Genomic DNA, 72,089 nt, shown 5'->3' with positions numbered 1-72,089 from the left:
CACTCAAGATTACGAGGTTTGGGCGCATCATTTCGAAGACTACGTCATTGGATCTGAAGATAATGGGTATCTGATATGGGAGGCCATTGTGTCTGGACCATTTGCTCATTCAGGAACATCCAAAATTATTAAAACTCAAAAGGAGTATAATTATTTGTTAAAAGATGTGAAAGATGTTGCTCATGACGAAAAGGAGAAGTTTCAGTGCAACATCAAAGCATTGAGACTGATTCGATTCTCTCTTCAATCTGACACATTTAGATTGGTAAGTTCCTGCAGTACTGCTAAAGAAATTTGGGATCGGCTGCGAGAGTTGTATTCTACAGATGAAGATCTGGAGCACTCAATTCAGACCTTGCTCCTGTCTGAATTTGGAGAGTTCAAGCAAAGCCCTGATGAATATGTTACATAGACGTTTGATCGCTTCAATCATCTTCTCAGCAAGATGATCAAACATGATATTGAAAGGAAGCTTATTGAACAGAAGGTCACTTTTCTGAATGGTCTAAGATCCGAATGGAGAGCTGTTGTGTCAACAGTCAAAGCACACGAACAGTTCAAATCTTACTCGCTGGCGAAACTGGTGGGAATTCTGAAATCCCAAGAAAAGACAGTGTTGCAAGAGAAGAGCGTGGTTTCTAGTCTGGGGTCTTTGGCGCTCTTATCCAAGGGTAAAAGTGTAGAAGAAGATGAAGAGGATCTTAATCTGGGAGATCACGATCTGACAGCCGAAGATTATGCTTTAATGGTGTCAAATCCCAGAAGGTTTATCAAGAAAAATTTTCCTTCCAACAAAAATCGTAATTGGAAAGGAAGCTATAGTTCCGAAAAAGTAAAAGATGAACCGAAAGTTGAGGAGTCGAAAAAGGAAGCTAAGGGTGAAGCTGACTCTGGTGTCAGTTGCTTCTACTGTGGGGGAAAGAATCACTACGCAAAGGATTGTGTGCTGAAGAAGATGGCTGAGAAAGATGAGGAGAAAGATGAAGAGGCAATTCTTATGAAAAAGCTGGAGGAGATTAAAAGGAAGAAAGCTGCTACTAATCCCTCTTTGAAGGCTCTTATTGTGCAGGGTTCGGCAGAGGATGACGAGTTCGGTGACGTACAGGTGTGGTCGACCGATTCAGAAGATGATGAGGTGAGAAAGCCTTCGCATGGAAAGGCTTATGTTGCAAAAGATGATGAAACCAGCGGAAGATGTCTGATGGTGACTGACGTATCTCAGATGAGGGGATATAATACTGATGGTGGAAATGACGAGGCCAAGGAGCGAGAGGACTTATGCTTCACCACAAAACCTCTCAGTGTGCAGATCAGTGAACTTGATGAACTGATCAAGAAGGTACAATCTGCTTTTATTACGTTTAAAATTCCACAAAAATCATATGAAATGGAATTAAATAACTTGAATTCAAGAATCTCAAATCTAGATAGTTGTTTAACTCAAACACGGGTCACAAATTCTAACCCGACTGACCAAATAAGCAGGGTGTCATCCAAGAGTGAGGAGCGAAGGATGTGGATTGAGCAGAAGGAGTCGGAGCTAATTAAGACTAGAGATGAAAACATTTATTTGCAAAGAGACAATTTGAAATTGTTAAAACAAAGGAATGTTTTTTGTTTAATCGCTAAAAGGCTTTATGCTAACATTACTCAACTGCATCTGAATTGTGAAATAGGGCAGAAGATACATCACATGATTCTACCCTTCCTTGAGTTTAAGGAGGATGAAATTGATGCTGAAGCATACAACTGTGAAAGTGTTGTATCTTCCGATGATGTGAATCCCACTTATATGTATGGTCTGGACAAAATAGAATCTTTTATAAAGTCCAAATATCATAAGGACATGCTTAAAACTCTTCTGGATGAAAATGATAAGCTGAAACTCAAAACCAAAACCATACAAAAATTCGACTCATTGAGTACCAATTTAAGTTCAGAAAACAAAATTGATGTTGAAAACGCATCTGAACTTGATGAGGACGCTGATATGAGTGAAATTTCTGTAGAGGTTGAAGTCGACTGTTCTGAGTTTGTCAAGAGTGAACCCGAAAACCACAAAAATCTAATTTCTGAAAATTCTGTGGAATTCACTCGTTTGTCCAAAACTAAGTCCCCAACCCTTAAAGAAAAAGCTGTTGTGTTTTAGAAGGTTAGAACTACTCCCAATCAGGTGTATAAGGTCACAGGAGTAACCGAACATCAAACAGCCGAACTCACTGCCATAGTGAACGAAGATAATACAGATGGCTGTGATGAGTTTTTCTGGTCAACACCCATAGACAATGCAGACGAAACGGTTGGTCTGTCGGAGCGAACATCCTGGAAGACCAAAGGAAAATATGTGCCAGAACCGCTGAATAAGCCTACCAACTTTGACTTACCTGGTACAAGTGGCACCAACGAAATTCCTGTAGAAGAAGTCACCTCCACAACTGAATCCTCATCTATGAAAAGTGAACCGACTGCCAAGAAGCTGAAACAAAAAGCCAATATCCACAGACAACCGAAACAGGTGAAAAATCAAAAGCAGCAGAGAAATCTTAGATACAAGAAAAATCTCTCAGAGAGAAAGCAGTTTTGGCGCTCTCAAAATCCTCACTACTCTTACCATGATAAATATTCTAAGTCAGAGAGAAAGACTTTCGGATCAAACGAAGAACAGAACCGAAAGGATAGGTTCGGTCCCGAAAGCAACAACAACCGAAGAGCTAATTTCGGTCCGCCAAGTAATAACAGGCAAACACCTGATTTCAGTCCATCAAGCTTTTATAATAAAAGACCAAGTTTCAGACCACCAATCAACAACAACCAAAAATCCAAGTTCGGCTCATCATCGAGCAGCTACCGAAGGTCCAATTTCAGTCCCTCTAATGACCATAAACGAAAGGGTCATTTCGAACCTCAAGTCAGGAAAAACTCTCATTCTAAATTCTCTTTCTCTAATTCTTCTTATTCTAAACCCAATTCAGTCTCTACACAAAATTCAAGATCATCAACGAACTTGAAAGGAAAAAACGAAGATTTCCTCAGTTAAGGAGGACCGAAAGCAGTCTAGTGCTCAAGCACCAAAATTTGAATCCAAAACACCTGTAGCTAATTCTAACAAAATCAAAGTGTTTACTATTAAAAGAAAAGATGAAACAACCTTAGTAAAACGCACATATATTGTTGATGTTTCTCTTACTATTCCTGTTCCTGTGAAAGGCTCACGTGAACCCAAGAAACTTTGGGTTCCTAAATCTGCTTAATTTTTGCAGGTTATTAGTGATGAGCAGTTTGACGAAGAATGGTACATTGACAGTGGCTGCTCACGTCACATGACAGGAAGGAAGGAAGAGTTAAGGGAGTTTCGATCACTTCAAAATGGTGGCAATGTCAAGTTTGGTAACAACTCCTATGGAACGATAAAGGGTTATGGGATGATAACCAGTGGAGACTTCACGATAAGAAAGGTGGCATACGTAGAAGGATTGCAGCATAATCTCATCAGTATATCTCAACTGGTGGGTGGTACTGGTCTCAAAGTATCATTCGACGACGAAGGTTCAGAGATTATAGAGAAGAAATCCAATAAGGTCATTCTTAAATCAGATCGAAAAGGAAAAATGTTTCCTCTGAATCTTAGACCGATCAAAGGAAATCCAGCCATATGTCTTTTGTCCAAAGCTCATTCTGACGAAAGCTGATTGTGGCACCGAAGGCTCTCTCATCTCAACTTCAAAGACATCAACAAGCTTGTCACTGGAGGTCATGTTCGGGGTCTTCCATTGCTCAAGTTTGATCGAGAACACTTATGTGCTGCATGCGAAATGGGGAAACAAAGTCGTCAAAGTCACCCATCAATTATAAACACAAAAGTTGTTGAACCACTTGAGTTGCTTCACATCGACTTGTGTGGTCCTTCATCAATCGAGAGCATTGGCGGTAGCAAGTACATTCTTGTTGTTGTTGATGATTTCTCACGTTTTACATGGGTATTCTTTCTGAAGCACAAATCTGAGGCCACTTCTAAGCTAAAGATGTTTATCAAGCAGGTTGAAGTGCAACTGAGAAAATTCGTTCGAAACATTAGGAGCGACAATGGACTGAAATTCAAGAACAAAGAATTCGAAAACTTTTTGGCAGAAAAAGGAACCAATCATAGCTTCTCATCCCTTACACGCCTCAACAGAATGGTATTGTCGAAAGGCGAAACCGATCCTTGTGTGAGGCGCCCGAACTATGCTAAGTTTTGCTTCTCTTCCCTTATATTTCTGGGCTGATGCTATTGCTGCATCATGTTTTACGCAGAATAGGTCTTATCTCAACAAGCGTTTCTCTCTCACTCCTTATGAGATCATCAATAACAGGAAGCCGAACGTAAAATTCTTCCATGTGTTCGGTTCACGGTGCTTCATCTTCAACTCCAAAGAACATCGTAACAAATTTGATGTTAAAGCTGATGAAGGAATTTTTCTGGGATATTCTCTTACTTCAAAAGCATACCGGGTTTTAAATAAGCATTCTAGAAAGATTGAAGAAACCTATTATGTGACTTTCGATGACAACTACGTCAAGAAGCTAAAGACTACTGAAGAAGCAATTGGAGAGATTTTCTCTCAAACAGTTCAAGTCACAGCCACGATTGCTAATTTATTTGATCATTTTGTAGACCTGTTCGATGAACCTGAGAAAGCCACTCTCTCAGAAGCCAAGGCGGCAGACAACAAAATCGATCATCTGAAGCAGATTGTCGAAGATGCAACCAAACAAATGGGAGAAGGAGAACAAGTTCGAAACGAACCTCCTCAGCACGACACTTCAGTTGAGGGGGAGAATCTATTTTCTTCAAATTAACCGAACTCACACTTTCAGGGGGAGAATTCCATTCCTGTAGCACCCGAAAGCCCAGCTACACCCGAAAGTCCTATAGCACCCGAAAGCCCTACTACACCCGAAAGTCCAGTAGCACCCAACAGTCCGGCTACACCTGAGAGTTCTGTTGCACCCGAAGGTCTGAACCAACCTGAAAATTCAAATGATTCATCATCAGTCAAGAGGGAGAATTCCGATATGTTCTATGATGACGATAGTCAATCTGAACTGGAAGAAATGGTCAACACCGTATTGGATCCATCCTATGATCCAAACTATCCTCCCCTCATTAAATGGACCAGAGATCATCTTGTATCTCAGATAGTGGGTAATGTATCTGAAAAGGTCCTGACCCGATCCCAAGTGAAGGCAAAGCAAACCTCCCTATTTTCCAAAGTAGAGTTTTGCATGTATAATTCCTTCGTATCCAAAGTTGAGCCGAAGACCGTCAATTCTGCTCTTGACCATTCTGATTGGGTTCAGGCTATGCAAGATGAACTCAATGAATTTGAAAGAAACAAGGTATGGCGCCTCATTCCAACACCTAAATATGCCTCAGTCGTTGGTCTCAAATGGGTATTCAGAAACAAAATGGACAAGGAGGGTAATGTGATTCGAAATAAAGCTCGTCTTGTGGTGAAAGGATATTGCCAGAAAGAAGGAATTGATTACAAAGAAACATTTGCTCCGGTAGCAAGGCTGGAATCTGTTTGAATATTTCTTGCCTACGCTGCACACAAGAACTTCGAGGTCTACCAAATGGATGTGAAATGAGCCTTTCTGAATGGAGAACTTGAAGAAACGGTTTACGTGGAGCAACCTCCAGGTTTTGTGAATGAAAAGCATCCAAATCACTGTTACATTCTAGACAAGGCAGTTTATGGTCTGAAACAAGCGCCTAGGGCATGGTATGAAACACTAACTAAGTTCTTAAAGATGTCTAAATTCAAACAAGGTTCGGTTGACCCAACCTTCTTTCGAAAGAAGGAAGGTAACCACCTTATGATAGTTCAAATCTATGTCGATGATATCATCTTTGGCTCAACGAATCCTAGCTTAACAGCTGAATTCAGAAAGCTGATGGAGACTAAATTTGAAATGAGCTCAATGGGTCCGATTAACTTTTTCCTTGGTTTAAACATTAGACAGGGACCCGAAGGCATCTTTATCAACCAGGAAGCATATACCAAAACTCTTCTTGCTAAATTTGGGATGATGGGAGATTCAAAGGTCAAAGTTCCAATGGCGTTCGGCACCAAACTCACACCATCCTTGGAAAAACCTGTAGTTGATATAACGCTATATCGACAAATGATTGGTTCCCTGATGTACCTCACAGCTAGCAGGCCCGATATAATGTTTTCTGTGTGTTATTTTACTAGGTTTGAGGTGAATCCTCGTGAACCACACATGCTAGCAGTGAAAAACATACTCCGATATCTGAAGCGAACCACCTCTCTCGGTCTCTGGTATCCATCAAACTCAGGTTTCTTTGTTCAAGCCTACTCCGATGCAGACCTTGGAGGATGTGGTTTAGACAGGAAAAGCACTACATGAGGATGTCAATTCCTCGACGGAAAATTGGTGAGCTGGCAATCTAAGAAACAAACATGTGTTTCACTATCTACAGCCGAAGCAGAATATATTGCAGCCGCTTCTTGCACATCTCAAGTCATTTGAATCCAAAGTCAACTCAGGGATTATGGACTCAACATGAAAAAGATCCCACTATATTGTGACTCAGAAAGTGAAATTAGGATCTGTCATAACCCAGTGCAACATTCCAAAACCAAACATATCGCATTGTGGTATCACTTCATTAAAGATCACATAGAAGACGGAAACGTAGAGATTCATTTTGTTCGAACTATTGATCAACTGGCTGACATCTTCACCAAAGCTCTTCTTGAAGCAAGTTTCAATAAAATTCTACAAGGGCTAGGTATGATGGAATCGGATTCAGTACCAAAAACTACTTCTCAAAACTAAAAGTTGGAAGCGAAATGAACCGAACATTCGGGTTCGGTTCCCATGAGTGCCGAAATGAACCGAGCGCTCGGGTTCGGTCCTATTCTCTTATCTTCGCTTCTCACTAAAAGGTAGTTTCTTTGGTGGTAAACTTTTGGTTGTAAACTTTTTGTACTCTTATTTCTCATTTCTTTCTTACTTTTTCAAAGTTTTTTTTAACCGAAATGAACCGAGCGTTCGGTCTATTTCGGGTTCGGTTCCAAAGTTTTTTTTATAATTTTTTTCTCTTTTCTTTCTTTAAATCAAAAACTCCAAAAATATTTTTGTTTGTTTTTCTCTTTAAATCAAAAACTCCAAAAACATTTTTTTTGTGTTCGTTATTTTTTTGTGGATAATTGTGGAGCAATTCTTGTTCTCACATTTTTAATAGTTAAGTGTCCCTAGAAGCATGATGTTGTATGTGTCCAAAGCCTCACCTGATTCTGAATAATAGCCTTATTGACTTGGTATATACAACCCTTGTCTTCCCAATTAGGCTTTTATATTTATTCTAATCATGAGCTACCTTACTCTCTTCTCACATGAGATAAGAGTTTTCTGCATGGTCCTTATTTTACAGTAGAGGTACTTTGGTTTCTTTACACCATCTCCAATACTTTTCTCCATCCTATTCGCCTCATACAAGTAACCCTTGAGACTCTCAGTAATTACCACTGAGGTTTATGGTTACACAATTTCTATGTTTATGATCTTAGCTTCGTACCACTACGTGCTAAGTGAAACCCACAATGCAATACCTACTATGCGTTGACGGTGAACAATAAAATTTGCTCTAGTTTTCACTAATGAATTAACGAAGTCACCCATGGGGCTGTACCTTGAAATCTCTAAATTTTCTTTTTGTGTGATTCTTACGAAATTGTTAAATCCCATAACATTTCTTCCCTTAGAATCCAATTTTTTTTTTTGATATTTCACCTAAAAGTATTTTACACATGCCACTTAAATTCTCTTCACACCTACTTGTTCAACAGACTACACTGGTCTCACAAGTACTTCAGTTGATTTCTGTCTTATTTCAAGATCAGGAATTCTGAACTGAAGCGAAAGCCACCCACATTAGCCTTATTAAAAGATGCCTTTCAATACTTCTTAATAAGTGTTTGATCGTAATTCAACGAGAAACCACACAAACACTTTAAGGTCTCTCTTGACTTTGAAGGAAGAGATTCGTGCCCGGGATCTATTGTTTCGTATCTTTATTGACATCACAATTTCCCACATATGTATTGCTTTATTTCTTTTCTTTTACACTCTATGCACGAAAATCTTTTTGATTTTCCATAATTCTGGTTTCATTACTTACAAGCAATTTTTGGCTATGGGATTTAACGTTATAAAAGAGATGTGGCTCACAATGTTACACGTGGTTATTTTGCTTTATGAAGACAGCTCACTCTAAAGGGATAAGTTGTTGACTCAGCCGAAAGTCCAATCAGTTTGATATTTCAAACGGCGCTTGATGGGAAGGCGTGTGAAGTGGAACCATTTTTGACATTTCAAACGGCGCCTGATGGGAAGGCGTGTGAAACGGGACAGTTTTTCTCTCTCTTGCGTAATCATCGGGGCTCTAAACTGTCACGCGTCAATCACCTAAGGAAACTTTTCGCATTTCCCTTGAAGATTTGGGAACAAATTTTTCTCTCTCTTCTCACCACGGTATAACAGGTAATTTCTACCATAATTTACCTCTTTACTGCACCAAACCTTCAGAGAGCAAGAAAAGCTTTGATTCTTCTACTGTTCATCATCCCTCCCAAATTATTCTCTTCAATGGCAGACTCATTATCAGTTCATGCTACTTCTCACATTCTGCCAATCCGTCCTCAACAAAGTTTGATTATCGACCTCACTCCTCAAGTTTACGATGTATTCATGTTTCCAATCATGGAATGTATCAAGTATTCGCCGCTGGTTCCAGCTCTCACCAAGGTCGAAATAGTTCCAATGGAGTGTCTCTCGCAAATATTCTCCACAACCCACTATGACAAGTCTGTCGATCGAATCTTCTTCGACATTCTTGGTCACAAGGCCTCCATCTCCAAGCAGCGATTCTGTTCGCTTTTAGGGTTTGCACCCGATGAATCTAGGGTTAACCCTGAATCCATCCCGGTGGGACAGTTGTTTTCCATGTTTTATAACATGGGATACACTGAAATTCTGACGACGGTGACCAAATTCAAGAAATCTTGCCTACCTCCTTAGTGGAACGGCTTCTTCACTGTCTTGTTCAAGGGGCTATCAGAACGAAGTGCAGGTTCAGACGGGGCGAGTCGTCTGTTTATGACCATTCTTTATGGCCTGTACCATGGCATCAACCTTGACTATGGGTCGGTTCTATGGCAACAGCTGATTCAGAGTCTAGCGTCTACCTCTCGCCATTCAGAGATCTCCTATGCCCGATTCTGGACACTGGTCGCAAAGTGGGTGATGGATAAGTATCACGTTCCAATTGTTGTTGATTCTCCACTTTCTTCGATAGGTACTTTCCACACTACGAAGATAATTGTCTCCGATTCCTCTAAGTTTCAGTTTATTGGCTCAATCCCTGAGTCAATGTATGGGGATGTTCCAAGCGACAGCCGGATCATCAGGACTTACAAGGAGTTTCGTCGCTCTGGTCCTAGAGAGCTCACTCCTGACATGATTCAATCAATTCATGATGCTGATCGACCTGCTCCCAGGGGAAAGAAGAATGACAAGGGAAAAGACAAGAAGGTTGTCAAAGGAGCAAAAGGTCCTTCTCCGAAGAAACGCAAACCCTCCAAAGTAGCTCAATCTCCTCCACCAAAGAAGAGGAAGACTCAACCTAGGCGAAAGATTATTCTTGCCTCCTCCTCCAGTGAATCCGAGGAAGAGGGTTCAGACTCCGAAGAGTCCCTACGTGGTAACACTCCTCCACGTTCGCCTACCCCTGAGGTACATGTTTCCACTAGACCTGTCTCTCCTCCCCCAATCTCCATCTCTATTTCCATTCCCCCATAACCTCCACTACTCAAATACCACCCACTTCTATCCCTGTACCACCTCCCATTTTTACTGAAGCTACTACAACAACCACCGCTGGAGTTAGAACCAACGTATCTGATACAGGGGCTCCTACTTCAGCACCCGAACCCACTCCCACTACCGAACATACATCCGTACCCGAACCTACTTCCACAACCGAGCCTCCACCATCACCCTCATCTCCTGCTCACTCAGCAGGTAATGAAGAACCTTTTCTTGGAGGAGAGGACATGACATTTGACTCGGTCTATTACAGTCCGTATCAAATGCAAAACGATGATGATGATGATGATGCTCCAGTCACCAAGAAGCATCTCAAGGAGCTTCATGAGAAAATCGATTCTCTCATTGCTTCCTCCTCTTCTTCCTCACACCCTACCATCTCAGAGGCTGCTATTCAGGGGATTGTTGATACGTTTACTAAGGCTCATGAAGCCTCTATCAACTCTACCACTGCTGCTATTGACGCCTCCACCAAGGCGTGTGCTGCTGCGATCGAAAAAGTCGAAAAACTATTTGATAACGCTACTTCTCTTTTACAGTCTTTACAGGGCACTGCAGACTCCAATGCAGAGAGGCTTGACTCTCTTGTCAACAAGCTGGCTACCTCAGTTGCCTCAGAACTGCAGTCATTTGCCAGTCTTCGTCAAACTCTCAGTGATGACAACACATCGTTTAAGGCGACTATTGAGGAGCGCCTGACTAAGCTGCATGAAGACCTAGCTGCCGAGAACTCAGTAATGGACGCTCTCGCTCGTAAGACCACTGCTCTCAAGGTCAAGAGTCTTCAGCTTTTCCATTCTCAAAAGGAAGTTAAATCTCTTCGATCTGAGCAAGAAGTTATTTCTTCGTGTGTTTCGGATGTCCACGCCGCCCTTTCCAGCATCATTGAAGCCCATGATCCGATTCTGAACTACTCGGTGAGGCGCACTCTTGCAGAAAAGCTTGCTCCTGCCCTTGCTCTCTTAAGCAAACTTGAAGGGCTCCTGGAGTTCATGTCCACTCCGAAACAAGGGGGAGAAGATGTGTCTCAGTCCCAACCACCTCCCACTTCTCCAGCAACTAAAGCAACCGAACCTCCTCCAGCAGGTCAAGCCTCAGGTTCGGGTGTCAAAGACAAAGGAAAGCAAATTGTTGAAGATAGTGATGATGATGATAAAGAGACGATTGCAGATCTCTTAAAGAAACAAGGTCGTGATAAAGATGCTGACATGAGTGCTCGTGTTGCCAGAGAGGCTGAGGCGACCGAAAGAAAAATGAAGGAGGCTCATGACCTTCTTGAGAGTAGGAAAACTCTTTTTCCTCCTTGGACTCTTGAGAAGATTTTGAAAGAGGCTATTGAAACTCCCAACATTCTGTGGCTCGAACCAGTGATTTCATTGGATCGTATCAACTCTGTCGATTCTCAGTTCGACATGCCACTGACCCGAAAAGCCTTCATCTTTCATGCCTTTGATAATGTTACTGATGTCCCCCATCCTCATCCAAAAGTTGATAGGGAACTCGTCGAGTTCTATCTGATGTCTGCTCAACCACAGTATCAAACTTGGAGCGGTCAGAAGATCGTCAACGTTCGGGTCCTCAAGCCGTTTCGTGAGGGGAACTTCACGAACGTTCGGTTCAAAGTGCTGAGAGGTTCTGCTAAAACCGAACACGCGATATCACTTGCTGATCTTCCTAACCTGAACCCACATGACTGGATTATTTTGCACAACATCCTCCTCACCAACGAAGCTGAGTATGGTCCAATTATTGATCACTTCAAAAGGATGCTCGTATGCTATATTATGGAGGTTCTCAAGATGGATTAGGAGATTGCTAGCATCTTCAGGAAAAAGCCTACTATTTCTCCTGTAGGCTCTGCCAGTGATTTGAACATGATGCAGATGGGAAGAATTGACCCGAAGCGAAATTTTGTCATGTTTACAAGGAACGAAGGCCAGAAATGCCTGTCCGCCTTGGCTGACAAACACCTTTACACCACTACATGCTTGGAACATGTTCTAGGTATCATTCATCGATGCAAGCAGAATTCAGCAGATGACAAGAAGTACTTCGATGACATGATTCAGTGGTACATTCGCTTCAGACAGACTTGCTCTCATCCCACGTCTGTTTGATACCACTAAGAAAGTTCCTGCAGCTGGACCCAGCAAGCCGAAGAGATAGTCTCGCTCCAATTGACGCAAATGAGGAGATTGTTAGGTCCAGAAGGTGTTGCGTCTTAGGCTTGCTATTTAGTCCATTTAGTCTCCGGTATGGGCCTATCCATCCGTGAGTTATTTTATAGGGTTTTGTATTTATAGGTGCTTGCATGCATCCTAGTACGTAAGATTTGGAAATTATTTTGTCAAGATTTTGATCTTTATCTTTTGTAACCCTAATATCCTCTACAACAGAAGTTCTTAATCGAGCTCTGCTGAGGATTGAATCAATTGAATCATTCGACATATTCAAATTCATTCCTGTGTTTTATATTGGTGTTTTTCGCTTTCGTGATTTACCTGTTATAAGATCTAAACGATCAAAGAGTTTCTTAAACTCATCAGTACCCATGGGCAGATTATGGTATTTCACTTAAAAACATATGCATATTGTGTTTAATAAGATTGAGGTCCATTTGAACCCAAATGCGCCAAGAATCGGCAGTAAACACACATATACTCTGCATTGATTTGTCTATGCATTTAAGGTATGTACACTATGTTTAATTAGAGTTTTTTAAACAATAAGTATTATAACTTTCTTAACTTGGTAAGTTTTTTTTCATATTAATTTTGTAGATTTGGATCTTGGAGACATTTCCCAATAGTAGTATTTGGTTCCCCTATACCGGATGTTGATCCTCAGGCAGTTGCATACCCTAGGATGAGGCATTTGCATGCGCCTAATTGTTAACGTATTGTCGATGTTACTAATGTATGTAGTTTACTCCATCTTATGATTTATAAGTTGATATGACATTAATAACTTACATTTGACCTTTATATATTATTTTTTTATGCAACGTCCAGTGTTGCTAGGTGATGGATTGAAAGTGTCCAGTGGATAAATGTTGCATATACGCTAATGTTTGAGTTATAGTTTTTTTTTTGTTAATGTTGTAAAACAATTTCCTTTCAAAGATATAGCAAAAACAAGTTTATCCTTCCAAGTAACATTTTGTAAAATATTATGATATCGTACAAACATCACTATGGGTTTTTTAAATCAACAATATCATATTGTTGGCTACCTTTTTGACTAGTATGTCTACTCTTAGGCTGAACATTACTTTTGCCACTTGACTTGGTCCTACTTAACGATTCACTTTTTGTTGACTCTGCGGGAAACGGAGCGTCACATGTAACACCCTTTTTCGAATCGTTTCCATATCCGGGGCCGTGACCGACAGATTAGTTATCATAAGGCCATGGGCCTTAGGGAAAGAGAGATTTATACCTCTTCGGGTGTGGTTAATATAGATTAGGTGACCAGAGAGTTTGGGCTGTGTTTTGGAGCCCAAGGGTATAATGGTAAAGTGATAGTTCCGGCCTTTTTCGAAGTTTGGATTTAATTTTGAAAAGTTTTAAGGCAAGAGTGAGTTGATAGAAGTGTAGAGCTTCTCATTACTTTTCTGGAGATATAAGGATCGTCGAAATCGGACTTAAAAAGAAGAAGTTATGGCCTACGGAAGTTTGGTGGTTTTAGGACTAAGCCTAGTACGTTGGGCATACTAGGCAGGAGGATCGCGGGTGCACTTTGGAGTATGTTGGACATACCAGGAGTACGTAGGGTGTATTCCAGTCAGGTGGACACCCTAATTTAAGGTCTTGGACCCTATTTAATGGCCTTAACTCAACTCCAAACCATCTTACATTCAGCCTCCATCCCATTCAATGCTAAATATGAAACCCTAGCCCTCACTAGAGTGATTATTGAATTCTTGGTGTGGTTACATGTGTTTTAGTGCTCATTGAAGAAGAAGAAGCTTCTTGAAGGAGACTTGGATTGCTTGGAGCTTTTAGATCTAGGCTTGGTTTTCCTTTCTACATCTTATAGAGGTATACAGTCTCAATCTTGATAGCTTCTTTTAATAGATCTAGTTTTAGGTGGTATTTTATTATGTTTTGTTCCTATGGTTGTGGTTATTGTGAGTAGAAGTTACTCCATAACCTTTGAGCCTCATACTTGGTCCTTGTTGAGGTTATTATGTTTATCATGTTTTCGTCCGACTTATCGTTTGTCCATAAATGGTGGCAAAACAACCATGACTTCATCCGGTTGTTCGTATTCAGCTAGAACTGGCACAGGAAACACAACCTCTAGATATGCTGATCGATATGATTTCATTCTAAAAGTACGATGACACACATGAACTGTAGTGTTGATATCTCAGTTCCTTGAATACTGCCATAGCATGAGTACAAGGTATACCCAACAATTGACATTTCCCACATATGTAGTAACGACTTTCCAAGTTTACTATATCATTTTTCATTTGGTCGGTCACCTTATATCTGCTTTGATCAATCTGGTATAGCCAAAAAGCAAAGGATTTGTTGATCCTCTTGTTGATGAACTTCTTAGCATACTCAGTAACATCATTCTTTCTTTCATCTATAACAAACATTTAAATATACATTGTCATGCACAGTAAATTACACTATAATTGTCATTGAACTATTACAATATATGCAAACACTTACATCCAACATTATGTCGTTGGCACCACCATTGTTGCATATCTTCTCGAAAGATATCAATCAACATTGTTATCGGTAGTTTTGTGCGTCTCTGGATAATGCATTGTACCGAACCATAGGGAAACACGAACTTGCCCATCTCTCGTTACTGATTCTATCTAGCCATGTTTAAGAATCATCGTCTAGTGCACGACGTAGCCTACTCAAGATTTTTTTAAAAACAGACTCTCGGTAAGCCTTTGCAACCTCCCAAAACAAAATCTATGTTTTCTCTTTCTTTCCGGTCTTTGCTCTCATATTCATCAACAAATGGCCACAGTAGAGTCCGTCATATGCATTCAGGAACATGGCTTGAATGGTCATTTCAATTGAATTGGTTCTATCTGATAAGATATCCAAAGATGGCATGTCCCCAATACATTCTTTGATTATTGATGAAAGCCAAATCCATGACTCTCCACTTTTAGTTTTCCCAAAATCAAATGCCATAGAGAGGATTTGGTTATTACCATCCATGCGTACTGCTAAGAACATGGTGCCCAAGTATTTCCCTTTAAGATGTGCATCATCAATGATAATAATAGGACGCAAACATCTTTGAAATGCTCGAACCTAAAAAGTGATTAATAATCTAATTAAAGTGAACACATGTGTATGCACATAAAATATAAAGAAGTAAGTGTATAAAATATATTACCGCACAACCGATAGCCATGAAAAGTATTCAAATTTGTTGTCATCACTCATCTTTATATGTATAACCGTCCCTGGATTCTACTTCTCCAAGTTGTAACAATATAAATGTAGTCTTTGAAAGCTTTCTTCAGGGGTCACTCTCAATAGATTTAGAGCATACATTTTAGCATTCCATGCTTGACAGTACAAAATATGTACATATTGATGGTCATTTAAAGTTCATTGTATCTCTTTCCCCTGCAACATATTACCAGTACTATAAGCTAATATTCCCTTCAAGAAGTGACTCAATACCTTTTTGTTAGCTTGTCGGTGATGGGGGCGTAGCTGTGTGTTTAAGCAAGAGTGTTTCTCCGATAGTTTAACTACTTGAAATGTATCATTAGTACTACATTTTGTTGCCCAAATCCGCCAGTCACAATTATCCATATAGCAAACAACTTCAAACCTACTTTTGTAGATTTTTTCACTTTATATTAGAAACCTTCACTAACACTTTTCATTCTAATTTAAGCTTAAGTGCTTCTTTGTTTTTGAAGAGTTGGAATAACTTTAGATAGGAATTATAGTTGTGCGTTGTGGCCCCTTTATGATTTTGTTGAGCTAATTCGGGCAGTGGTAAAGATTCAGGCATACCCCAATGGATGGGTTGTGTTTCTTAAGAACCGGAAAATAAAAAGGAAACTTTTCATGTTGTGATTTTTGGGGTTGTAAGGGATCGGTTTCCTCCTCTCCATCATCATGATCATCCCCATCAAATTCAGCGTAACTCTGAAAATGTTCAACTGGCTCTCCATAAGGAATTATATTCCCATCATCAACCAACATCATAGTTTAACCACATCATTCGTAGATTCATCAACATCAATATTAAGGTCAGAATGAACAATGGCCTTACCTTTAGACCTATAATCACCCCCATGTATAGGGCCATTGTAAGAAGGAACATGGTTGGTTGTCATATGTAATAAATTACAAATTTGGTTACTTCCAGCACCAAAAGAACCATTTACAGAACGATTTTCCCCAGGAAATCAATTAGTACCACTTTCTATAACATTATTAACAATAAACAATTGTATTGTGTTGGGAGGCATAATAGTAACAAAACTATGAAAATATCTAACATCACTATGTAAAATATGATATATAGTATCAATCAAAATCACATGAATTGGTGCTGAATCCCAATCTAATGATTAACCCAAAAAAACAGTTATTATGAATTAAACTCGATCTCAGCTCCTTAGAATTACCAACCTTTTCTTTTCAATCTTCTCTTTGTTCTTGACCTTCAGCTTTTATCTTTGATTTCTTCACAACTTCAAGAAGAACATATGAATTTTTGCATGACTGAATTCATCTTGAATAGTTGGACATCCTTTAAAAATTGACTTTGAACGCACATTAGGAATAGAGGCTTCTTGTATAGGTTCTTGTAAATCAGCATTTTCAGCTTTGAGAAACTTTAGAGATAACAATAGAGAGACCTATTCTTTTGGATCACTTTAGTAAGTTCATAGATAGCAACAAATTGATTAAGGAGGCTTCAATGCAATTCATCACATAACTTCAAAAACAGATTTACCTTGCTTATGGGGATGAAAGATTGTGTGTTGAAAAATAATATTCACTTCTTGTTCCTTCGAATGAATATTCTTCGTCGATCATAGATGCGTCTTAAAAGTAACCATGACTAAAAAGTCCCTATGGATCACAGAGTCATAAAAGACCCTTCTCACCACAGTTGTTCAAGGACCCAACCTTGGCTCAGATGGAGACTACTCGCAGTATCTGTGTAAACACGGAGGAACGCACTACGATTTGTTGAGTATCGGATAACTACCCATGGCTATTTTTGATGTTAGCCGCTTCATACCCTCAATCAAAGATCTCAATATAGTTTTTCAAGTTAACAAGTTAACTTGGCCCTTGGTGAGACGTTTAATGGTTTCTGAATCTCTATCGAGTGTACCATTCTAGTGCCAGCGAGAGTTAATTAGGAATAACTCACAAAACCATCTTGTGACAAAAATATATGAAGGCATATTTCCACAAGCATGATACAAGGTCAAGGCCCTTTGGTGGGACATCCAGCGATAATCGTGCCTTATGAGGTGCATCGCCCTAGTGTCAATAACCATTAATTCCTTACCTGCAGAGAACATATCCGAGAATACATTTGAGTCTCTACAGGTTTGCATGACACAAAGAATGTCAAGACCCTAGTCGGGATGTTCAGCGACGTCTATTTCCCGGTTGGGTGAATCGCCCTGGTGCCATGATAGTTCTTAGGTAAAGATAACCGACAAGACCAATTTTAATAATCTGTATAGTTTTAGAATTTTCAATTCCTTAAATACGACACTTCTTAGAAAGAATCTGTCTAACTAACAGTTTGTATAGTTTCATGCCTTGAATTCCGTGAACACGACGATTCTTAGAGAGAAACTGCCTAACTGACAATTTGTACTGTTTCATGCCTTCAATTCCTTGTGAAAGTATTGTGAAGTGTAATTCTGTCAATTCGTTTTAAGATCACATTTAGCACAGAAAATTCCGACAGTCTTCTTGAGTCTATTCTTCTTTTGAATTCGAATTTTAAGACAAATGAAATTTTTGAGATAAAAAAATAAAAATAATAAACTTAGCACACAATAAAAATAACTAAGAAATAAAATTAAATTAAAATACACTCAAAAGAAATAAAAATATTTTAGATTTTTGATTTTTATGAAAAAGAAATAAAAAAACAAAAATAAACATATTTTTGGATTTTTGAATTTTATGATTTTTTGTTTGGTTTTAATTCCCCCCCCCCCCCCCCTAAATTTGTGCATAGAGGAAAAAATATGAACAAATTTAACGAAAAAATAAAATAAAATACAAAATGTACAAAACAAAAAAAACTTTTAGTATTCAAAATGAAACATTTTAAGAAAACTCTCAAGTACATCAAAACGAGCTTTTCCAAAAGGTTTTGTAAACAAATCGGCCACATTATTATCAGTGTGGATTTGTTCCAAATGAATGAGTTTATGCTCAAAAAAGTCTCATATAAAATGAGTTTTAATATCTATGTGCTTGGTTTTAGAATGCCGAACTGGATGTTTAACAATTTGAATAGCAGCATCATTATCACAGATGATAGGAGTGTTGAGAAAATTCAAACCATAATCCTGCAGTTGATATTGCATCCAGATGACCATTTGTAACGGTCCCCATTTGAGTGATCTTTCCCTTCCTCCTATTCCCACAAAGGACACATGATCTCCATTAAAATTCTGAATGTCATGCAGATGAGAGATGTCTCCTATCATGTGCCTGGAACAACCACTATCAATATACCAAGGTCTGATGATATTCCTCCATAGCTATTCCGACACAGAGTGCGGGATTAGATGATTTTAGAAACCCAGTCCATTTTGAAACTAGGTTTACCATTACTATCTACACAAGATACTCTTTCCCATGACATATCATGTTTATCAGATAAGGAAGATAAAGAGGTTACAAGACTTTTGGAGAATTTTGAAATGTGACCTTTGGGAACCCATTAGTAATAGGTTTAAGCATTTTAATGTTTAACCTAATGGGTGCTTCAACACTTGATTTTGAAATGGAACAACCATTTTATTTAGACTTGAATTGCAAGTGTAAGCTGGAGGACAATCCTTGAGATGAATTCGACCTCACCGAATTCGGTCTACCGAATTAGGCTTCTTGTCCGACATACCCTTTTTGTCCTTGGGAGTATGATTCGTGGCCTTTTTAGCATTACAATCACCATTGCATGAACATGACCTCGAAGGATTTCTTTTGGAAGATCTCCCCTAGGCACGTTCTACTAACCTTGTTCATAGTAGGGAACATATGAACGATTTCTAGCAATGTGACCGAGAGTCCCACAGTTAAAACAAGTTTGTATTTTCAAATAAATAAGATTGTGACTTGGTCCTTGTTCAAATGAAGTTTGTTTCAAAGAACATCCACAAGCACAAGCACATTTATTAGACTGTTTAACAAATTTTTGTGGCTTGAATTTTGTAAATGTATGTTGTAAAAGTCGAATAGTGTGTATTGTAATGTTTCGCATTTATATGTTATTTTACTAAGTCAATTTTGTATGCGAAGTGTAGTATGCGAAGTGTAAATGTATAGACTTAGTATACTTTTTGTATGTTCCTTATAAATAGGGACTTAGGCTTGAAGTAGAGGGATGATAGCAAAACACGAAATCTCTCTTCAGCTTATTTTGTAATCAGTCTTAATGAAAATGAGATCTGATTAATATTTACTTCATGTGTTCATCATCTTTCATCATTCAAATCTATCATTTCTTTTCTTAATTCTCAATAACAATTCTCATCAATTGGTATCAGAGCAGGATTCAAACTGCTTAGTTCTGATTTTCTTATAAGAATCATTTGCTTTTTGAGTTGCAAAATTAACTCAAAATTTTCCGCGCATTTTTGGTTTTGAAAATCAATTTTGATCTTCAGATTTGAATCGATTCTGTATTTGAATTGTTAAGTCGACTAATCGATTAGTGTTTTTTTATCAATTCATTTGATCGAATTCTGAAATTCATCAAGTTTTCAAGTTTTCAGATATTTTCTGTGTTCATCAATGGCGAACTTCAACATGAATACAATGACTTCTTTCTCTCACTTGCTTGGTTCCTCAACCAAAATTCCGATGTTGATTCCAGAATACTATGATCAGTGGGCTGATAAAATGGAAGATTACTTAAATGGAATTGATGAAGAACTTTGGAATTGCATCGATGGAACAGTACAAGCTCCTGCTAATGTTCAACAAATTGGATCATCCACTGCATCTCCTGATGTTGAAGAACAACGAAAACGACTGAAGTATAATGAAAAGAGGTGCATGAGGGAACTAAGAGGTGCTCTACCTCCTGTGGTTTACAATTACATTCGTAGTTGTAAAACAGCAAAAGACATCTGGAATACTCTAAAAGAAAAGTATCAAGGTAGCGAAAAGACGAAGATCAATTCTGTGAAGCAGTGTCTGGTTGAACTGAAGGAATTCAGACAAAAGGATGCAGAAACTCTCAAAATTTACTATGATCGTCTGAATGAGCTTATGTTTCGCTGCAATAGGTATGGTATCACTAGATCTCTCATGGAATTCAATTTAACTTTCATTATGGGTCTTCGCAAGGAATGGCGAAGAGTGAGCATGATGATTAAGAATCAACAAAGTTTTGATACAACTACATTGAATGATCTCTACAATCAACTGAAAACACATGAATGTGAGGTCTTAGAAATGTATGAAGAATCAAAACTAGCGATTGGTGGTCCTTTGGCTCTTGTTTCAAAGGTATCAGAAACTGATGAAAAAGATGGTTCAGATGAAGAAGGATTTTTGATGAACTCTGATGATGAAGCTGTAGCATTCTATTCAAACAACAGAGTTAAAAAGTTTTTCAAAAAGCCTTTTAATCCAAAAGGAAATAATAGTGATGCGAAAAATGTTGTCACAAGAACTGGAGGGGAAGAGAGGAAGAAAATGGAGAAAATTGATGAAAAACAGAAAAATGCGAATGAAGAAAAAAAGTTGAAAGGTGATTCAGGAATTTATTGTCATTATTGCAATGGTGCGAATCATTTCGCAGCTGACTGCATGTTGCAAAAGAAAGAAGAGAAGAAAGAAAAAGTCAAAGATGAAGCATACTACTCCGAGAAGATTGAAGACTTACGTGCTAAGACCAAAGGAGTGTCATTAGTTGCTAAGGGAGAAGCTGCTGAAGAAGAAAGTGGAACTTATCAGATCTGGTCTTCAGGATCTGATGATGAGGAAATGAGGCATCCCACACATGGAGCAATCTTCGCAAGTTTTGAGGATTGCGAAGAGAACATTTCAGGGAGATGTTTTGTGTCTAAATCCACTGACAAGTCACCCATGACAACCAAGGTACGTGCAATTCTTGAATCTTTTAATATTCCTTTATCTGCTTATGATGCTGAAATTGTTTCATTTGATGATATTGTGGCTTATTTTGATTCTGTTATTGTGTCTGCTAGTAATGAAGCTAAGAAATTAAATGTGTAACTTAGTGAGACACGAAGAGATTTAGAAATAAAGAAGAGCAGAGTTGAAAAATTGGAAATGCAAGTCAAAAATATAGATTGTGATAGGAATAATCTTACTAACGATGTTAGGTTATTACTAGCACAAAGAAACATATATTGTAATTCTGCAAAACGACTGTATGCAAAATTAACAGCTTTACATCATTCTTCTGATATTAGCAAAGAAAAACATAGGAAACTTTTACCTTTTCTCAAGTATGAACGTGAAAAAAGATGATGTTGTTTCTTATGATTGCGAAAGCACAATTGCTCAATTTGACAAAATACCTGATGATAGATATACTTATGGTATTTTCAAAATTGATGAATTTCTGAATGCTGCTGAGTTGGTTAACATTGTCAATGAAAGTTTGACAAAGAGTGAACAAGTGAAAATCATTAAGAAAACTGAAAATTCAACTCTTGCCTCACAATTCAATTATGCTGATATTGATGAAAATTCTGATAATGTGAGTGAAATCAGTGAGATAGAAGAGGAAGAAGAGGTTGATTGTTCTCAATTGTTAATCATTAATATCACATCTAAGATCAAAGGTAAAGAAATAATAGTTGATTCAATAGTAGAGGATAAAATTAATAAACCTTCAACTTCGCAACATTGTAAATTTGATAATGTGGAAGTTGAAAGCTGGAAATCTGATGACACAGATGTAAATAAAGAAGAAAAGAAAGTTTCAACAGAAACACCTCAAAGGGTTGTGGTTGATCAAGTGTTTGAAGATACAAAAGAATTTGACAAAATTTTAAATGATAAAGGCGCACATTATTTGGAAACTAACACTGTGGTATTTCCAAATTTTGTATGTGCTGATAAAACCATTTTTCCAAATCAAGTTTTTGTCACTACTGGAAATGCTGAGAAAGTTCATCCTGAGTTTAATAAAATGATTGAAAAAGATAATCAAAAGTCCACGATTGAAGGTTTTTTCGCAAATCAAAGCACAGAAGAAAGCAATTTAACCCAAAATCCTTATGTGTTTCAAAAACAAAAATCAGAACAAAAATGGGTGGTTAAAGGTGAAAAATCAAACAAAATTTTTGAAAAAGTTGAAAACCCAAAGGTTGAAGTGAAACTAAATTCTCATGAATTCAAATTGATGGTTGGAAACTATTCAACAGAAAATAATGTTTCAAAAAGAAAAGCAAGAAAAGCAATATTCTGGCAAGTTGTGTCTAATGAAAAATCAAGAGATGAAAAAGAACAAATTTCAAAAACATCATCAAGTTTTCATAAACAAATAAAATCTGTTGACAAGGTTCCATATATTCGCAAATATGACAACAATCGAAAATTTGAGAATTCAAAAAAATTTGCAAATAATCAAAAGTTTCAAAATGTTGGCAAATTCACGAATGCTTCATCAAGTTTGAAGAACTCAACTCAAGCCAAAATGAAATTTTCACCAAAACAACCAAATTTTCCAAATCCTTCAATATCAAAACCAACCAAAGTTTCATACACAAAAGGAAAATCTGATGTAAGTACGATCAATCATTGGTTTGAAGGAAAAGGAAAGAAATATCAAAGTGGGAAGTTTTCAGAAGAACAAATCAAAAATGCATTTGATAAGTTCACAAATAATTCTTCAATTGATAGTGCATCATCTCATAATTCGCAAGTTCCAGTTCAAAAATGGAAACCAGTTATCAAAAATGCGAATGTTGTGAAGGATAAGATTACAATTAATGGAAATCCAAAATTATTGAATGACTATATTTCAATATCTAGAACTGATGATGTTGATATAATGGATTCTGTTACAAACAAAGTGAAAACATGGTTTTTAAATTTCAAAAGTTTGTTTCATTCTACTAATGATGGACCCAAAAAGTCTTGGGTTCCTAAATTTTTCCAATAAATGCAGGTGATATGTGACGAGCAATATGATATGAAATGGTACATTGATAGTGGTTGCTCTCGTCATATGACTGGAAGAAAGGAAAATTTGCGAGATTACAAAAGCTTGGAAAATGCTGGAGTAGTCAAATTTGGAAATAATCACAAGTGCCAAGTGAAAGGATATGGGAAAGTCACAAATGGAAACTTCACAGTAAACAGAGTGGCCTATGTTGAAGGACTTCAACATAATTTGATAAGTGTGTCACAACTTGTTGTAGGTACTGGAAATCAAGTGGTATTTAATGAAGAAGGAAGTATCATTTCAAATGCAAAGACGAATGAAATACTCCTCAAATCCAAAAGATATGGTGATATGTTTACACTGGACATCAAACCGATTGTGGGAAAACCAGCTGTGTGTTTACTATCAAAAGCATCCAATGATCTTAGCTGGCTTTGGCATAGAAGATTGTCACATTTGAACTTTCGAAATCTAAATAAACTTGTAACTGATGATTTAGTTCGAGGGTTACCAGTACTAAAATTTGACAATGATTCTTTGTGTGCAGCTTGCGAACAAGGAAAACAACATCGAAAGGGTCATCCGATTGTGATAGATTCAAAAATAGTAGATGCATTGGAACTTCTTCACATTGATCTATGTGGACCATCAACTGTTGCAACAATAAACAAAAAACGGTATATTTTAGTTGTTGTAGATGATTTCTCTAGATTTACGTTGGTGTTTTTTCTCAGGTTGAAATCTGAAGTTGGTCAAACGATGATTGATTTTATCAAAAAGATTGAAATTAGTCTGAAGAAGAATGTACGAAAAATTAAAAGTGATAATGGTTCTGAGTTTAAAAATCAAACTCTTGACATTTTTCTTACAAGCAAAGGCATTTCACATAATTTTTCATCACCATATACGCCACAACAAAATGGAGTAGTTGAAAGAAGAAATCGATCTCTATGCGAAGCTGCCAGAACCATGTTAACATATGCGAATCTACCTCAATATCTTTGGGCAGAAGCTGTGTCCACAGCATGCTTTACTCAGAATCGATCATACATTCATCGAAGATTTAATGTTACTCCATATGAAATAATCAATAATCGGAAACCTAATGTAAAATTCTTTCATGTTTTTGGTTGCAGGTGCTTTATCATGAATCTCAAAGATAATTTGTCCAAGTTTCAAGCTAAAGCTGATGAAGGCATCTTCTTAGGATATTCACAGAATTCAGTTGCATACAGAGTGCTAAATAAACGAACAAGAAAAATTGAAGAAACATTCAATTTGACATTTGATGATTACTATCTTAAACAAATTGATAGTAAATTCGATAATAAACCAATACTTGTGGATTCAAATACTCAAATTGATAATTCTGAAATAAATGATTTTGATTATGACTTAATTTTTGGAATTTCTGACAGGGTAATTGATGCAGAAAATAATGCTCCTGATAATCAAACATCAGAATCCTCAAAACATACTGATGAATCAACGATAACTTGTGAAAGCACACCAGATGTTAGTAGGGAGGAAGAACATCAAGTTGAGGGGGAGCCTTCGCAAAATCAACAAGAACATCAAATTGAGGGGGAGCATTCGCAAAATCAACAAGAATATCATTTTGAGGGGGAGTATCAAGATACAGATCATGTTGAGGGGGAGCATGATGAAACAGAGACAATTAATCTTGATACAAATGAAGAATTTCATGAAGTTAATGATAACTTTTCTGTTGCAGGATCTGAAAATGAAGATATGTATGAAGATGCACCATTAGAATTTGATCCAAATTTTCCACCACTCGAGAAATGGACAAGAAATCATCCAAAAGAACAGGTAATTGGTAATCCACAAGAAGGTGTGTTGACTAGAGCTCAAATTCGTGCGAAAAATGAGGTATTGAATGAAAACCAAGAACTTTGTATGTTTAATGTTTGTATTTCAAAAATAGAGCCAAAAACTGTAAAGAATGCTATGGAACACTCAGATTGGGTTGTTGCTATGCAATCTGAATTGGCAGAATTTGAACGAAACAAGGTTTGGAGATTAGTTTCTAAACCCTCTGATGTTTCAATTGTTGGATTAAAATGGATTTTTAAAAACAAAACCGACAAAGATGGCAATATTATTCGAAATATAGCAAGACTAGTGGTTAAAGGTTATTCACAACAAGAAGGTATTGACTATGAAGAAACATTTGCACCTGTTGCAAGACTTGAAGCAGTTCGCATATTTTTAGCCTATGCAGCTCACAAAGACTTTGATGTTTATCAAATGGATGTTAAATGTGCATTCTTAAATGGAAAACTCGAAGAAACAGTGTATGTTGAACAACCACCAGGATTTGTAAACAATGAGCATCCTGATCATGTGTATGTCCTTGACAAAGCTGTATATGGGTTAAAACAAGCACCAAGGGCCTGGTATGCAACACTTACAAATTTCTTGAAACAATCTAAATTTAAACAAGGATCAGTTGACCCCACATTATTTCGCAACAAATTTGGGAGTCATCTAATGCTTGTTCAAATTTATGTTGATGATATTATCTTTGGTTCAACTGATCCAGCATTGTCAATTGAATTTGAAAATTTAATGAAAGGTCAGTTTGAAATGAGCATGATGGGAAAAATTAATAATTTTCTTGGTTTAAATATAAGACAGAACAGGGAAGGAATCTTAATTAATCAAGAAATATATACGAAGAACTTGCTTGAAAAGTTTGGAATGCTTAATAGCACAAAGCTCAGAGTACCTATGGCAGTAGGAACAAGACTAACTCCTTCGTTAGATGCTCCTGCTGTTGATCTGACACTGTATCGTAGCATGATAGGGTCTTTATTGTACTTAACTGCACGTAGACCTGATATTATGTTTTATATTTGTTGTTGTGCTAGATATCAAGCTAATCCAAGAGAACCTCATTTGACTGCAGTGAAAAATGTTTTTCGATATCTAAAGGGAACCGTTTATTTAGGACTTTGGTATCCTGCGAAAACAGGATTTTTCATTCAAGCTTTTTCAGATTCCGATCTAGGAGGATGTACTTTGGATAGAAAAAGTACGACTGGTGGATGTCAACTTTTGTATGGAAAGTTAGTGAGCTGGCAATCAAAGAAACAGACTTGTGTGGCTATATCAACTGCTGAGGCAGAATACATATCTGTGGCTGCTTGCACTTCCCAAATTATTTGGATTCAGAGTCAACTTCGTGATTATGCAATAAACATGAAAAAGATTCCTTTGTATTGTGATTCACAAAGTGCAATTCGCATTTGTCACAATCCAGTGCAACATTCAAAGACAAAACACATTGCTCTTCGATATCATTTTATTAAAGATCATGTGGAAGATGTGAATATTGAAATTCATTTTGTCAAAACAACTGAACAACTTGCTGATATTTTTACAAAACCTCTTGATGAAAAATCATTTGTTCGAATTTTAGCAGGTTTGGGGATGATTAATGCGAATTCAATTTCATCAACACAAGAGTAACAATTTTGATCAGCAGATAAGAGTCAACATCCTTCAGAGGTTACTGTTCATTCAGAGGCTTCGCATGGCTTCGCAACCACTTCTTTTCGCATTTGAGCTCATAATAACTACGGTAAGGTTTATGCATAATTTTTTTAATTTTGAAAAATCAAAAATCCAAAAAGATTTTATTTTGTTTGTTCTTTAATTTTGAAAAATCAAAAATACAAAAAGATTTTATTTTGTTTGTTCTTTAATTTTGAAAAAATCAAAAATACAAAAAGATTTTATTTTGTTTGTTCTTTAATTTTGAAAAATCAAAAATACAAAAAGATTTTATTTTGTTTGTTTTTTAATTTTGAAAAATTCAAAAATCACAAAAATATTTTTGTTTTCTTTGTTCTTTAAATTGTGTATGTTGAGAATTTAATACAGGGCTACAATGCGAAGAGGTCATACATTAGTGTTTCTGTGGGAAGGTTTTAAATTTCTTTTACAAAATAGTTAGGGTGTCCCTAGAAGCATGCTGCTGTATGTAGACCAAAAAGCCTCAATATGACTCTATGTGTGACAAGAAAGCCTTAATGAAATTCTCTCAAGAAAATTTCTTCCCAAAAAGGCTTATATTCGCATAAGTCAAAACGAGCTACCTTACTCTTCTCAAATGAGTTAAGAGTTTTCTGTTTTGTCCAAATATAACAGAGGTACACTTCGATTCTTAACCAATCTTTTTAAACCAAACAATTCTTACACTCCAAATTTTTTTTGAAAAGATTTGTCCTTGAGGTCTTTGATCAAACCAATTAAAACCTAGACAAATCACAACTCTGTGTTTAAGATCTAACATCATGAGTCCGTGATGAAAGTGAAACCCAAAAATCATACACCTTAAGGAATTGACGGGGAACTTTGTTCTAGAATTTTACGAAACCTTTGTTTCAGTATCAAAAATTTTGAAACTTCAAATCATATTCAATTCGTATGTGTGGTCTTGATCAAATATTTACAACCAAGAATATTTGTTACCCAACAAGATCCAAAACAAATTTTCTTTTGAATATGATTTCACTGTAAGTTTCATTCGCAAATTCTTGTCATGATAAATATTTTCACAAGCCAACTTGTCACTGACTACACTGGTCAAACAAGTAATTTCATTTACAATTTCTCACCTTATGTTAAGGCTGATATGTAATGAAATTTCAAACCAACTCAAAATGCCTTTTAAAAGAAGCCCTTTGATACTTATTTACAAGTATTCGATTGTAATTCACGGGAAACTACACAAGCAGTTGATTATTTCTCTTGATGATTAACGAAGCAACCTTTGCCTGGGGTTTTACTGCATTCATGTCAAATTAATTTTTTTTTTGACATCACAACATTCCAAATTTTCTTGATTCTTATCTTATTCCATTGGCACAATGCACACACGAAATCCTTGAGGTTTTGAGTAAAACCAACTCAGACTGATGATTTCGCAAGTTTGGCATATGACTTCACTTTAAATCCCAAAAGTGAAAGAGCCTTGCTTCCATGCAAAGGGTTTTATCGGTTCGGATTCTATAACGGATACTTGACAGGCTGTATACTCAAAATGGTTGGTATTCTATCCGGTTTTCGAGGAGATGTGACACTTACTTTTTGAAACATAGCCATCTTTTACAGTAATGATCCGAGTTTCAAGGTGCCACATCGGATAACATTAAATGTATCCCGCTTTAATTTCAAATCAATTTTGAGTAACCTATAAAAGGGGGATCAAGAACACTATGTAAGGTTACGCAAACAAGAACTCTCACAAAACTTCAAAGCTTACACCTTGATCCAAACTTCAACTTTCTTTCAAACCCTAACAATGGCAGCCACAAATTCCAACACTGATGAGGTTCTTTCTCAATCACTAATGAAGATTCAAAGCACCAACTACCAAGTTGATCCCACCGTTTCTGCGTATCCAGAAGACTTGAAGATGCTTATCGTGGCTTTGAAAAGATCACCGTTATCAACAGCAATGTTCAGGTCATTCCCCGTTCCAATGGTGTGGCTATCTCGTGCTGCTTCCACGACTTCATACAATCACACGGCGGATGTGATTACTTTCAATCTCATCAACAACAAAAGGGTTAAACTGTCAAAGAATTTGTTCGTGGAGTTCTTGCAGATTCCAAACAACCCTCCCTTTGTTAAACCTGTAAACTCCCAGATCATTCATATGTTTAATGAGATGGGACATCAACCGAAGTTGGAGAAGATCAGTGACTTCAGCAAGTCAGGATTGCCATGCATCTGGAATTTTCTTTTTGGCATTTTTCTACGGTGCCTTACCGGAAGATTAGTCGGCTTGGATAGAGGAAGAATCGAAGTTTATGCCATGGTAATGGGTATCTACTATGACATCAATGTCGATTACGCAACTCAGCTGTGGAAAGAATTTGTGAAAAGCCTGGAAAACACAAATTCGGAGAAAGGGATCTCTTGTGCCAGATACTGGAGTTTAATTTTGGAGAAAGTTTATGAGAAAGAAGCTATTCCAATAATGCAAGATGTCGAAGTTGCTGAATTTTCCTTCTACCAATTTCCCAAAGTGGTTGAAGATGATGAAGCCATTTTTACTCGTGTGGCTCGTATTCCGGATGCGATGCTTCGCAAAGTTTCTCCCACTCGCAAAGTGTTGGTGAGATATTTGCGAAACATTGATACAGCTGATCAGACAGGCGTATTCCCCGATGTTGCTACTCCATCGAAGAAGAAGAAGGTTAGCAAGAAAAGTGCGAAGGGTTCATCTTCACCAACTGTACAAGATGAAATTGTTCCAACTGAAGAAACCTTAGCCAAATCGAAGAAGGAACTTTTACCTTCCAAGTCTGGAGTTTTAAAACAAATTCGCAAAGCTGAAGTAAGTAGTAAAGGAGTTAATATTCGCAGTATTCCTGCACCAGTGTCTCCAGGAAAGAAACGCCAAAGGGCTGAAGATGTTGCGAAAAACATGCAACGCACGCTGGTTAAACGGAGAAAAATGGTGATTCGCAATGAATCATCAGATGAAGAAGTCGTTCCCGAAACTCCACCTGTCACAACTATGGTAAATGTCTCTTTACCAATACCTTCAACTTCACAAATTTCTACTAATATTTCACAAACCCAACCACTCGAAATAGTTCTTACCAAATCAGTTACTGAGGAGGTACCTATTTCGGATATGGTTGTCAACGTATCTGATACGGGGGAACCTATCCTGAGTGTTGCATCCACAATACAAACATCCTTACCTATTACCACTTTATCTACCACTTCATCCATCTTTGATCATGCTCTTCAAAATCCATTTACCACACTTTTTCCATCCCAATCACCTGAAAATCCTCCACCTTCGCAACAAATGTCTGATCCTGAAGTCAAAGGCGGTGCTTTTGGAGGAATTCTAGATGACATTCCTTTTGATTCAGACAAAGAAGACATTCCTGATCATATGCTGATGACAGGAAAGCAGTTTAAAATACTGAATCAAAAGTTAAAGGCTATTGTCCAATCGCAAGCCGATTCTGGGAGAATGTCTTCAATATCAGCAATGGAGGTTGATGTCATGATTAAAGGTGCTGAGAAAAGAATCATGGAGAAAGTAGATCCGTCCGATAAAAACAATGAGCTCAGAGTGAAAGCACAAGGGAACAATTTTACGTCTGCAGTTGAAGATCTTAAAGCTGCTACAAAAGAACGACACATTCTTTTTGTACAAGACGTCAAGAAAGTTCGTGAGGATGTCAACTTCAAAATTCAGGAATTGAAGTCTGAACTTGCGAAGGATCTTCAAGATGTGCATACGAGACAAGCAGATCTTCAAAAGCAAATTGTGGAAATTTCTTCTCAACTCCACAAACTCAATAATATAATCCTGTTGTTGAAGATCAGAAAGCTACCACAATGGAGAAGTTTGATCACTTGATCAAATTGGTCACTAAGCTTAAATCAGCCGTTTCGCATTCATCATCTTCGCAAATCATTACTCCTGAATTCTTGTCTCTAAAGATTAACACTTTAGAACAAGCTATTCAAAAGGCTCTTGCTCCGCTTACAAACTTCACTTCTTTACTTCCGAAGGGTGCTCCACCTGTTTTCACAGGGGTGCAAGGGGGAGATAAAAGTCAAAAGCAAAGAAGACGAGGCTAAAACAGTGGGAAAAGTGATTTCCACTCAACTGATTGCTACTCTTCCCATTCCTACAAAACCGATTTCTTCAACAACAATCACCACAAAAACAATTTCCAAGGGAATTGTTATTGGAGAAAACGAAGGAGGTTCAAGCTCAAAACCTTAGAAAGATGTATCAGGAAAAGGAAAAGGCATCTTGTATGAAAAGTCGAAGGAGGAGTTAAAAGTTGATGTTGAGGCTGAATTGGAGAGAATGAGACAAGTTCAGAGCATCATGAGACAAAGGGCAAGTGATCCTCCCTCCATGAACAAAGGAGATCCTACGAAACTTTACTCTTACGAAACAATAGAGTCAAAAGTTGTGGGTAGGGAGATGTATGAGTTCGAGAAAAAGCCTAAAAGAAGTTACGATATTGCGAACTCAGATCATTGTCAGCTGGACTTCCCAATTAACGAAATGTTGTTCATCACAGCTCAATACAAGATCAGTGAGAAATTCGATAATCCGGATGACTACACTCATATGAAAATCAGATTTCATGCTGTTCTTGGGAAGAATCCAGATGAAGTTTGGTCCCTGATGAAGATCAAGAAGGTGCTTACAATAAAGAAGGATGTTCTGTTTGAAGACATGCTTCAAAACTTTCGATATTTTGTCATCAGAGCTGACAACAATCAATATGACTTCACAGTTGCTGATTTTCCGTTGATGAACTGCAACGATCTTATTCAAGTAGCTCTGATACTGAAGCATATGGAAGAAAAAAAACTCAAAGGCTCTGAGACAGATGTGTTCAAAGTTGGATTCGCACACGTAAAGACATACATCGATAACTATTTCGATTGTCTTGCTCTTACTGATGATGAATTAGCGAATGTGCTAGGAAGAGAAGTTAAAGTTCCATGGGAAGATACTTTGACACAATCTGCTCTGTCGAAGTATGTTGTGGGTGAGATATGCCTGAAACCTTTTGGCATGGTGTTTTCGGGAAGAGACACTAAAGGAAAACCGAAGAAATTCCTATTCAAAGCTTCAGAGGTTGAAAGATACAATTCTTCGCAATATACGCACTTCATTGTACGTATGAACAATTGCAAGAAAAATAACGAAGGAGACAAGAAAGACTTGAAGAAGGTGATCTCCTGGTATGGAGAAGTGCGAAGAACAATTCACTCTGCAATTCAAAAGCTTTTGAGTTGAATTGCATCGACTGTTTACAAAGGGGGAGAATGTAAATGTATGTTGTAAAAGTCGAATAGTGTGTATTGTAATGTTTCGCATTTATATGTTATTTTACTAAGTCAATTTTGTATGCGAAGTGTAGTATGCGAAGTGTAAATGTATAGACTTAGTATACTTTTTGTATGTTCCCTATAAATAGGGACTTAGGCTTGAAGTAGAGGGATGATAGCAAAACACGAAATCTCTCTTCAGCTTATTTTGTAATTAGTCTTAATGAAAATGAGATCTGATTAATATTTACTTCATGTGTTCATCATCTTTCATCATTCAAATCTATCGTTTCTTTTCTTAATTCTCGATAACAATTCTCATCAAATTTTTCAACAATGGGATTATTATCATCACAAGTTTTTGAAGCATTTTTAGCAGAACTAGAATTATTTTTGTTCTACTCGAACCCATCGTGTACTGTTACTTTATCTGCACATGAAGTAGAAACATTAGTCTCATTCACATTAATACTCTCGTTTGGGCCGGATTGTGCAGTATTAACTGAAACAGTGATAGTAGGTTGATCATTTTCAACATATTTTTCTGTCTCTGTGGTTTCAGAAGCTGGAGTATAATTATCATTAAAGGGAGGGGGTACAATGTGATACCTTAGACCCTCACCATGTTTGTCTTTCCATTTTAATTGTTTTTCTATCATTGACTCAACAATCTCGCTTGACACATCAAATTTCTTAAAATTAAATTCATCATCCTTAAATTTAGCCTTTAATGCATCAAGTTCGGCAGTTAAGTTTGCAATTTTCTCTTTGGCATAACGATGCTGAACACATTTGGTGCTATATTCCTCCTTAATCATAATTAAATCTTTATTTTGAGTATCTAGTTTTTCTTTAAGAGGTTCGTTGACCTTTTTAATTTCAAAGATTTCATTTTTAAGGTCAAAAACTTCTCTAACTAATAACTCATTATGCTCACAGTATTTATTTATTTTACCTTCACAAGACTGAGAGCATGGGGTTTCACTTAGCTTCTTAGTATTGTTGTTGGAACTCATTATTTACCAACGAAAGGAATCTGATTGTGTAAATGGATTTTGACTGAAAACTAAGAAAATAAATGCCCTTTGATCGAAAACACCAATAATCAACACCTTGTTGACCGAGAACCTTGAAGGTCAAATTGCTTGACCGAAAAAGAATTGACCGAGAGCGAGGTTACTTGACCGAGAACCTTAGCCAAAATCTCACAACCGAAAAGCTGAATCGAGGATGCGAAGCTGAGAACATAGATTCACAGTCGAGAACTTCGAGGCTGAGACCGAGAGCTTCGAAGCCGAGATCGAGAACTACGAAGTTGAGTCCGAGGAGCTGCCCTAACCGAAATCTATTAGCTGACCGTCGATAACTTTCAAACCTAACCGAAAACTTGAGCTTGCCGCCGAGAACTCCTAGGTTTTGACCGAAGACGCCCCAAAATGCCAAAAACATGAAATTGGTAATTAATTAAGACCAATTTCGATCAAAATCTCTAATGTAGTGAAGAACACGAAGAACAGTGACAATAATTTCGTCAAAAAGAACTCAAAAAACACCAAGAAAAACTCCAAGAGACGGTTAATATTTGGTCAATTCGATTGATACCAATCCTTGCTCTAATACCAATTGTAAAACCCGATATATAGTATCAATCAAAATCACTAGAATTAGTGCAAAATCCCAATCTAATGATTAACCCAAAAAAACAATTATTATGAATTATGAACACAGTTATCAATCTTCAATCCACACTATATTGAAAATATTAAAGATTCTGAATTTGCTCTCGATTCTCTCTTTCTCTCTAAACTCGATCTCGACTCCTTAGAATTACCAACCTTTTTCATGGCTTAAATAATATATATATATATATATATATATATATATATATATATATATATATATATATATATATATATATATATATATATATATATATATACCTAGACCTAATTACAAACGCCCAACCCAAAACCTAGTTGAAATCCTCATTAAGCCCACTGAAATCACATGGTGATTTTGGTCCAAACACCACCGAGAACATGATGTTTTTGGTCCTAGACCGAAAACTCTAAAAGTCATCAAAAGTAAAGTATAAACCATAAATTATGTCCTAACACACTATCATCAAGAATCTCCATAACTATATTTTATCCAGGACATTAAAAAGATAGACGAATTTGATTAGTGTGTAACCTAGACATGGAAACAACCAATGTAACTAACCCAACAAAGTTGATATCATTGCTTATATCTACACCAAAACATGTGTATTCCGGAGCAAGATACTACATACATCCGTCGATACGCTGCCATTTCCCTCCGCTAGAAGCTAGAACTAGGAAAATACCTGTATACGTTTTCATTCCGAAACATAAATATATTAATTAAACAAATGTATTGCATGTTGGAAGAAAAACATAGAAAATCCTTAATTCTAGCTGTCTAGAACACCACTCTAGAATGTACGACCGTTCCGGACTTTAGTTTAGAATACATTTTTTCAGTTTGGAAGGTACGACGTCTCAGATTTCAGACCTCATCCCCACCAACCGACAGCCACTCCGTAAGAAGATCATAAATACTCCGAAATAACGTATTCCGGATCACATCTCCGGAACAAAACTTCGTGCTCCGGAATATGGTATTCCGGATTAAGTGATCATTTTTCCAAAAAACAAATTGTTGGTTATTTTTATTAAAATAGATGTTTATAAGGGTTAAATTACTCAATTTCCCTAAAATATCACAACATTTTTATATTAACTAAATATTAATTAACACCAGACTATTTTATATTAAATAAATATTAACCGACATCACATTTTCTCAATTTTTTATCTTTCTTTTTTTAACTTCTTATAATGACTATGCGTCCATACATATTCTAATAAAGATAATTGATATATTCATGAAAAATAAGTCATATCTATGTTATGCATGTTCTAATAAAAACATTTAAATGCTACCTACATTTTAAACTGACTCGTATTATATATATATATATATATATATATATATATATATATATATATATATATATATATATATATATATATATATATATATATATATATATATAAAAGTAGAGGTTCATTTGAGACCAACTATATTTTGTGAGACATATGGACCAAATCTTAGCCTTTGATCAAATTTGATCTTGTGGCTCATAAAAAAAAGGGATTAACGCTGATTAATCTAACTGATTAGTTAATTAGCGGTAGATTAGTCATTAGGTTAAATTTAAGATGATAAGATATCATGTTAGCATCATTTTCACGTCATCAAGAACTCATCTCCTCTGTTTCGGTTCTTCGACCAATTTATTCGATGGATCAACATTCCTTGTTCTTCAATTCACTTTGATCGATCTTTTATCTCCAATCTTATATCGTTTCAACCGATAATCGATTTGAGTTGGTCATTGATCGAACGATGCTAAATCATATCTTTTAAATTAGCTATTTTTGTGTTTTTTTAATTTATGTTATTCATTCTTCTACATCTGCAATTGATAATATGAGTGATTGATGTTTATGTTCATCTCTCGATATTAGCAATTTATTAGAAGATTGTGATCGATTTTAACTCTGTGATCATCGATTTCAGTAGAGGTTCAAGTGTTCAACGATTTCTACTGATCTTCATCTTCAACAATTGTTTACGATCTTTCAAGCTGTGACTTTTACTCAACATCATGAATTCATCAATTGATCAAGGTTTGAGTTTTCATCGCTTTCACTGTTACTTGCATATAACATATTCAATTTTTAACCTAGTTCATGAATTGAATCATCAAGCTATTATCGATTTCTCCAATTTATATATGTATGATTTATGATTTCAGCAATCAAACATCATCTGTTGTTGAATTTGTTTGACCTACAAAACAATTTATCCTATAATATGTTATTTGGCAACACATCATCTATTTCATTGTTTGATTTTTAACTTTCATTCAATCATTATGGTTTTCAGCAATATGTCATATGTTTGCTTTTCATTAACATCGTCTATTTGCTTTTCATTAACATCATCTTGGTGATAAGTTCATGTTACTGCATATTATTCTTATAGAGTATTGTACATACATTTATATATCAATAATGATTTCAGTTATGGATGATTTGGATATACATGACATTGAAAACAATCATCCCGATGAACAAAATCATCCGTTCGGTTCTAATGATTCAGAGATTGTTCATAACGAGGAAAATCAATCGGAAACCCAAGGTAATTTTGTTAAATTTTACTTTATATCATGATCTGATCAATTGATCAAGGTTTGAGTTATCATTACTTTCATTCTTAGTTGCATATAACATATTCAATTTCTAACCTAGTAACATTTATGGATGATTTATATATGAATGACATCAGAAATGATCATAGCTGTTGAGGTCGAAAGATGTTGTGAGGTGTCGAAGTTTGTCTAGGTCATTTTTAGTATCAAAGTATGTTTATATGTTTGTTTATTATAAGGGCATTTATTTTCGAAGCTTAAGTGTCTTAGTACCTTATATTTTTTGTACGCTTTTCTTATCCCTATATAAATGGGGTTTATACTAGAGTTAGTGAGTAGCTTTTGCATTCGACTTGTACTCTCTAATATTTCTCTATATTTTTTAGAAAGCATAATCGAGCCAACCAGATTATATTTAGATCTTTTATTCTTAATTCTTTCTTGACTCTGATCTCGTATTACATACTCGATTAAATCATAACTACATTTGGTATCAGAGCAGGATTCATTCAATTTTGATATGATTTTCTTAAGTTTTCAAAAGGTTTTGAGTCTCGTTCTAGATTCAAAATATTCCACTCTTTTGATTCTGAAAATCATCACAGATCATATGTTTTGATTCGATTCTGCTTACAGTTTGTTAGATCGAGCATTTTGTTTTAGTTTTCTGGAAAATTTGTCGATCAAATCTCAATTTCTGAAGCTTTTTGCAAATTTCGTCCGTACAACAATGGCGAACTTTAACATGAACACGATGACTTCATACTCTCATCTTCTTGGTTCATCCAATAAAATTCTTATGTTGATTCCGGAATATTATGATCAATGGTCTAATCGAATGGAGGACTATCTGAATGGAATAGACAAGGAACTCTGGAAATGTATCACTGAGGATGTTCATGCTCCTACTGCAATGCAAAATGTTGGAAGTCCTGCTAACAATCCAAATGTGTTGAACAAGTTGCGAAATTGCTGAAAAACGAGAAACGATGCTTGCGTGAATTACATGGTGCACTTCCACCTATTATGTACAACTATAACGACCCAATTTTCAAGTCCAAAAATTTCATTTTAATTAATTGACTCATAAAAACATTCATAAGAAAATACTGTGAAATCACATCATCTCATAAAACAATGTATCATGTCTGAAAACCAAAGTCATAAAATTAGTAACATGTCAGAGTACACTCCCAGAATATCCATAGTACGGAAAACAATGAGTGTGTGTATGATGTGCCGCTACCACACCGGCTCCTTCCCCTTTGCTGAAGAGCTACCTGAAACCAAATCTGTAAACTGTAAGCACGAAGCTTAGTGAGTTCCCCGATCGTACCACATACCATACAATCACATAGCATACATATTGTCGGACAATTTTGGGGTGCCCGACCTACCCGGTATGGCCATTCTGGGGTGCCGACCTACCCTTGTGGCCATTCTGGGGTGCCGTCCTACTCGTGTCAAACCATTCTGGGGTGCTGACGTACCCATGTCAAGCCATTCTGGGGTGCTGACCTACCCGTCGGTCCTAACAACCGACCCTCGGGGACTATTCCACCCCCTACTGCTACTATCATATATATCATAACATAAACATACTATCAGACATATCTGGGGTGTCCGAACTACCCTTCGGTCCTAACAAACGAACTTGGGGACTATTCCACTCCTACTACCACTATCACATATAGTGTATCATGCTAGCATATAAACATATCATCACATACTGTCAGACATATATGGGGTGTGTGACCCACCCTTCGGTCCTAACAACCGAACTCTACTACTATCACATATAACAACCGAACTTTACATGCATGCGTGGGACTTTTGAGCCTAAAAGGCTCTAAAATGGGTCTTATGTTGCATGGGACCTTCCTTGGGTGCAAAAGCAACCCAAATCTGCCTTGTTACTCCTTCCACGCCTTAAATCCGAAGTCTTGACCCACAACCATGTTTGCAATCATGGTTGGTTACCTCATATGGCTTAAAAAGCCCTAAATCTTCCCCAAAAAGGGATCTAACAAACAAGCAAGCAAGGTACATAATTTATACCTTTCAAATACTGTAAATGATGAACCAAACTCGAATCCTTCAGTCTCCTCTTGATCCTTCTATGGTCTTCCTTCTTCCTTAAGGTCAAAACCCACAAAAATCACGCAAAAGCCTTAGATCTTGCACCAAAACACTTAGGGTTTACTATGGAGGGTCTATGGGAGCATTAGGGACGAATGGTGGCTGAAAGAGATGATTAAATAGGGTGCAAACCCTCATATTAGGGTTTTGTCCAATCAGAGCCTACTCGTTGAGACCAGGACCCGACTCGACGAGTCCATTACTTAAATCCCACGTCCCATCCCACTTCTACTTCGCGAGTTGGTCCTTCAACTCACCGAGTCCCAGGCCAAAAATGCAAAACAATTAAATCAAAATACATACCAAGAACCAGGTGCTACAAATCTCCCTACTTATTTTAGACTTAGTCCTCGAAGTCTACTGCTTGTTCCTGGAACAGCTCTGGGTAATGCTCCATCATCTCATCCACCGCCTCCTAGGTCCATTCCGAGCCTTTCCGGTGCTTCCATTTCACCTTCACGAGCTCCACCCTCTTGTTCCTCAGATCCTTCGACTTCCGGTCGAGGATTGCCACAGGTCGCATGATATAATTCAGGCCGTCATCGACCTGAATATCCTCTAAGGGTACCACTTCTGAGTCGTCCACCATCCACTTCCGCAGCTGGGAAACGTGGAAAGTGTTGTGATTCTGGCTAAGTTCGGATGGCAGATCCAACCTATACGCCACCTTGTCCACCCGGGCTAAGACCCTGAACAATCCAATGTACCTGGGGCCCAACTTGCCCCGTTACCTGAATCGGATGACGCCCTTCCATGGAAACACCTTCAGAAGAACCATATCCCCAACCTGGAACTCCAGGTCTGATCGGCGCTTATCTGCATAACTTTTCCGCCAACTTTGATCAGTCTGAAGCCTGCTCCGGACTTGCTGAATCCTTTCTATCGTCTTGAGCACTACTTCGGTGGTCCCCATTAACCTCTGTCCAACCTCGCCCTAACATATCGGGGTCCTGCACCTCCTCCCATACAACATCTCGAAGGGAGGGCAGTCAATGCTTGCAAGATAACTATTGTTATAGGAGAACTCTGCCAATGGGAGGTAGGTATCCCAACTACCTCCGAAGTCTAACACGCATGCTCGCAGCATATCCTCTAGAGTCTAGATGGTCTGCTCACTCTGACCATCCGTTTGCGGGTGAAAGGCGGTGCTAAAATGCAGACGAGTACCCAGCTTGTCATGAAACTTCTTCCAAAACCTGGAAGTGAACCGCACATCCCTGTCTAAAATCATCGAAACTGGCACCCCGTGCCGCGCCACTACCTCCCTGATATATATATCGACCAACCTTTTGGCTGAAATACTTTCCTGAATCGGGATAAAATGGGCGCTCTTGGTCAATCGATCGACGATGACCCAAATCGAATCCACTCCCCGCATGGTCCTAGGAAGCTTTTTGATAATCCATCGTAATTTCTTCCCATTTCCATAACGGGATATCCAACGATTGCATCTTGACATGTGGCCTCTGGTGCTCGGCTTTGACCTTCCTGCAGGTCAAGCACCGCTCCACGTACCATGCTACATCCCGCTTCATGTAGGGCCACCAATAGTCCAAACGAAGATCCCTGTACATCTTCGTCGCTACGGGATGAATGGAGAATCGAGATTTGTGCGCCTCCTCCATAAGAACCTGGCGCACACCCCCGTGGTACGGCACCCACACCGTACGGTGTAGTGTCAACATCCCTCGACTATCGTAATCGAAGGAGGAAACCTACCCCAAAATCCGCTCGCTCTTCCGATGTTCCTCCTTCATGGCCTCTTGCTGGGCCTCCTGAATCTGCTCCAACAGCAGAGTCACCATTGTCACCCTCAGACAAATATCCCTGATCGGCGCTGCCTTGCGGTTAAGCGCGTCGGCGACCACATTGTCCTTCCCCGGGTGGTAAAGGATCTTGCAATCGTAATCCTTCACCACATCCAACCACCGACGCTGCCTCATGTTTAGATTCGACTGATCCATGAGGTACCTCAAACTCTTGTGGTCCATGTAGATGGTACAACGGACCCCATAGAGGTAATGACACCAAATCTTTGAGGGCGAACACAACAGCCCCTAGCTCCAAATCTTGCGTCGGGTAGTTCGCCTCGTGAGGCTTCAGCTGCCTCGAAGCGTAGGCGATGACATGCCCACTCTGCATCAGTATTGCACCCAAACCCGAGATGGACGCATCGCAGTACACAACAAAATCCTCCATGCCCTCTAGCAGGGATAAGATTGGCGCCTCACACAATCTCTGTCTTAGTGCCTCGAATGCGGCCTGCTGCTCAGGCCCCCAACGAAAAACCACGCCTTTGCTCGTTAGCTTGGTCAGGGGTACGACTATCTTGGAGAAATCCTGGATGAATCTCCGATAGTAGCCGGATAATCCTAGGAAACTCCGAATCTCAGATGGAGACCTCGGAACCTCCCATCTCATCACGACCTCTACTTTGGCTGGGTCCACCGATATCCCATTATGGTTGGCAAGATGCCCTAGAAACTGCACCTCGTGCAACCATAACTCACACTTGGAAAACTTAGCATACAAGTTCTCCCTTCTCAAAGTCTCCAGAACCTCTTGCAGATGCTCCTCGTGCTCCTCCTGCGTCTTGGAGTAAACCAAGATATCATCAATAAACACTATCACAGACTGGTCTAACATCAATCTACACACGCGGTTCATGAGGTCCATGAATGCGGCAGGAGCATTGGTGAGCCCGAAGGGTATCATCACGAACTCGTAGTAGCCATAGCGCGTCCGAAACGCAGTCTTCTACACATCCTCCTCTCTGACCCTCATCTGATGATATCCTGAACGCAGATCAATTTTGGAGAATCAAGATGCTCCCTGTAACTGGTCAAAGAGTTCGTCAATCCTTGGGAGTGGGTAACGGTTCTTCACCGTTACCTTGTTCAGCTCCCGATAATCTACACACATCCGATGTGACCCATCCTTTTTCTTTACAAACAGAATCGGGGCTCCCCAGGGAGAACTACTCGGTCTAATGAATCCCTTGTCTAATAGCTCCTGCAGCTGTGTAGACAACTCCTGCATCTTAGGAGGAGCCAACCAATACGGTGCCTTGGCTATCGGAGCCGCACCAGGGACTAGGTCGATCCTGAACTCCACTTGTCGCTCCGGAGGTATCCCAAGCAACTCCTCTGGGAACACATCTGCGTAGTCTTGCACCACCGAAACGTCGCTCACAGTCGCCTCACCCGCCTCCCAGGTATCCATGACATAAGCGACATATCGTGCGCAACCCTGCTGAAGGTAACGCCTCGCCCTCGCAGCCGAACATAAAGCTGGCCCCCGCTGTGGCCTCTCGCCCTAAATCACTAACTTTCCCACTCCTGGGGTCCTGACTCGGACCAACTGTTGTGCGCAATCTATCACTGCCCCACTGGGGCTCAACCAATCCATGCCTACAATCACCTTGTTCCCTCTCAAGGGAATAGGAACCAGGTCTACCAGGTAACGCTCCTCGAACAATCTCAAGACACAATCTCGGAAGACCTTATATGCTCGCACTGACCGGTCATCCGCAATCTCGACCTCTACAGGTCAATCCAACATGCCCAAAGACTCAGGAAACTTCTTTCTAAGCGCAAGAGAGACAAATGATCGAGTAGCACCCGAATCAAACAATACCTGAACTAGGATACCGTTCACATGGAACGATCCTAAATAGAGCACACACATAACATATCAAAATCGAGTAGCACCCGAATCAAACAATACCTGAACTGGGATACCGTTCACATGGAACGATCCTAAATAGAGCACATACATAACATATCAAAATCACAGCAGCATATCATAAAAGCATAAACAAGAAGTCATTCCCATCACCACATCGGGTGCAGCGTGTGCCTCCTCAGTGGTCAATTGGAAGACCCGACTCCTCACCACTGGAGCCTCAGCTTAGGCCTGTCGGCCATCAATAATCCCCAGGGTCGCTGGAGCTGGCGCCTTCACTGACGCTGCTGCTGCTGTCAACTGGGGGCAGTTGGACTTCTTGTAGCCCCTCTGGTTGCAGTGGAAACACAGCAATTCAGACTTCTGAATAACCGGTGCAGTGGCGGTACAATCCCTGATGAAATACCCCATCTTGCCACCCTTGTAGAAGCTCGACGATCCCAATCTACACGCCCTCTCATGTGGCCTGCAACATTTCCTGCAGCGGCCTGGTCCTGACTGGCCTTTCGGCTTACCATCTGATCCCTTGGGCTTCTTCCCCAAAGTCCCGGTCTTCTGCCCCTCCTCTACCTTCCTCTTCCGGACATTCTCCAGATCGATCTCCCTCTCCCTTGCCCTGGCAATCATGGAATCCAGGGTAGGGCAACCTGAAAAACTAACATGCTCCCGAATGTCGGCTCGCAGCATGTTATGGTAGCGGGTCCTCCTTATATCCTCATCTCCCACATACTTGGGCACCAACAATGCCCTCTCCTGGAATTTGGCGATGATCTCTGCCACAATTTCCATAGTCTGTCTCATGTCCAAAAACTCCCTGGCCAGCTACTGATGCTCTACAGTTGGCGTAAACTCCGCCCTGAATCTGGTCACAAAGTCTGACCAGGTCATAGCCTCAACAGTCGAGGCTCCCAATGAGTCACCAATAGACTCCCACCAATCTCTAGCTCTATCTCTCAAACACCCTGCTGCATATCTCACCTTCGACCCCTCCGAGCAGAAGCTAGTCAACTACGCTGACTCAATGTCCGCAATCCATCGTCTAGCAGCAATGGGGTCCTTTGCCCCATGGAAATCTGGCGCACCACTGCCCCTGAAGTCCGTAAAGGACAGTGTGTGGGATCCTAACTGGTTGGTCGCCATGTCACTCCTGAATGCCCTAAGGCGATCCTTCATCAGATCAACAATCCCTTCCTTGATCGACCCAAAGATGACTGGGGTCACATCAAGGATGCCTCTAGTGATCTCTGACGCGATGAACTCATGTAGCCTCTCATCCACTGGTTCGGAGCCTGAACCCGAACCCGATCCCTCTCCTAAGCTGCCAACTGCTGGTACATCTAGAGAGATCACACCTATCACAAGTTCCTTGGTCTTGTCTCAACCTTCCTTAATTCGAGTACGGATCCTCTGCTTTTAGTAGTACAGGCCCATACTACCTTCCACATCTATCCGTACTTTCCTCAAGTACTGCCTTGACTCCACCAAGTCCCTTTTACCACTGCTGATCTCTGCTACTCTCATCCTAGGCTTACCCTAGGGAACCTCTGACTCCACCCAAACCGGACCTCAGCTGCTAAAGGCTTCCTTGTGATGCCAATTAGCCACCACCTGAATACCATCACATGTGACGAGGCTCAGATAATCCTTCAAGTAAAGGACTCGTCCCTACAACGGTTAGACTCAAAGGAGAGCTGCACAATAGGGCCAAATCCAACACTCTGAGATTATTCAATCCTAATCACATGTGACGCGATGTACTCACCTAATAGCTAACTCCCATCATTCAGAGCCCTACAAGCACGAAGCAACCAACATTCGGACACAGGAACTACTCAAGCAACTCTATTCTTTTAACGAGAAATTGTACCAGCATACAATGCTGAGCTCATACTATCAGGCATAACCTAAACAGACTATCCTATTACTGTGTACTCAATACTAGCATGCAATTCTCATAAGCTGGAGCACATATAGCAGGCACATAAGGCATCATTCCTAGATCCTTAGTCCTATTCTAGCAAGATGTTCTACTGAAACTGATAAACATAATATAAACTTGTATCGGTACTTTGGGGAATACTTACTTGAGCTCGGCCGGTCGCTCAGATCACACACTTTGTTCTTTCCTAAAACTCTTTTATCTTAGCTTTTAGGAAACCATTTTTCTTGTAAAAATCTTTTAATCCGTCGATTTGAGTCTAGTCACCCCCACGGGTGTGTCCGAATCCCTCAAACCAGGGCTCTGATACCAACTTGTAACGACCCAATTTTCAAGTCCAAAAAATTCATTTTAATTGACCGACTCATAAAAATATTCATAAGAAAATACTGTGAAATCACATCATCTCAAAAAACAATGTATCATGTTTGAAAACGGATGTCATAAAATTAGTAACATGTCAGAGTACAATCCCAGAATATCCATAGTATAGAAAACAATAACTCTGTGTATGATGTGCCGCTACCACGTCGGCTCCTTCCCCTTCGCTGAAGAGGTACCTGAAACCAAATTTGTAAACTGTAAGCACGAAGCTTAGTGAGTTCCCCCATCGTACCACAAACCATACAATCACATAGCATATATACTGTCGGGCAATTCTGGGGTGCCCCGCCTACCCGGTACGACCATTCTGGGGTGCCGACCTACCCGTACAGCCATTCTGGGGTGCCGACCTACCCTTGCGGCCATCCTGGGGTGTCGTCCTACCCGTGTCAAGCCATTCTGGGGTGTTGACCTACCCATGTCAAGCCATTTTGGGGTGCTGACCTACCCATCCGTCCTAACAACCGACCCTCAGGGACTATTCCACCCCCTACTGCTACTATCACATATATCATAAAATACACATACTATCAGACATATCTGGGGTGTCTGAACTACCCTTCGGTCCTAACAACCGAACTTGGGCACTATTGCCCTCCTACTACCACTATCACATATAACGTATCATGCCAGCATATAAACATATCATCACATATTATCAGACATATCTAGGGTGTCTAACCTACCCTTCGGTCCTAACAACCGAACTCTACTACTATCACATATAACATATCATGCCAGCATATAACATATCAGGTAGTAGCAAACCAACATGATATCACAAAGACAATCATCTAATCATACAACTCCTACTGGTGGGCTGACATTTTGACCGTAGACCCACCGCTACTGGAAGGTAACTCACCTTGAACGAGTAGTTGCTGATAATCTATGCGGGAAACCTCTGTCTGCTGCTGCTTCGGAAATCCTCCGGCTATAATCCCCACAAAAAACTCAGTCAGAAATAGATATCTACTCTTGGGGTAAAATTACTATTTTACCCCCAACCAAGTCCAATTCAAAGTCAACTGTCAGTTGACCCGACGCCCCCGAGTTGGGTGGTCAAATCGTCGAGTCCCTAATCCTTTACCCGTCCTTATCCACAACTCGACTCGTCGAGTTTGGAAATGACTCGACGAGTTCCTCCTCTATATGAACATTGAATGAACCTTCATCCGCTCGCCGAGTTGTATGAACAACTCGTCAATTTCACCTTCATCTGATGAACAAGTTCTGACCTCGACTCGCCGAGTTGTATGAACAACTCTTCGTGTTCATCTTCAACCATAAGAAGATTGCCTTGGACTCTCCGAGTCTGTTCTAGCACTCGTCGAGTCCCATGAACTCCAGGTCTAAGGCTAAGTCCAATACATTGGGTCACTCCTTTGGACCTTCTACAACCCTTCTAACACCCAACTGAGTTCTTTTGACCCTTAACAAACATGGGACTTTATGCCTTGGACTCGTCGAGTCCCAAGAACGGACTCGCCATGTCGATAACTTCCACACTCTAAATACTCAGTTTCTGATGTACAACCTTTACCAAAAAATAGATCCAAGCCCATAAGCTCGATCTAGCACGTAAAGTTTCGAACTTTACGTGCATGCATGGGACTTTTGAGCCTAAAAGGCTCTAAAATGGCTCTTATGTTGCATGGGACCTTCCTTGGGTGCAAAAGCAACCCAAATATGCCTTGTTACTCCTTCCAAGACTTAGATCCGAAGTCTTGACCCACAACCATGTTTGCAATCATGGCTGGCTACCTCATATGGCTTAAAAAGCCCTAAATATTCCCCAAAAAGGGATCTAACAAACAAGCAAGCAAGGTACAGACTTTGTACCTTTCAAAGACTACAAATGATGAACCAAACTCGAATCCTTTAGTCTCCTCTTGATCCTTCTATGCTCTTCCTTCTTCCTTAAGGTCAAAACCCACAAAAATCACTCAAAAGCCTTAGATCTTGCACCAAAACACTTAGGGTTTGCTATGGAGGGTCTCTGGGAGCATTAGGGACGAGTGGTAATTAGCATACACTTTGTCAATATTTTTCCATTCGTAAGAGTAGTAGTCATTCAAACTGGTCCTCTGAGAATGCTTCGCCAAACCTTAAAGTCTTTCTTCTTGATGTATTTCTCGATCCGGTATTTCCATTCCGGGAACCCTTCTGCATATAACAAGCGTGGAATGCGAGTGGTTGTTCCCATGATTGAATCCAATTCATGATGAATTGTTGTTCTTTGAGAATCCATTTTGTTTTTTTTTATTTTAAATTGAAAAACAAACTTTATTAACAAAACACTAGTTTACGACACACTAGTTTACGACCGTAAACACAGTTTACGGTTGGCTGATTACGGCTGAGTTTACAGTTGAGTTTACGGTCATTGAAGATTGCCTTTTTATGGTTTCTTAAGATACATTGTTTACGGTTATTGAAGATTGCTAGTTTACGGCCGTGAACTCTTGACCGTAAATGCCCAGATTTTGATGAAAACACGATTTTTTAGCATATCTAATCCCCTTTTGCTACGAAGACACCAAATCATGCCTCGAACAATGATGAAACTATGCTCCTTTGATCGTGAACTTGATTGTAAAATGAATTGACACCGGATTTCCTCTGATACCAATTGTAAGGCCCTTGAAACAAGGATCTTAACCAGTGATAAAGCAAATAACAATCGAATAAGATAAGAATAGAGTAGAAGAAGATTAAACCAAGCTTTGCACACATTTATAACAAAGAAACGTTAGGTAAAACTTGTAAAATGGCCGTAAACTCTATCAACTAACAACAACCACTGACAGACTCTGACAAGCCCTTTATATAGGGGAAATATTGACCGTAAACAAGTTTACGGTTGTTAACCTGTTCACGACCGTAAACAGACTTTTGGCCGTAAACACATCCAAACAACTCTATTACATGACAAAAGACCCATTAAGACCTATACATCAGATAGCCTAGCCCAAACCATAAACTAGACCCTGCAAGGTGTTCTATTTATATTCATAAGTTCTGAGACCATAATGGATTCGATTATTCTAGTGTTTCACTTTGCAAGTTTTGACTTCCAGAATAACTAGGTCGTTCTTCCTGAATGGCTAAGTTATTCAATCCATCAACAGTCGGTCGTATGTTGGAATTAGATATGAATCAAGACTATCATGAAGCTGGTTTGTAGATGTCCAAGGTAGTGGACATAGCAAGAGTTGCTGCAACATTCATGAGTGCTCAAAAGTTATGAGTATTGGATTAAACCCACGCTCATTTAACTCACTTGATGGATTTTATCACGAGTGATCATGAGACGATAATATCTTATATTCTTCAAACCTAGAGATATGAGTTGTTGCCTATGAGTTGGTTATACATTTATTATACGAAAACGCATTGGTAACTCGATGTTATAAAACTTGCCTTTGTGTATGATTCAACAAGTAGTAGAATAATCATATGAGTTGAAGTTTATCCATTCCTTTTACCCTTAAAGGGATCAAAGCGATATCTGTGGGCCCCTCGATGATTTAGTGATGACACCCCGAAGTGCTTGGCCAAGCCTGGACTTATTTGATTTGTTCAATTAGTTGGTCGTCATAAATCGGAAATCAAGAAATAACAAATGGACATAGAGAATTATTATAATCCATGTTTTAGTCCATATGATATCTAGAATGGAGGAATATATGATCCCTTATCTAATGGACGCGTCATTAATTTGTTTAGAGTTCGACAACAACTTTTAAGAGCTACGATTGCTAGTCGGGTTTTGAAGTCATATAGAATAATAGTTTTAGACTTATCCAAGTGGGAGACTATTGGATTAGTGTCTAGGTCCATAACTATAATTGGTATGTACTTGACCCGATTGGCATGGTCCATTTGGGTTGCATGGCATCGGAACAATTTGGATAGACTTTTGTGAGAAAAGGATAATTATGATTTGTTAATATATTATAATTTCTAATATATTAATATGAAATCATATTATTTAATTAGTATTGATCAAGAATTAATTTGAATTAATATTGTCATCAAAAGGAGACAAATTAAATATATGGGGATTGATTGTGTAAATCATTCATTCTTATATATGTGGGCTTATGATCCATAGTTCTTCATGTTAGGGTAAACCCATGGAGGTTTTAACCATGGAGCATGAAGAATAAGGAAAGACATGAGTTACATGGTGTAACCCTAATAGCCACCATATATAAGGACCCCATGGCTCAAGAAATTGGCACTAGTGTGTGTACACATGAGGGTTAGCCGATTTGAGCATAGGAACCTTTTCTATCAATTTATTCCAAGTTGTTGGTGATGTTGTGTGTACCATTTGAGGTGTCACACTTGAGGCACTAGGCTCTTAAGCTCCATGGAATCAAGCTACATGAAATGGTATGTCTTCCAACTTGTTTATATTACCCAAGTATCAATGATTGTATGCTAGTTAGGGTAATACCTTGGAAAGTTCAAGTTTGCATGTATAATAGAGAAAACATAGATCCAAGGTATTTAGGGTTGCATGTACCCCATAGGAGTGTTAGAATACTCAAAACCCTTCGCCTATGAGAACTTTGGCTTTAGGATCCTCAAGGTTCGGGGGCACTTATTTTTTTCCATGCTCTATTGCTTCCAGCACGCCTCGTGCCACCTACCGTAATTGCTATGCATGTTGTGGTATTGTTGAGGGCTCCATTTTCCTTCTTCATTTTGGATACTTTGGCATGCCTTTTTCCCGCAGAGTAGGAGGTACCTCAAATGCCAGATCCTCCATAGATCATATTTATCACCTTAGCATCACCCGATGGGGATCTTGGGCTTTCGAGTGTCTTCTGAGGATCCAGGTCTTTGTTCTTTGGATTTTTCCTTTATTCTCCCAAGGATTTCTTTGATATATCCTTTGCCCAGGAGGTAGCTGATTTCCTTTCTGAGAGTTATGCAATCCTCTGTGACATGACCAAAGTCCTCATGATATGCACACCATTTGGACTTGTCCTTCCAAGCAGTGGATTTTTCTCCTTTCTTTGGCCATCTAGCCTTGTCTCCAAGATCCTACATGGCAAAGATTACACCTGAAATGTACATAGAAAAACAATAGTCAACAGTTTTAGGGAAATCATCTTCCTCCCCTACATCTTCAAGGGCATTAACCTTGTGATGGTCGGGTTTGGAGTAACACTTTGACTTATAGGATCTTTGGGCCGAGGAGTTGGCCTTCCTATTGGGGTAATCATAAGAGCTTGGTGGGTTGCTCCTTTTTGGGATCCCTTTGTCTTCTTCGAGTATGATGAATCTCAATGCCCTGCTCTTGATTTCGTCTAATCTCCTGCATGGGGTCATTACTAGATCTTCGTAGAAGGGAGAATCCTTCTTTAAGCCCAGTTTAGTGGCTTCGACTACAGTTTCCATGTCGATGTTCAGGATGCTCAAAGCTTCCCTAGCAAACCTGTTAACAAAAGTCCTAAGGGATTCCTTAGGAGCCTGAACCATTCGATAGAGATCACTGGTGATATTTTCTAATGTTTTGCTACAAGAAAACTAATTATTAAATAAATTAATCAAATGAGAAAATGATGTGATCGAATAAGGAGGAATGTTAAGGAGCCATTTTAAAGCAGATCCCGTGAGAGTGGAACCAAAGCCCTTGCACAGGCAGGCTTCCTTTAAGTGACTGAAGATAGAAATAATCCCTATGCTCTCCCTATATTGTTTCACGTATTCCTCAGGATCTGTAGTTCAATCGTAGGGCTTCATGTTGGGGGTCTGGAAGAGTTTTGTAACTTCGGTATCAGCTATCGTTAGAATGAATATGGAGATCCTACGACTTATGAGGGATATTTCTGGTAGTGGTTGAACTACTCTGTGTACGCTTGAGATCATTTGTCTTAGTTGTTGTAGCTCCTTAGTCATGATCAGGCTTAAACCGGTGTCAAGATCCATTGAGTTAGTTGTAAAATTATTATTATTGATAGAGTTACCAGGATTCCTGTTATTGGGAGTAATAAATGTTTCGTTATGATCCTAAATTTCGCGACGGATCGCTGAAGATCCTAAATTGGCAAAGTTTAGGATTTTGCGCTGCAAGACCAAGAGTGCTACCTGCTGAGGCTTGTGGATTTCCATTCTCATTCTCTCTACTTCCTTGAGAATCATCATGTTATTCTCCTATTGTTGGTCGACTTGTCGCTCCAGCCTCTTCATCATAGCAAAGATCTCGCTGTTGGAAATCAAAACAGGAGGATCCTAGAGTCCCGAAGTGACTGGAGAGGGGTTTTTGTTTGGGTTTCAGAAACTTTCTTAGGAGCTCCAACCAAAGGTGGTGGAAGGTTTTTAGAGGAAATGGAAGGAATCGAGGATGAGGAGATAGCTGGCTGAGTAGACATGGTTTTCTGAGGGATTTGGAACACCACGGCCGCACGGTGGGTACCAAATTGTTTTGGTCAAAAATCGACTAAGTGAAAATCAACCAAAATGTATGAGAGGCTGTGGTGTTGTTGATGAATTGATCAGTGAATTTTGAACAAGATTACACGAGTGGCTTACAAGGAAAGCCCTTGATCCTTGTTAGGATCTCTAACATAAAATCTTGGGAGGTGATAATGATCACATGCCTTGATGTTTTTATTAATTGAAATGATTGATTACAGAGAAAATAGAATGAGTATGAGTACAAGTGATAGTATTCTGCCAAGTATCATGTGAGTGTGATGAATACAAGTGTTTTATATAGTCAAAACCTAAAATCTAGAACTCCAAAAATTCTAGGATCCTCCAAGATCAACTTATAGTCATTGCTTGACTTGGTCGCCTGGGTCTTTTGCATGGTTGTGATGAATATTTGTTAAGAGATTGACTTTGACTGGTTATTTCTGCACATGTGAGAAAGACGAAAGAATATATGGCCATTATAAATAATTAAAAATATTAGTTAGGATCCTGGAGTTTATTCGGGATCCTGAGCCTTTGAGGATCCTTGGACTTTAATATGTCAAAGTAGTATGAAATCCCATCCCTAACATCAGGTAAGGAATTCAAGATCCTTAACTCAAAGCTCAATTATCTTATTTAAATATAAGCAACTACTGGAGGAAAAACTTATGTGAATGGAGTCGAAATGGACTACTTTATGAAAGCTCAAGAATCACGATTACATAATATGATTAAAGGGATTGAGCAAAAACAAGTAAAAAAATTAGCTTTCCATTCAAATAGATATCATTATGAAGTTCAAAAGCAATGTGATGTTGCCAAAGAACGTCAAGAACTTTACATCAAAAGGTGAAGGCAACGAAGGAGTCTCTTGATCTCAAAGTTGCTGAATTCAAATCCTTATTGTCGGAAGAAGTAAAGAAGATGGAGGAAAAATATAAATTGTTGCATGGAAAAGTAGATGTCAATGTTGGTGCCATCACTCTTTTGGTTGAGTTCAACAACGAATACACCAAACAGTTTGAAGCCATGTCTGAAAAAGACGAAAAGGTGGTTGAGAAAATACAGGAAATCTGGTGTGGAATAAAAGAATCTTTGTTAAAGGTGGATCTTTCAGATCAATCAACCATCTCTCAAGAATCATTTTCACAGATGGTTTCGAATATTAAGTCAAACATGAAGACTGAGCTTGCTCCAATCCTTAATTTGGTACTTCGTTTACCAACCAATGCTCCTTATGTTGCGCAAGTCTCGTAAGGGGAGATAGAGGAATTGGAGGAGATGGATCCCTAAAAGATTTTGGTGGTAATACAGGAGCAGTTGTTGAGAAGGTTATTTCGACCCAAATTTCAACTTCAATTCCCATGAAGCCTATAATGGTGTCTTCGACTACATCATCTACAACAAGAATTATCCCAAAATCTCCTTTGAAAGTGATTTTGATTAAGGAAGGTGAAGGACGTTCGAGTAATGCTCCGGTCAGAACAACTTCAACAATTGATCCGAAAGAAAAAGGAAAATTCATTCTCATTAAACAGAAAAAAAGGAAAAGAATAAGTTACAAGAAGGAGAGTTAGAAAAATAAAGGCAGATTAACAACATTCTTCGTCAAAGAGAGAATGATCCTCTAGGCTTGAACAAAGGCGGCCTAAAGAAGAACTAGTGTTATGAAATGATTGAAATTGCAACTTTGGGGAAGAATGATGAATTTCTCAAAAGACCAAAGAAGAGCTTTGAAACTGAAAATCCGGACTTCAATCAACTGGGCTCTCCAATCAATCACATGGTCTTCACATCTCCACAGTTCAAACTGGTTGATAACTTCGAAGACAAAAATGAATACAGAAGCTTGAAGATTCATTTTCATTCTATCTTGGGAAAGAATGAAGATGATGTTTGGTCTTTGGTGAAGATTTTGAAGGTAATGAAAATGAAAATGGATACTCTATTCGAGGGTTTGCTTCAGAACATTCATTACTCATTTGTGAGAGAAAACAATTTCGAACTCGAGTTCATAATTGTTGGTTTTCCTTTGATGAATATAATTGATATTATCTCAGTTAGGAAGATATTGATTAATATGAATGTGTCAAAGATCCCTGAGGCAAATCGAAATGACTTCATTATTAGACTTGGTCATATTAAGGCTTTTCTGGATTGTTACTATAATTATTTGGCTATTAGAGATAATGATCTTGTCATTGCTATCATGAAGAACGCAAAAGTGCCTCAAACTCTAGCTAAGGCGAAATTGAACAACAAAGAATTTGAAGACGGTGAAATAATTCATCAGCCTTATGGTGTTGTTTTCTAGGTAAAGAATAGGAGGGGGATCTTGACTAAGTTTTCGTTTCAAATCACTAATCTCGAAAGATACACAAATCCCTATTTCACCAACATCTTGATTCAAATCAATAATTGTAAGAAGAATGATGATGATGATGATAAGGCTGAGATAAGGAAGATACTTTTGTGGTATATGGAAATCAAAAGAGATATTTTGTTGACGACGAAGTTGATTGCTTATTTTTCGACTTTTCTCACTAAGGGGGAGAATGGTGTGTCAAATGTCAGTAGTGAGAAGTCAAATGTAGTTTGAATCTGTATAGTGTCGAAAGTAGTCTGTTTTCGACACTCTAGTCCTTGTAACTTTTTGTGGGTCTGTTGTACCCTATAAATAAGGTAAGTACATAGAGTAGAGAGTAATGATCGTAACATCATTATCAAGTGTACTTGAATTGCTCTCCTGAACAATTCAGACTTTATTTGAGCCTAACATATCTTATTCAGATCTCTTGTCCACTTACAACTTTATTTGATTCAATTGTGTTCTTAATCAATCTCTAACTCGCATCAGTCTAGCTCCCCAATCAACATGATCTTGATAGACCTAAACATCTATGGAATCACCTCTCTTATCTCCAAAGCCACATTTGCTGCGATTATCCTGCAAATTTTTCATCTGTCGGACTCGTCCTTTATGGGTAGCCAGCACATGATCTTGAACCGCTAATAGCCACCATACTAAAAATGCACATTGGAAAAAGGAAAAACCTCAAGCATAGTGTTCAAACACATTATTCTTTCACCTATTAGCTCCTTAGTAGCATCGACACTCTTTCTTATTCTCATACAGATCATATGCTTTTAGTAGTATGGGATCATACTAACTTCCACACTTATCGTTAGTTGACTCATAATTCATCTCAAGGTCATAAGTCACCACACAAGACCACTCCTAGGTGTACAAGCACCCACATGCTCTTTAGAGCCACAACTAACTTCCTAGGAGCTCTTCCTAGGATTCTCCTTAATCACGTTTCCGAACTGCTAGAATCTCTACCGACACCGTTGGTTTCTGTTGAGAGAAAAAATCTGAGACACACTTGTACAAACGTTAGAACAAGTATATAGTGGAATAGTTAATCTCGAAGGATCGAAAAGCTCAACAATAATATTAAGAGTTAGAAGTTAGAGAGTTAGTTGCGGAAAAGTAAAGAAATGTAAATGACAACAATTGTTATATCAAGTATACACATAAGCTGATTCATAACGAGGAGTGCTTTCAAACCAAGTTAATAGGTGAGATCAAACTTAGTGATTAAATCACAGAGGACTTACTCTGAGGAGAGATTGTAATTGATTAAGAAAGTAAGAAGATTGGATAGAAAGAGAACTTTGAGATGTGTATTAGAATTGGCTGTGATATCTGATTAATACATGAGGATGAGCTCTATTTATAGAGACTCAAAAGATAACAGATTTACAACTCTAAGAGTAGCCATGCAAGGCATACTGGACAATAGAGTGTTTTACAGAAAAGACAAATTTAAACTAGATAGAGACTGTGGTACTGAAGACTTTAGTTGATGATTGCTGATGAAGCTTGCTCGACTGCGGTGGCTTGGAGGCTGCAGCAGCTGATTGTTCAAGAGGGTCACTTTTTTTGCTTCAACAATTTCCCCCTAAGTGACCTCTTTAACATGATCAGCCATCAAGTTTAAGGAACCCGATCAGGATCCACCAAAAACTTCCTGATGTTCTCCAACCAGTTAATTCTTCTAAGTATTTTGAACTTGACCTCTGCGGTGGTGTCCTTGGATTTTTCAACTGCGTTTCGACAGATGTCAAGTTGCTTTCTGGTGAGACAATGCATGGCAGTCATAGGAATGAAATATTTGACATTGTCTGTCTTCCTCTTGAAAATGACTCCAAGCTCAGGATAGTTGGTTGCACCCAAAGATCTTTCTTCAAAGCCTTCGGTAGGCATCGGTGCGGGGTCAAGTGGTGGCAGATCAGCAATCTTGGAGATGGTGGGGTGAACGTCTGCGTCGATCTTGGCGAAGTCACTGACTGTTTCCTTAAGAAAATTACTGGCCCTTTCAAGTGCAATCTTCATCTTCGGATGCTTCTCAGACTTATGCTGAAATACCTTGGCGATGAGAAAGACTTCTTCAGGGTTCATACTTGGAAAATCAGCCTTGGTGCATCGTGTTCCTTCCAGGTCAAAGTGTACTGGATGAACTCAGCCTTCATGAACTTCCGAATTTTGTAATTTCTGACTACGGATGGTCTATCGTTAGACCATATATGTTCAACAGGAGAGGCATGCTTAGCATAGAATTAGCTAAGTCTCTCAAATTCCATTGGAAGTCTTTTATCGTCAGGAAGGCTGCGGTCGAACTGCTAAAATACGGTGAAGTATCTGACATTTGGTGAGATTAGAACATCCCACTAACCATCTGAGGGGGGTTCCGCATAAGTAAGATGTGGGACGTAGTCATCATCAAGCAATCTTCAGTGTAGATTGACCCAAGAGTTTATCAGGGACTCATCCATGACCGTGTCAAATCCGCAAAGTCTCCATACGTCTTCAGCAAGCTTGGCTGCCCTCCAATCACTTTTTCTTTGAGTAGTGGCAGGTGAGTCATTTGAACTCGGAGAAGACATATATTCCACCAGATTCTTGAAGTGAGGGGGAGTCTCTGGTCTTTCAGGAGTGTTTTCAGTTTGAAGTGGAGAGTTGTGAGGTGGAGTGTGATGAGATGGTTGCGGTGAAGGTTGTGGTGTGGGAATTTTTTCAGGTTGCGGTGAAGGTTGTGGTGTGGGAATTTTTTCAGTAGAGACTGGGGGAGTTTGATGGTGTGAGATGGAGTGGTTGGAATGATGGACTTCTTCACTTCCCCCTCTTGAGGAGCTCAGACTCGGAGCCTCCTCAAGCCGTTAACGAAGGCCATCAACCTTGTTAAACACTACTTGAAATTGTGTTTTGAGGGCTTCGGCCAGTTGTTGATTATTGGGGATGGTGGGATTGAAGAGTAGTTTGTCGATCTCTTTGGTGAGTTGAAGGATTTTTGGACCATGGAAGTTGGCAGATAGAGATCGCTGCATTCTGTTGATTGTTATTTGGAGAACGGAGACTGCGGACTCATAAGCAGTGTGAGTCTCAATAATCAACTTCTCAAAATGTGATGCTTGATCCGCAATGGCTACTCGTAGATCGGTTTTGATTATGGTAACCTCAGAAATTAGGCATTCCGAAGCAGCCATAAATTCTCTATGATCAGCTTGATGATTATTGTCAAGTGATCTGATCCCCATTTCGACCATCAAAGCGATATGCTCCTTAACCATTCTCTCTCTAGTTTTCAGCCTTTCGATTCTTTCTATCAGGGACTGCGGTCCAGGAATGTCTTCTGGTTACGGTTGATTTGGCTTGACTGCAGCTAAGATTTGATCAACCTTGGCCTGTAGACTGAGAAATTCTTTCCTTGTCACCACATTCTTTTTCTTCTTCTTCTTTTCCTTTGGCTTTGAAGTGGAGTGATGAGAACCACTATATTCTTCATCTTCATCAAACATCATCAGATCGTCATCAGAAGGAGAGGGTTTGTTTACCTCTTGTAGTTTATCATCATCGAAGCCAAAAATGGGAGCAGAGCTCACTTCAATTTCTGGTTCGCCATCTTGTGAACCTGCAACAGTAGGAGAGGGGGGGGGGGAGAGCTTGAGAGACATGCTGATCAGCAACAGCTTCCTAAACTTTCTAAACTGTTTCGGTCGTTACAGACATCCAATCTTTAACTTTGAGGACGTGGCTACGGTATTGGCATTGTTCATGGAATCTGCCTAATACTTAGCCACAACTTGTGTCTCTTGTTCCTTGAGCTGCTGTTGTTTGATTTGCTGATCCTTGCGAGCTTGGAATGCCCTATGAAAAGCAACATATTTCTTGGCTTCAGCCTCGTTAGAGGGTTTATACTTGCTCCACAAATCATTCGAGTCTTCACCATCAATTCCTGTAAATCGCACCAAGGTGTCCCTTGGGTTCACGGATCCTTGCACATTTGTGCTCACCATGCCTAAACCACTTGTTTGTAATGAAAGCAGAGTAGGATTTCCTGAGCTTCCTTGGTCTCCTTGACCCGTGGTCAAGTTTGGCCTCGGCTTAGTTCTGGCATGGGCGGAAGAAGTGCCCTGCGGATGGGACGGTGTTTGTAGTGTTTAGGTGACGTTCAATAGGATGGAGTTCAACTCCTAGAGTGAAAAGATATGTAGTCGGGAAGCCCTGGAGACTTTAGGGCAAGAACTAGTATTATACCTTTAGGAATGTACTAGGGGGAGTCTCCTCTTTGTTGGGATTCAGACTCACTTTCTGAGTCTGAAAGGAAAAAGAAAGTGGTTTCGAATGGATGTGCAGGCATCCCAAGGACTACCAAAGCCTGTTGAGAGGCTGAGGTATCGGTCTGGTCATGTAATTGGCTAGTAGGATCCGGTTTTCATTTCGTGAGGATAGAAATGGGTTAGTTATCCTCTTCAGAATCACTGTTGGAGTCATGGCGACTTGGTTCAGCATTTGTGATTGCGGGTGGTGTTTTTCTTTTCTTTGACGGTTTGCATGGTTTAGAGGCATCCTTTTTGGGAGTTCCAGATTTCTTTGGGTTGTGAGGACCATGGAGAAAAGAAACCTTGTGTTTGCATCTCTGAGAGACATTAGAAAGAGTTGTAGTGGAAGGGATTGCGGTACCTTCAGGGTTTAAGGCTGCGGATGGAAGAGGCGGGGTAGGAAGGTATGGGTCAATACCTTCCGTAGCCTTGATGTGGTATGAGACATCAGCAGTCTTGATACCAAGGGTAGAAAGAATATGAGTAGGAAGTCTGCGGATTGGACCAAAGATTGTTTGGTCAGAGGAAGGGTTGTACCTTTTTAGATCCTTGGTGACGAAGAGATTGATGTCACCGCCCATGTCAATTCCAGCATCCGCATCTAAGTCAGAAATGCAGAGATACCAGAACCTAGCAAAAGTGAGATCGGTTGGCTTCTGCCTTGGGCTCTCTTGGGAATGTATTGTAGAAAGTCATCCCAAAGGATCTGACCGAAGTTTACATCGTGGCCTGTGTAGATGCTCCAAACCAGTTCCAAAAGTTTTAGGCCCATGTTATCCGTGCCTCCGGTTCTGCCAGACAGACTGCGGATGATAAAATGGCATACAAACTGCCAGACTGCAAGCAATTGGTTTTTCTTGAATTCACCAATTCCTTTGATCCTGTTCTGATAGCCCATCTGATACAGAGCTGAGGTGATGTCCGCCATTGATGGTGTGAAGAACTTGATGGAGGGGTGAAAAAGCAGATTGATGGCATTGAGAAATTTTTCTTTGGACGGAATGACGAAAGAATCATTGATAAGATTTAGGTGGACTTCCTGGGGGTTATAGATTGGGCGATAGATAGAGAAAGCACATTTGTAGAGAGTGGAGAGTGGAACAACGTCTGTAATAGCATCGAATTGTCCAAAAAGGGGATGATTCTTCAAGAACTTGATCATCAGTTTTGTGGGAGCATTGTATGTGGGTTGATCTTCGAAAATGGCTCTGAAATTGCTCAAGGCAATTGTGGGAGAGTCTGAACCAGTTGGGTTTACTAATCTAGAGGCTTTTGATTGTTTCTTTGACACACCGGATTTCACCGTTGTTTAGTTTTTGAGAGAGCTTGAAGAATGCAGAAAAGGATTAACGATTTTGAGAGCATAAATGTTTCTTTATGGAGAAGAAAAGAGTTATATAGTAGTGTATTGGAGTAGGAAATGTTTTTTTTGATCTAAATGAAATTGGGTAAAAACGTTTGGGTTTATCTTTTAGATTAGCATCTTTAATCTTAACCACAGATTGATAAGAAAGGGATAAAGATTCAAATTTGGATTAACCAGAAAAGGACTTTACATTTAATGAAATGTCAGATGTTGAATCACGTCTTGAGAACATGTGTAGGGGTGAGAAAAATACGTTGGATAAAGTAGAAGTTGTAATGGATGTGATGGTTTGGGGTAATAGGAAAAGACATATTAGAGGATTTGATTTGGAAAATCTTTTATTTTGTCATCATACCTAAAATAGGTCTGACACAAGGTTTAGAGAAAAAGAATGAGACAGTATTCCCAAAGGAATGTTTTTATTTAATGTTTTATTTAATGAAGGATCATTAAATAGCACACTATTTCTTATTTGAGAAAAGATCAGTCTGAGAAACAATTTATGTAACTGCGGATGAACACCTCATTGCGGATGGCTTCTTTGTCATTGCGGATGACTGCAGTGGAAGAAACTGAGAAGAGCACTTGTACAAAAGTTAGTGACAAAAAGCAATAAAGACTCATGAAGGATAGATATAACATATGGTTGCGGTATATAGACTGCGGTACACAAGATATACCAAAACCATCTGTTATAAATGTCTTTCAGCTAGGACCGCAATGAAGACCAAGAGGGTCTGCGGTACCTATCAATTCAAGAAGAATTGAGGGTCCGGATTCATCATCCCTAACATTTGTAAGAACGCATTAAGTTTGGTAGAGTCAAGAGCTTTTGTAAAGACATCAGCAATCTCTTCATGGGTAGGGACAAAGATGAGTTCGATGTTACCTTTCAGAATGTGGTCTTTGAAGAAATGATACCGTAGTTCAATATGTTTTGTCTTGGAGTGCTGAATAGGATTATGAGAAATCGCTATGGAACTTTCAGAATCGCAGTAGATTGGTATCCGCAACATTCTGTATCCGTAGTCTAACAATTGTGTTTTCATCCATAGAACTTCAGAGCAACAACTGGCTGCGGCCACATATTCTGCTTCTGCGGTAGACTAAGAAACACAACTTTGTTTTCTTGATGACCAGCTGACAAGTTTGCCTCCCAAAAATTGACATCCACCAGATGTACTTTTTCGATCAAGTTTGCATCCAGCATGATCCGCATCTGTGACAACCCGAAGTTGTTCCATCGCCGTAACCCATTCCGTCCGTAAAACCCGTCTTTAGCGATTTGTTCCGATTTCGTTTTTGGGCTAAGTTTTCTAAATTAATATGTTTATTATGATATCGTGAGTGTCTAAACCCTTTAGAAACTTATATAAATGGCCCAAATTATTAATTTGAGAAATTTTAAATTCGACCCCGCCGGGTTACGACAACTTAATCGGGTGCGACCAAAAGCCCCATTTAATGTCGGTATCGGGTAAAATTTCACCGTGTCTCAAATCCAAACCATATATAAAGTTGATTAAGCCTCATTTGAAGCCTTTTCACACACTCTCTCTCTAACCTCTCTCCTCAAATCCAAGTTCTTGATCCAAAATCACTCATTTCAAGCTCCAAATCATCAAGGTAACTATCCTAGCTTCTAGTATAACATCTTTAGCCTTCAAATTCGTGGTTAATTATGAAATGAGACCATTAACATGTGTTTACGGCCCTAGAACAGTCTTAGGCCGTGAACTCACATATAATGGGTTTTGGAGCCCAAAAACCCTCCTACATCACTCTTGGAGCTTGGAAATCGCTTAAGGACCTATTTGAATGGACTAGGAACACCTTAAACTCAACATTGAGAGGGTAAACATGAGTTTACAGCCCAAGCACATGCTTGGACCGTAAACACCTTTTTTTGGGCAGTAAACTCCTTTTAAGGTGTTAAGAAGCCCGTTAAACACCTCCTAAGCCTTGGATTAAAGTCTAGAAGCATCCACAAACGAGTAGAGGCCTTAAACTTGATGAAAATCACCCCTATAGGAGCTTACTGCCATAAAACCCCTAAGGATAGGTTCCTGGGCCGTAAACTCCTATATCCTAGTCAAATGATGTTCTAAATTCATCCCAAGGCTTGTAAAATGAGTTTGAATCACACGTGATTGACCTAGGACCACCAAAACATCAAATGAATCACATGGTGCCGAAGGAGTTGTTCCCGAAATTGACATTTCCATCGTTTGAAAGAGACCGAAACTCCCTCAGTTCCTCCTTCCTTCCTGTCATGTGACGCGAGCAGCCACTGTCAATATACCATTCTTCGTCAAACTGCTCGTCACTGATAACCTACAAAAATTAAGCAGAGTTAGGAACCCAAAGTTTCTTGGGTCCACGTGAGCCTTTCATAGGAATAGGAATAGTAAGAGAGATGTCAACAAGATATGTTCTTTTTATTAAAGTGGTTTCATCTTTCTTTTTAATGGTGAAAACCTTAATTTTATTGGGATTTGTTACTTTCGGTTTGGTTTCTGGTTTAGGCACTGGGACATTGGAATGCTTTTGATCAGTTTTGACTGAGGAAACCTTCGATTTTCCTTTCAAATCTGTTGAAGATTTTGGATTTTGAGCATTAGAAGAATTGGATTTAGAATGAGGTTTAGAGGAATTAGAAGAATTAGAAGAAGAATGAGAGAAGTTAGACTGAGATGAGTTCTTGACTTGAGATACCAAGTGATCCTTTTGTTTTAGATCATTAGTAGGATCGAACCTAGATCTTTGGTCTCTTTTCCTCTCGGAACCGAACCTCTGCTTCCGGTTGATAGTGTTTTCTGAGCCGAACCTTTGCTTTCAGTTGTCAAAATTTTCAGAACCGAACGCATGCTTTCGGTTGGTTTGACCTTCATAACCGAACCTCTCCTTTCGGTTGTTACGACTTTCTGGTGACCTAACAGTGTTTTTGTCTGACTTGAAATTTCTGTCAGGATAAGAGAAATGGGCATTTTGAGATCGCCAGAACTGTTTTCTCTCAGAGAGATTCTTCTTGTATCTCTGATTTCTTTGTTGTTTCTAATTTCTCACCTGCTTCGGCTGACGATGGGTATTCGCTTTTTGTTTTTGCTTTCGGTCAGCAGGTTCACTTTGAACAGATGAAGTTTCGCTTGAAGTAGTGACTTCTTTTGCAAGAACTCCTTTTTCTTCAGGAACATCTTTTGTACCACTGGTACTTGGCACGTCGAAGCTATCAGGCTTATTCAAAGGCTCTGGCACATATCTGCCTTTGGTTTTCCATGAAGTCCTTTCTGACAGACCAACTGTTTCGTCAGCATTGTCGATAGGAGCAGACCAGAAGAATTCATCACAACCATCAGCATTGTCTTCGTTTACAATAGCTGTGAGTTCGGATGTCTGATGTTCTGTTACGCCTGTGACTTTATACACCTGATTTGGAGTGGTTCTAACCTTTTGATATACTACTGCCTTTTCTGCAAGGATTGGGGACTTTTGTTGGGACAAATGAGCAAACTCCACTGAATTTTCTGAAATAAGATTCTTGTGGTTTTCGAGTACGCTCTTGACAAACTCTAAACAGTCAACTGTGTCTTCAACAGAAATTTCACTCATATCATCGTCCTCATTGAGCTCAGATGCATTTTCAACATCAATTTTATTTTCTAAGCTTAGGTTGGCATTTAATGAGTCAAACTTTTGTATAGTTTCGGTTCTCAGTTTAAGTTTATCATTTTCATCCAAAAGATTTTTAAGCATGTCTTTATGGTCCTTGGACTTTATGAAAGATTCAATTTTGTCTAGACCATACATATATGTCGGATTAACATCCTCAGACGAAACAACACTTTCACAGTTATATGCTTCAGCGTCAATTTCATCCTCCTTAAACTCAAGGAAGGGTAAAATCATGCGATGAATTTTCTGCCCTATTTCACAGTCCAAATGAAGCTGAGTGATATTAGTATAAAGACGCTTAGCAATTAAACAAAAGACATTTCTCTGTTTTAAAAGATTTTAAATTGTCTCTTTGCAAATAAATGTTTTCATCCTTGGTTTTGATTAACTCCGACTCCTTTAGCTCGATCCACATCCTCCGTTCCTCACTCTTTGAAGATACCCTGCTTATTTGGTCAGTTAGGATAGAATTGGTGACACGGGTTTGAGTTAAACTGCTGTCTAGATGAGAGATTCTTGAATTAACAATTTTTAATTCCTTTTCATATGAACTTTGTGGGACTTTGAATGCAATAAAAACGGATTGTACCTTCTTGATTAATTCATCAAGTTCGTTGAACCGCACGCTGAGTGGTTTTGTTGTGAAGCATAAGTCTTCTTGCTCCTTTGCGTCTTCATTCCCACCATCTGTATTGTATCCCCTCATCTGAGATACATCAGACACCATCAAGCACTTTCCACCGTTAGCCTCATCTTTCGCCACATAAGCCTTTCCATGAGATGGCTTCCTGACTTCATCGTCTTCAGAATCGGTTGACCAAACCTCCACGCCACCGAACTCATCATCCGCTACCGAACCCTACACAATTAGAGCATTCATAGAGGGGTTAGCAATGGATTTCTTTCTTTTGATCTCTTCCAGCTTTTTCAACAGCACAAGTTCTTCGTCTTTTTCCTCATCCTTTTCTGCCATTTTCTTGAGGACACAATCTTTGGCATAGTGGTTCTTTCCTCCGCAATAATAGCAGCACACACCCGAATCTCCTTCAGCTTTCGGTTCCTTCTTTGGTTCTTCTGCTTTCGGTTCATCCCTAACCTTTTCAGAGCTGTAACTTCCCTGCCAATTTTGGTTCTTATTTGTAGGGAACCTTTTCTTGATGAACCTCTTTGGGTTTGAAACCATCATTGCATAGTCTTCAGAGGTAAGATCATAATCCTCCAGATTGATGTCTTCATCTTCCATCACAGCTTTGCTTTTGGACAGAAGGGCCAATGAACCCAAGCTTGAAACCACATTTTTCTCCTGTAACACGATCTTTTCTTGAGATTTCAGAATGCATACCAGTTTTGCCAAAGAGTAAGATTTGAATTGCTCATGCGCTTTAACTGTGGACACAACCGCTCTCCACTCAGATCTGAGACCGTTAAAAAATGTAACCTTTACTTCAATCAACTTCCTTTCAATGTCATGCTTAATCATCTTACTAAGGAGATGATTGAAGCGATCGAACGTCTGAGTCACAGTTTCTTCAGGACTCTGCTTAAATTCACCAAATTCGGACAACAACAAGGTTTGAATGGAATGCTCTAGATCTTCGTCCGTAGAATATAACTCTCGCAGCCTATCCCATATTTCTTTGGCAGTGCTACATGAACTCACTAGCCTGAAAGTGTCAGATTGAAGAGCGAATCTGATAAGTCTCAATGCTTTAATGTTACACTGAAATTTATCTTTTTCGTCTTGAGCAATATCTTTAACATCCTTCAAAAGATCATTATACTCCTTCTGAGTTTTAATAATTCTAGAAGTTGCTGAATGAGCGAATGGTCCGGATACGATTGCTTCCCAGATGAGATATCCATTGTCCTCAGACCCGATGACATAATCTTCAAAGTGATGTGCCCAGACCTCGTAATCTTGGGTGTAAAGAATGGGAATCTTTGTCGTTGATCCAATGTTGTTTGAGATATTGATGGGATTGGATTGTGACTCGTCCATGTTAGATCGAATAACCTGTTTAAAAGATCAGACTTGTAATCTATTAAATTAGGGCAACACAAATAAATGTTGAGTTACGTCAATTATGGGATGACGGCTCAATAAATATCAGTAAATGCAGAATAACCCTAATCGTAACCTTTTTCACAGAAAAGAAGTGTATGAATTACACAGCCTCCCGCTCTGATACCAATTGATAAGTTATTAAATAAACTTGAAGATCGATTAGATCTTTATAACAGGTAGTATGAAGAACGAAAACAGTAAACAAGACAAAGTTGAATCACAATATGTCGAATGATTGATTCAAACAATCCTCAGCAGAGCTCGACTAAGAACTTCCGCTGTAGAGGATTTAGGGTTACAAGAACAATAATAAACTTCTAAATAATTTCTGATCTATCGTTCTATCTTTTCAGTCGTTCTTCTCGCTCTCCTAAGATGCATGCAAGCACCTATATTTATATTAAACCCTATCAAGCTCACGGTTGGACAGGCCCAAACCGGAGATACAAAACTTGGACTAATTAGCAAGCCCAATAGACGCAACACTTAACAAAACACGACCCAACAGATAACTAAACTATTAGGAAAATAAGGGATTTTCCTGGGATAACATAACTACTCATAATTAAATTGTGTAACGAATGATAAGTAAATTGTTTTTATAAGAAAATATGGGATTTTCTTGGATAACAACGTTTTCGGAAAACCAAAGGAAACTCATTCTTTTTCAAAAATGAACCGCTTATGAACTCACCAGCTTTATGCTGATTTTCAAACTACCTGTATTCTTAGGTCCACATTAGACTGGTTCCCAGCGATCCTTTTGGCGAAGACGGAGTACGTAGAATACACGTCTTTACTTTTGTTTATATATATATATATATATATATATATATATAGATATATATATAACTATGTCTAACACTTGTATAACTTTACTTTCAACAAATGTAAATGAATGTATGTAATGTAAAGTTTTGTGTTTACTATGCTTACTATGTACATTGGTTGTGATACTATGCATGACGTCACCTCTGCCCCGGAACGTTTCCGCCTTCGGTTTCGGGGTGTGACAGATCGGTAAAAGCTTGCAGACTAAAATCATTGGCTGTGGGGTACCATAGACCAAGAGATTTGCTTCCTTTCATGTACCAGAGAATTTGTTTGGCTGTGATCATGTGTGACACTTTTGGGTCAGCTTGATACATTGCACATACACCAGTACCAAGACAATGTCTGGTCGGCTTGCAGTGAGGTACATAAGAGAGCCAATGATGCCTCTATAGGTCTTGTGATCCACAGATTTGCCAGAGGGATCAGTAGATATCTTATATCCGAAAGCCATAGGGACCTTAGCCGAGGAGCAGTTGTCCAATGAGTATTTCTTCAAAAGTTCAGTGGTGTACTTCTCTTGATGAATGAATATCCCTTGCTGAATTGTTTTTGACTTGAAGACCTAGAAAGAAGTTAATCTCTTTATTCATGCTCATTTGAAATTTCTGTGTCATTAGCTTAGCAAAATCATTCACCATTCCTTGATCAGTCGATCCAAAGATGATATCATCCACGTATATTTGTACAAGCGTAAGGTGGTCACCGTTTGGTTTTCTAAATAATGTGGGATCAATCACTCCTCTTTTGTAGCATGAAGAGACTAGAAATTCAGAAAGAGTCTCGTACCAAGCTCTTGGAGCTTGCTTCAGACCGTAGACTGCCTTTTGAAGCTTGTAGCAGTGGTCAGGGAAATCAATATTTTCAAAACTGGTAGGTCATTGCAAATAAACCTCTACTTTCAATTCCCCATTGAGAAAGGCACTCTTAACATCCATTTGGTGTACCTTGATGTTTTTGTGGGCAACATATGCTAAAAAGATTCGAATTGCTTCCATTCTTGCTATCGGAGCATATTTTTTGTCATAGTCAACACCTTCCAGTTGACTATACCCTTTTGCAACTAGTCTTGCCTTATTTCTGATAACTGCACCAGATTCATCTAACTTGTTCTTGAACACCCATCTTGTTCCAACAATATTATGGCCTTGTGGTATGGGAACAAGTTGCCACACTTTGTTTCTTTCAAATTCTTCCAGTTCTTCTTGCATTGAAGAAATCCAATTAGGTTCCAAAAATGCTTCTTTGATCGATCGGGGCTCGACTGCGGACATGAATGTTGTGTAGTGACAATGGTTAGACAAGTCCTTGGAAAATCGAGTTTGGATACCTGTGGATGGATTGCCAATGATTTGACCTGGTGGGTGATCCTTCGTCCATACGTGTAGATGAGGCATCAGATGGTCAGCGGCTGCGGTAGAAGGAATGTCTTCAATATTAGAGGTTTCTTCGGATGGGGATGGCAGTTCCCCCTGGATTTGAGAACATCTTGCATAGTTATCTTAGCTTGTTGGGGCGATAATGAAATTTTCTTGAGCAGCTTGGAGAGGTTCCCCTTGGATTGTTGATGGGAGTTCCTATGGAACCTGAGAAGGTCCCCCCCTGGACTGCTGATGGGAGAGAAATGGTTCTTGAATCAGTTTGAGTGTCAATGGTCTCTATGATTTCATCATCCGAATCCGAAGATACGTTTGATGCTAGTGATTTTTTGAGGATATGAGCTTGAGCATCATCAAATACTGGAACCTCGATTGTTATTGCTTGATCCGGAGTAGAGCTTTCCCCCTCAACCGGAGAGGTGTAATTATTTGGAGATGCTACTTCGGATAGAGACGGACCAGGAACATCATCATGTTGTTGTTGAGCAGTTGGTGACACAAGAACTTCGGATAGTTTTGCAGTTTCAACAGGGTCGAAAAGATCATCATAATTGACATCAACCAGGTTTAGAGGACCTGAAGAAGCAGGAATATCACTTTCCATGATGGCAATGGTTTCATTGGAAGAAGGGGCATTGCGGATGTAAGAATCATCGAATTTCACATCGAAGCTCTCAATGATTAGCCTCATACATCTAATAAGAACTCGGTAAGCAACCTTGTTCATAGAATAGCCAAGAGAAATGCCTTCATCGGACTTCGGTGCAAATTTGTTAAGCTGATCTCTGTTATTGATCACAACACATCTACACCCAAAGATATGAAAGAAACGAACATTTGGTTTCCGGTTGTTGAGTCCCTCATATGGTGTTTTATTGAGGCATTTGCACACGATGCTTCGATTTTGAACAAAGCATGCAGTTGCTACGACTTCAGTCCAGAAGTAAAGAGGAAAGTGAGCGAAGTTGAGCATGGATCTTGTTGTTTCAACTAGTGTACGGTTCCTTCTCTCTACTATACCATTTTGTTGAGGTGTATAAGGAGCTGAGAAGTTGTGAGTGATACCTTTAGACACCAAGAAGCTGTTGAGTGGATGGTGTCACACCCCAAAACCAAGAACGGCGGAAACGTTCTGGGGCGGAGGACGTCATGTAAGGTAGTCATAACACAGTAAATGTAAATAGGCAAACAACATCATCCATTGCATTAAATATATAAATTTAATACATGTGTGTTCTGTAAAATTTTAGACACCAAAAATATAACGCAAATCAAAATAACAAAATGATGAGTCTTAGTACACTCCATCTTCTCAACAGCTGGCATCGGTACCTGTCTACTGATGACCTGAGAATACAAGTTATTTTGAAAGAGTAGATCAGCATTAAGCTGGTGAGTTCATAAGTATTTTAGTGTCAATGCTCATTGTCAAAAACGTTTGAACTTGTCCCAATGTATAAGTTTGTAAAAATGTAAATAAATGTTTTAAAGCATTTGCAAAAGTTTGAATCTCTCAGAAAATCCTATATTTTCTATAAAAGTAACCTTCTACCAAGGCTTAACTGTTTTGTAAACTCGTCTGTTGTAAAAGTGTGTGATTACCCAAGTATAACTATCATTTGATAAAATATAGTTTGTACATTAATGCTTAAGTGAGATTATCACCAAAATATGTAATGGGTAAATCATTGTAGTACTGTAGTTTTGTATAATAAGAACTACTGTTGTACTAATTACTACTACCTTAAACCGGATTTATATTAAGGTATAATGTGATAATTGCACCATACTATCGACTGATAACAACGACATAAAGAACGGTCGTAATAACGGAATGACGTTTGGCACCCGCAGACCTGCAGGTCCGGCTGTAGCTAGCAGCAAGGTGTAGGATAGTCAATCCAGTATAGATCTATACGCAAACTCAACGCTCTCCCTCCAAGAGAATTCTGGCTACAACTCGGGCCATGACATTTAAGGCATGCTCCGATACAGTGGATCACATTTGTTATCGTATTCTTGCATGTGTGATGAAATGTTTCTTGTTCTAGTATAGTTGTATATATTCTCTTCCTAGTATAGACTCATGAATGAACTGACTCATTGATCTAGCAGTTGTAATAGTATGATTCTGTGTTACCCCGATGGTAACTTGTTAACAGTGCGTTTAGTACGTATGATTATGGAAGTACTTTTATGTCTATATATGTATATTTGATATATAATTAATATGGAAACGACCTTCGGATGGTCACCCGAAATCCTATCAGACCACATCCAAATCGAGGAAAAGGAAACAAGGTGGATAGCCTTCCTAAGCCCTTTAAACATTTTTTATACGTCTATACATATATGGGCATGCAATTTGTAATATAAAAACATAAATAAGTATTTATAAGGCATTTGAAACATAAGTTTTATTTTTAAAGAAAGATTGACTTGATGTCAATCTATAAAACCATTTGAAGGTGTAGATTTGATTAAAACAGTTTAAGTATAAGGAACATTTGTTTAAATCACAGTTGCAGTGTAAATTCGAAAAGTAAATGGGTTTGGAAAACATTTAGAAGTAAAACAGTTTGATAGATAGTTTGAATAGTGATAAAACCACTGATTTCCCTAGTTATTAATCACATGTGATTAATACAATCACGTGTGGTTGAAACAATAACTATAAGTATTTAACTTGTATTTCCCCCCCCCCCCCCCCCCTTTTTGAAAGCATATAAAAACATTTAGAATATTTAACAGGTTGATTAAGGGGTATGAAACTCACTTGTTTGATTGAAGAAAGCGAGATGGAAAACCGGGCAGAGTCTCGTCTCAGAAAACGGATTTTTCTCGGGATTCTCGGGAATCTCGGGAGTAAAATCGACCCTCGGGACTTGAGCAAAAAGACCAGAGCTTCGGGTTATAACGGGCACGAAAAACGAGACAAAGTTGTGAGAGAGAGGAGAGAAATGAGCAACATTTTCGGAAAGCCTCGCATCCTATTTATAGGAAGGCTGAACCGCCTCCGAACGCGGGGCGTACGCTCGTACGCAGCGCGTACGCGTACGTCATGCATGACCGAAGCCTCGACTGCCTCGGTTCGGATGGGACGGGTTGCTGGGTACGCGGGTCGGATGGGACGCCGGGTCGGATGGGACGTCGGGTCGGACGGGTCGGAGCTTCGGACGGGTCGGACGGGTTAGATTCTTCGGATAGCGCGACGTGGACGATCCGAGACCCTCGATCTCAGTACGCGGGGCGTACGAAGGTACGCAGGGCGTACTTCGGTCCAATCCGATGACTCCCCTTCGGATATTACCGGGAATTTATAATTAAATTCTTATTTATTTTAAATAAACTTCAAAAATTCATATCTCTCTCATACGAACTCCGTTTTTGACGTTCTTTATATCCACGCGAAGGCGAGACCATGATCTACAACTTTCGTTTAGATTCCGCTGGCAAATTCCAAAATTATTTTTTTTATTATTTTTTTATTAAAATGACGTGATTAAGGAATTTCTTCAAAATTTCATAACTTCCTCATCCGAAGTCAGATTTGGACGTTCTTTTTATGTACGCAAACCTTGATATGATTCCTATTACTTTATTTAATCCGAATAAGATTTTAGGAAGGTTACATTTTGACCTAAATTTGATCGGTTTTACATTACATTGACTCGAAATATCGGGTTGTCACATCATCCCCCCGTTAGAAGGAATTTCGTCCCGAAATTAGAAATTTAAGCAAGCTAGAATTTACGAATAACTAAGGAAAAAGGTGAGGGTATTTCAGTTTCATCTGATCCTCACGTTCCCAAGTGAATTCCGGTCCTCGCTTGGCATTCCAGCGAACCTTCACGATAGGGATACGGCTTTGCTTTGTCTGCTTGACCTCACGGTCCATGATCTCTATAGGTTCTTCCACGAAGTTGAGGCTTTCGTTGATTTCGATCTCGTCGAGTGGGATTACGAGAGTCTCGTCGGATAGACACTTTTTCAAGTTAGATACGTGGAATGTAGAATGTACGTTACGAAGTGCGTCAGGTAGTTCGAGTTTGTAAGCTACGGGGCCGACTCTTGCAAGAATCTCGAAAGGCCCTATGTACCTCGGATTAAGCTTCCCACGCTTGCCGAAGCGTATCAAGCCCTTCCAGGGTGAGACTTTGAGGAGGACTCGGTCTCCCACCTGAAATTCCAAAGGTTTCCTTCACTTATCAGCGTAGCTCTTCTGTCGGTCTCTAGAGGCTTTCAATCGTTCACGGATCTGAACGATTTTCTCTGTTGTTTCCCGAATGATCTCCGGACCGGTGAGAGTACTGTCAGAAGTTTGCCCCCTGGCTAATTGGGTATCACCCACCTCAGCCCAGCACAGAGGGGATCTGCACTTACGGCCGTAGAGAGCTTCAAATGGAGCAACCTTGATGCTCGTGTGATAACTGTTATTATAGGAAAACTCGACAAGGGGTAAATGAGTATCCCATGCCTTCCCAAAGTCAATGACGCAGGCTCGCAACATATCTTCCAGAGTTTGGATGGTCCTCTCACTCTGTCCGTCGGTCTGAGGATGGTAGGCTGTGCTCATGTCCAGCCTCGTTCCTAGGGAATGTTGTAGTGATTGCCAAAATCTTGAGGTGAACCTACTATCTCTATCGGAGATAATGGACATAGGTACACCATGTAGCCGTACGATTTCCCTAATGTATGTTCTCGTAAGCTTCTCTATCTTGTCAGTTTCTTTGATAGGCAGGAAGTGTGCAGACTTGGTCAATCTATCAACGATGACCCATATGGTGTCAAGTCCACCCGTTGTCTTAGGCAACTTGGTTATGAAATCCATAGTGATCCGCTCCCACTTCCATTCCGGGATCTCTGGTTGCTGCAATAAACCAGAGGGCTTCTGGTACTCGACCTTAACCTTTGCGCAAGTAAGACATTTACTTACGAAGGTAGCAATCTCTGCTTTCATATTAGGCCACCAGTATAGCTTCTTAAGATCCAGATACATCTTATCTGAACCTGGGTGGACGGAATACCGAGTGTTGTGCGCCTCGGTCATGACCAAGTCTCGGAAGCCACCATGTTTCGGTGTCCAGATCCGGTTCATGAAATATAAAGCTCCGTCACCCTTGGCTTCTAAATTCTTGTCCATTCCTCTAAGGGATTCACTTGACACA

The sequence above is a fragment of the Lactuca sativa genome, chromosome 7 (assembly GCF_002870075.4).
Source record: "Lactuca sativa cultivar Salinas chromosome 7, Lsat_Salinas_v11, whole genome shotgun sequence".
NCBI classification, from domain to species: domain Eukaryota; kingdom Viridiplantae; phylum Streptophyta; class Magnoliopsida; order Asterales; family Asteraceae; genus Lactuca; species Lactuca sativa.
The sequence above is the reverse complement of the archived record's forward strand: the minus strand, read 5'-3'. Positions refer to the sequence as shown.